This window comes from Chiloscyllium plagiosum, unplaced genomic scaffold (assembly GCF_037043375.1).
Source record: "Chiloscyllium plagiosum isolate Xiang-an unplaced genomic scaffold, Cpla_swu_hap1 HiC_scaffold_9, whole genome shotgun sequence".
NCBI classification, from domain to species: domain Eukaryota; kingdom Metazoa; phylum Chordata; class Chondrichthyes; order Orectolobiformes; family Hemiscylliidae; genus Chiloscyllium; species Chiloscyllium plagiosum.
The window spans coordinates 15,212,708-15,279,199 of NW_028270147.1; the positions used below are offsets into that span (position 1 = coordinate 15,212,708).

The 66,492-nt window shown below is 44.6% G+C and overlaps 1 pseudogene; it reads left to right on the forward strand.

The window, feature by feature from the left end:
• Nucleotides 1–23,907: 23,907 nt before the first annotated feature.
• LOC148149090 (calcium-activated chloride channel regulator 4A-like) lies at nucleotides 23,908–45,759 on the forward strand (annotated as a pseudogene).
• The last annotated feature ends 20,733 nt before the right edge of the window (nucleotides 45,760–66,492 follow it).

The following is a 66,492-nucleotide window of genomic DNA, read 5'->3' on the forward strand; positions in this document are numbered from 1 at the left end:
ACGTGCATGTCCTGGGCCTCCTCCACTGCCAAATCCAAGCCACCCAACAACTTGAGGAAGAACGCCTCATCCTCCACTTTTGGACCCTCCAACCGCACAGCATCAACTTTGATTTCACTAATTTCCAAATCTCTCCTCCACCCACTTCATCCCAGACCCAACCCTCCAACTCGGCACTGCCCTCTTGACCTGCCCCATCTGTCCATATTCCTTCCCACCTGACTGCTTTACACTCCCCACTCACCTATCACAGTCACCCTCCTACTTGCATCCACCTATTGCCTTCCCAGCTACCTTCCCCCTGCCCACCCCTATCCTCCTATTTACCACTCAGCCCGCTTCCCCAACAATCATGATGAAAGGCCTATGTCCAAAAGACCAACTCTCCTGCTCCTCGAATGCTGCTTGACCTGCTTTTCCAGCACCACACTTTTCGACTCTATCATCTGGTGTCATGTGACTTCTGACTTTAACCTCGGCCAGTTATTTAAGTCATCATTTCACAATGTAAAATAATGTGATGGCAAGAAGAGAGTTGATACATAAAAAGACAAAAAGCCTGTGATTTACATGTCTTTATTGAATAGCTATAATAGGATTTGGTGTACATCAGAGACATCTTAAAATATGCCAAATCTTTTTCACTGCATAAAGACAGAATACTATTTTATAGGAAAAGCTCAGCATGTGTAACAGCATCTGCAGAGAGAAATCAGATTTAACATTTCAGGTCAAGTAACCCTTCCTCAGTACAATTACAATATTTGAAAGACATAGAACATAGAACATAGAACATAGAAGAATACAGCGCAGTACAGGCCCTTTGGCCCTCGATGTTGTGCCGATCCAAGCCCACCTAACCTATACTAACCCACTATCCTCCATATACCTATCCAATGCCCGCTTAAATGCCCATAAAGAGGGAGAGTCCACCACTGCTACTGGCAGGGCATTCCATGAACTTACGACTCGCTGAGTGAAGAACCTACCCCTAACTTCAGTCCCATATCTACCCCCCCTTAATTTAAAGCTATGCCCCCTTGTAATACCCGACTCCATACGCGGGAAAAGGTTCACACTGTCAACCCTATCTAACCCCCTAATCATCTTGTACATCTGGATGGTTACATAAATGGGAAAGGCTTACAGGGAAGTGGGCCAAATTTAGAATATCAGGTCAAAATGCTGAGCTTTTCTAGCAATTTCTGATTTACAGCATTCGCAGTTTTTGCTGCTTTTATAGCATATTAAAGCAAATATTTGACAATAAGACTTCCTGATGAAATGTCAAACTGATAAATATAATGTAATTATTTTGTATGTTTATGCACTGACTGAACTCATGTTGGTGCTTTCTCCAGGATCCCCACAGTCCTGTCTCTGCATGTTCAAACCAGACACCCACAGCTCGCATCAGGTAAGATCTGGGAGTGGGAATCTCAGCCTGGGATCCAACAGCAAGGGGGAGTCTGGGCCCAAGGATTGGGGAGGGGAGAGTCCGGGCTCCGGATCCAACAGCTAGCGGGAGCTCAGGCCTGGGATCCAACAGCAAGGGGAGAGTCCAGTCCTGGAATCCAACAGCAAGGGGGGAGTCCGGGCCTGGGATCTGACAGTAAGGGGGGAGTCCGGGCCTGGGATGCAACAGCAACAGGAAGCCAGGACTGGGAATCTGACAGGAAGGGCAGTTCCAGTTGAAGACACTGTCAAGGACTAGGCTGGAATCGAGGCAGCAAACCGATAAAAACCCAGCAAAATGAGGGAGGGAGGGAGGGAGGATAGAGGGAGGAAGAGAAGAAAGGAGGGAGGGAGGGAAGGAGGGAGGATGGAGGGAGGAAGAGAAGGAAGGAGGGAGGGAGGGAAGAAAGAAGGGAGTGAGGGAGGGAGGGAGGATGGAGGAAGTGAAGAGGGAGAGAGGGAGGAGGGAGGGAGGCCGTACCGATCCTCCACACTACCAAGAATCGTGTCTTTAACCCTGTCTTCAGCGTTCAAATTCGACCTTCCAAAATGAATCTCTACACATTTATCCAGGTTGAACTCCATCTGCCACTTCTCAGTCCAGCTCTGTATCCCATCAGTGTCATGTTGTAACCTGCAACACCCCTTGACACTATCTATAACACCACCTACCTTTGTGTCATTGTCAAACTTACTAACCCATCCTTCCACTTCTTCATCCAAGTCATTTATAAAAACTACAAAGAGTAGAAGCTCAGGAACAGATCCCTGCACAACACCACTGGTCACTGACCTCCAGGTGGAATACTTTCCATCCACGACCACTCAATGAGGGTTTGCTTGAAAAGGTGGAGTTGGCGTCAGGGGGACATTTTCAGGTTGGCAACCCGTAATGAGTGGTGTGTGACAAGAGTCCATGTTGTTGCCACAATGATTCACAATAGATATTGATGATCTGGATGAGGAAGGTGAATGTACTACCGCCCAGTTTGTGACTGACACAAAAGTATAGGTGGGAAGGTGAGTGGTGGGTATGACAGAGAGTCTACAGAGTGATACAGTCAGGTTAAGTGAATGGACAAAAACTGACAGCCTCTCCAAAAAGACACCAATCTGATTACACCTTATATTGATTTATTTTCGAGGCAAAAGAGGAGAATAATATTTTTTAAATCAATTACACAGAATGGGAGAGCACTCAGAATTGCCCAAGTTCCAAAAAATAAGATATAAAGATGGGTGAGAACCAAAGCTTATGTCCCCTGGGCTGTGTCTGTCATACCTTTTCAGTTTAAACAGAGAAACACAGAAAATAGGAGCAGGAGTTGACCATTCGTTCCTTCCAGCGTACTCCACCGTTCAATGTGATCATGGCAAAACATCCAACTTAGTACCTGGTTCCCGCTTTCTCTCCATACCCTTTAGCCATGAGAACTGTATCCAACTCCTGGAAACATTCAATGTTTTGATCAAAACCGCTTTCTTTGGCAGAGAGTTCCACAGGCTGATGATGCTCTGGGCGAAGGAATTTCTCTTTATTCCAGTCTTAAAAGGCCGTCTCTGTATCTCTGGACTGTGACCCTGGTTCTGGACTCCCTAGTTGTCAGGAACATCCTTCCTGCATTTATCCATGCAGTTTCCTATCTCTTCCAAGCCAATAACAAGGAAAGGTGCACCACAACATTGGTAGAAAAGCTGTGAAATCCCTGGAAAATAGCATGAATATTGAAGATATACCATGGACATTCATGGACTACAACCCTTCAGCACAAAATCTTTATACCATACAGTGTTATCTGATTGAGTGTTTGAATAATTAGACCAATTAATTGCATGCTCCCTGCTCATTCCTCCAGCAAGGATGTTAAACTAGTATAAAAGCTTTGCTTTTGCCTTTTTTCTGAACCAGGTAATCGACAATCCCAATAATCAAACACACCAGAATTGCAACGACAATAGCAATCCAAATCACCTTCCATACACTACTGCCTTTTGGGTGCTCAACCAGAGGTGCAGATACAAAGACATAAACCTTGGCCACATTAGACATTTCAGATGACTGTTCCTGTTTATCGTAGGCGCAGAGAGCGAAGTAGAGCGTTGTCCCGTTTTGCAGTTCCGTGTTTTTGGGAACAAATGTGAATGTTTCCCTTGAGCCAAATGGACGTGGATTCAAGTTGGTGAGGTTAACCAGGGCAGCTGCTGTGAAGTTGTCCCGTAGCTGGAGGAGGTGGTCACTCATTCTCATCTCATAGCGGGACGCTGTGAAAAGGAGAAATGAAAGAAGAGAGAGAAGAAATGAATGTGTTCACATCTAAACTGAACAATGGTGACTTTCTAAATCGAGGTAAAGTGTGGAACCTGAGGTAAACAGCGGGGTCGGGTCTTGGTTTGTGGCAGGAGAGCAGAGCAACCCATGCTTCATCTCATTTTGGAAAAGTGTACCAGTCAGGTACTCGGCAGGAGCCAAGATTGGGAAATACTTTGTTGGTGGGGGGGGACTGGTGTTGTGCGCTGGAAAAGACCCATCCACTGAGAGCTGCTGGCCAATTTATCGATGTTGCTCAGTGACACTTGGGAACCATTGGCTGCTGCTGGCACTGCATACACCTGAGGGCCAAGGAAGGACCCAGGTAAGTGATGGCAGGAAGTGGGTTGCTGGATGTTGGGTTGTTGGGTGGGGGAGCTGGGAGATTCAATATCAAGCTGGGGGAGTGTGGGGTGCAATGGGAAGGGTGGCTGCTGGTGGACAGCAACACCCCTCCCCCATCATAACCCCTTAATGCTGTGTCCATTTCAGTATTGTTGAAAGAGGGAACCCCTCTAGAAAACTCCAAGCCTATACGCCAGGCTTTGCTTCTTGTGCCCTCTGCAATGGGGTCCCTCCCCCACCACTGGATTAATACTAACAGCAGCAGAATGGAGTTGTAGGTGGGTATTGCCTGATTAATGGGCTCAAACAGTAGAATACCATCAATGTTGAGCTTTACCATTCACGGGAAAACAGCGCATTGTTACATCGTAACACAAACATCACAATTTATTAATCAAAGCAGAACGCAAGCAATCAATGAATCCCTACAATGTGGTAACAGTCTCTTCAGTCCAGCAAGTCCACACCAACCCTCTGAAAAGTACCCCACCCAGACCCATTCCTTAACAGTTACCCTTGACTAATGCACTTAACCTACCCTGAACACTATGGGCAATTTAGCATGGCCAATTCACCTTAGCCGCAAATCTTTGGCTTGTGGAAGGAAACCATAGCACCCGGAGGACACCCACACAGACACAGGGAGAATGTACAAACTCCACACAGGCAGTCACCCGAGGCTGGAATTGCACCTAGGTCCCTGCTACTGGGAGATAGCAGTGCTAACCACTTAGCCACTGTGCCATATCTAAATTCACCATTTCACTAAGACTTGACTTGGTGCTGCTCTTCCTCTGGTGGGTGCATTTCGTCCATATAGAATATCTCAATTTTTCATCAGCATTCACCAACGATCTATTTAATTCAGTCCCACAAAGAAAATATCCACATAAATAGCCAATGTTTAGCAACAATTACCTGCTCCCTCATCATAGTCCTCTCCTGGTGCTGTCCATTCCAACACAACTTTATTTTGAGCTAATGTTGCTTGAAGGTCTGTAATTTTACACGGTGGAATGTCAACATTGAGTGTCCCTTCGGTAACTGAAATGGATCCTCCTGACTTGACCCTGTTGAAATCTCCTATGTCAGCCTCAAGATCATCCACATTGACCGAAGGTTTTGGTGGACTTATTTGAATTTTGCCTACAAAAAGAGGAAGACACATATCTTAATTAGACCCAGACCACACAGACTTAATGAGCATGACCATTTCATGAAAAGTCTTGATCTGCAGGACTTTCCTAGAATTTCCCACAGGACATGTTTCTGGCCTTGGCTACCTGATGTGAGGGGAATAGGTGTGCAGAAACTCATACAAACACAGATAATATTGGAGAAACACAGGAACTCTTGCAGTATCCGTAGAGAGAGAAACAGAATTAATGTTTCGAGTCTGATATCAGACATGAAACATAACTCTTTTTCTGTCTCCAGTTTTTCTGTGACCGGCTGTATTTCACCTGCACTTTGGCTTTTAGTTCCAAAGCTTATCAGTGAAGAAATTTTGCTTCAACCCAGTCCTAAATGGCCAACAACCCATCCTGAGCCAATGATTTCCTGACCAGAGGAATCATCTCCCCAGCACCAACACTATCAAGCAGCATGATCTGATGTGTAGTTATCCCTGAACAATTAAGCTGACATTTCTCTTTCCAGAGCAGCTTCCTGACCTGCAGCAAGGTTCTGGTATTTTCTGGTTTTATTTCTGCCTCTTGTTTCAATTTGAATTTCTCCTCTTTGAGTTCATTTCTTTTTGTTCAAACTTGTTTCTCTCTGCCCTTGAATTTGCTCTTTTTATCATCTTGTTTTATTCTGAGTCTTTTGTCAAACAGTTTTGTTCAAACTCTCTTCTCTCCTCTGGCTTTGGTCTGAAATTTAGTAATGATTAATGTTTTGCTGGTTTGGCCTAAAGGTAAAAAGAACAAACACATGAACATCATGGATTGTTCTGTGGGGAAAATGCAGCATGAGGAAAAGGTTTTCATAATGCAGTAAATGTTTAGGTGGATTGTATTGTTTGAGAACCTATAAACAAATATGACACCTAAGATACTGTAATGAAAGGTGTGTAATTTATATATATATTCTACATATGTATATACATATATGTAATAACTTCAATATTTGTTTGGTTGGACAGAACTTGAGTAATGGGAGAAAAAAGGCAGATTGAATGCATTGACAGGCAAGTTATGCTACAGCTTTATAGAAATTTAGTCAGACTGCCCTTGAAATATTATGTACTGTTCTGGTCATCACATACCCTGAAGGATGTGGATGTTTCAGAGAGCGTACAGAAAATGTTTGCCAGGACGTTATCTGGTGTGGGAGACTTTAGTGATGAAGGAAGGTTGGATCGACTGGGTTAAAAATCACACAAAGCCAGGTTATAGTCCAACAGGTTTATTTGGAAGCAACAACCTGATGAAGGAGCCGCGCTCCAAAAGCTAGTGCTTCCAATTAAACCTGTTGGGCTATAACCTCGTGTTGTGTGATTTTTAACTTTATCCACCCCAGTCCAACACCGGCACCTCCAAGTCATGGAGAGACTGGGTTTGTTTTCACTGCAATTCAGGAGTTTGAGGGGTGCTTTATAGACATTTATAAGATTGTGAATGGCATGGAGAGAGTGGATAGTATGAAGCTTTTTCCCAGGGTCGAGGGGTCAATTACTAGGGGGCACGGGTTCAAGGTGCGGGGGTGGGGGAAGGTTTAAAAGAGATGTGTGCGACACGTTTTTCACACAAAGCGTGGTGAATACCAGGAGCATGCTGCCAGAGGGGCTGGTGGAAGCAGACACAGTAGCAGCATTTAAGAAGCACCTGGACAAATACATAAATAGGAAGGGAATAAGAGGAATATGGATCCTGTAGGTGACAACGGTTTTAGTATGTCAGGGTGAGATGTGTCGGTGCAGGCTTGGAGGACTGAAAGGCCTGGACCTGTGCTGTATTGTTCGATGCTCTTCTGTTTCTCATCTTGTATCTGGCACAAGAATACAAAATCAAGGGGATTTCAATATTTATATCACATCAGGGGAGACTGCCAGTTGGTTGGCAAGTGGTCTCTGATTGGTAGAGACATCGCCATGGAAAATATACTCATTAATATTGATTGACAGCTAACAGTCAAATCTGTTAAGTTATTAACCAAGTGGGTTGATTCTAATTAGTCAGGCCCTGAGAAATTAACCAATGGCCGACTGTCACCTACTTGTTGAGTTGCAGTAGGGATAGAGTGTGTACATGTAATTTCTGTCTGTCAAGGGCCTGGTGTGTTATTACATGGAACTTCCAGCCCACACAAGGGCACCACACTGCGAGCCTGGCGGACGACCCTAGACCGGTTGTCGGCATAATTCCTCACACTCATATCCAGCAAATGTAGCCCAAACTTACATCTGATGTCAGACACTGTGTTTTTGGTTTGATGTCAGTATGTATTTGTTGGTGAACACCATTTGTTTTATTACTGCACAGTAAGAAAGTGAAACAGGTAGCTTCACTTCTTGCTCAAATCTTTGAGATTGGACAACAATTGCTGGATAATCCTGAATGTCCCCGAAATCCTATTGACAATGGATTTAAGGCAGTCAGCTAAACCAAAGCAAAAACCAATGAAGCCAGATTTCATCCTGGGATCTGACTTGTCTCGTGGGCCCATCAGCTACAATAGAGTTAGGGTTAGATTAGTTAGTTTTAATTTTAAACTGTAATGTATGAAGAACTTACAATGATGCATGTCCAAGGATGAGGCAACAGCAATCTCAACTATTGGTATCAGCATGCGTGAAACCAGTGCCACATCTTTTCAAGAACACTCAATGTATCTTGCACAAATTGGGCATTTACCAAGCCAGCTAGATGCCTTGGTGCATGATGAAGGACCCTGAGTGTAGTGGGAAGGTATCTGAGCTTGGAGCTGCCAGCCAATCAGAGCGGAATCGCTCCTCTTGATTCAGCAGTGGCTGTAGCTAGGTGGTGGCTGTTGCCGGTATGACACATAAACAAGGCTTTGAATAAACAATGAACCCAGGAAGAAAGGTGAATGATGGTGGAAAAGGAGGAAGGATGGTAACTGGGTGGGGAGAGTTGGCAGAAAGTGGAGAAAGATTGGCTGTCAGCAGCCTACCCCCTTCCTAACATTTAGCCCCTTGTTCAGATACCGAATGACTTTGAAAGAGGGCCTGTCCCCAGATGCCTGCAAGTAAACCCAAGAGGGTTTGCATGGTGGCTTGTCCACGTAGTAGGTATTCTGTCCACTTTTCTGGTTAACACCATTGGTGGTGGGACATTGCCCTTGAGTGAACATCAAGGCCTCAAGAGCACCGTTGTAATATCATCCTGCTATGGATTTACCAGGCTGGAGGTGAGAAGTTTGTGGCAGGAAGTCCTCCTGTGGGAAGGCACAAGATTTTGACTATTGCATTAAAACACAGTGAAGAACGACATGCAACAGTAGAATGCAATCTTTTATCACAGTAAGGAAGGGGTCAGTAAACTCATTCGTGTTTACATTTCCCATCCCCCATTGCCCAACACCATTATTTAGCTTTTCATGGACTGTAAAGGCTGGGAGAATCTTTTGCAATGAATATTGTGAAAGTTTAGGCATTATGTGCAGTACCATTCCAGCCACAGTAGGAATAGAAACAGATAGCACTCAAAGGGTATGGAGATCTCACAACTCAGTGGTTTACCACACCATAAAACCATACACCATCGTCAAGGCACCCCTGCACATGAGAGTCATTGCGTCCTACAGCACAGAAACAGGCTCTTTGGCCCAAACCGGTGCATGACAACCAAAATGTCCATCCACACCAACCCTGCACTTGGTCCATATTCTTCTAATTCAACATTAGAGTAGTGCTGGAAAAACACAGCAGGTCAGGAATGCCCTGGTGAAGGCCTTTGGGTCAAAACTTCAATTATCCTGCTCCTCGAATACCACTTGACCTGTTGTGCTTTTCCAGCACTACTCTAATCTTGACTCTTATCTCCAGCATCTTCCGTACCCACTTCTGCCATATTCTTCTAAACCTTTCTTATCCATGTATTTGTCCAAATGCCTTTTAAATGTTGTTAATGTACCTGCCTTAACCACTTCTGCTGGCAGCTTATTCCATGTGTGTATCACCCTCTGTCTAAAATCTTTTCCCCTCACTTTCCCTTTGATTCATCACCTCTAAACTTAAACTGATGCCCTCTAGTGCTCGATTCCCCAATCCTGGGAAACAGACTGAGTGAATTCACCCTAACCGTGCTTCTCATGATCTTATACATGTCTATAAGATCCCTCCCTCAGTCTCCTACAATCAAAAGAAAAATGTCCTTGCTTGTCCAACCTCTCCTTACAATTCAGACTGTTAAGACCTGGCAACATCCTTGTGAATTTCTTCTGCATTCTTTCCAGTTTAATAACTAGTGCCTGTTTGGGCACTAGTTTGTTAGGGGGGGTGGGGATCAGAGCCACATGTCTGAGAGGGGTCAGTTGCAGATGGGGCACTGACAGGATGTATTGAATCTATTGTAAAGGTTTCTCACGCGATGAAACAAAGGGATCGTTTAAAGCGTGTCTGCTTTAATGCAAGGAGTGTCCGAAATAAGTGTGATGAACTTAGAGAATGGATCAGTACTTGGGGCTATGATTTTGTGGCCATGACGGAGACGTGGGTTTAGGAACGGTTGCTTGATGTTCCAGAGTTTAGAACGTTTAAAAAGAACAGGGAGGGTGGAAAAAGAGAAGGGGGCGTAGCATTGCTAATCAGAGAGCGCATCACAACCACAGAAACGAAGGTTGTTGATGAAGGTTTTACCACTGAGTCAGTATGGGTGGAAGTTAGGAACAGCAAGATAACAGCCACCGTATTTGGGGTTTTCTACAGACCATCTAATAGCAGTAAAGAGAATGAAGATCTCATACGCGGGCAGATTCTGGAAAAATGCAGAAGTAGCAGGGTTGTTGTTATGGGTGATTTCAACTTTCCCAATATCAACTGGAACCTCCTAAGTGCAGATGGTTTAGATGGAACCGTTTTTGTCAGGTGTGTTCAGGAGGGTTTCCTTACTCAGTGTGTAGACAGACCGATGAGGGGAGATGCCATTTTGGATTTAGTGCTCGGCAATGAGCCAGGACAGGTGTCAGATCTCACGGTGGGAGAGCACTTTAGTGACAGTGATCACAGCTGCCTCACATTTAGCATAGCCTTGGAGAGTGAAAGTAGCAGTTACCGAGGGAAGATATTTAATTGGGGAAAAGGAAATTATGACTCTATCAGACAAGAGTTTGAAAGTACAGACTGGGAGCAATTGTTCCACAGAAAGAGCACAGCTGACATGTGGAGACTATTTAAGGAGCAGTTGTTGCAAGTGATGCACAAATTTGTTCCTCTGAGGCAGGTAAGAAGGGGTAAGATTAAGGAACCTTGGATGACGAAAACAGAGTTTCTCATCAAAAGGAAGAAGGCAGCTTACGTAAGGTGGAGGAAGCAAGGATCCAGCACAGCTTTAGTGGATTACGGGCTTGCTAGAAAGGAGCTCAGAAATGGACTGAGGAGAGCCAGGAGGGGGCATGATAAAGGCTTGGCAAGAAGGATTGGGGAGAACCCAAAGGCATTTTACTCATACATGAGGAATAAGAGAATGATCAGGGAGAAAGTAGGGCCGATCAGGGATAGCAGAGGGAACTTGTGCGTAAAGTCTGAGCAGATAGGGGAAGCCCTGAATGAGATTTTTGCTTCGGTTTTCACCAAGGAAAGGACCTTGTTGTGAATGAAAACTTAGAGGAGCTGGGATGCAGTCTTGACCAGATCAAGATTGATGAAGTTAATGTGCTGGAAATTTTGGAAAACATTAAGATTGATAGGTCCCCAGGGCCAGACCAGATTTATCCTAGGCTGCTCCAGGAAGTGAGAAAGGAGGTTGCTTATCCCCTGGCGAGGATATTTGCCTTGTCACTCTCCACAGGAGTTGTACCAGAGGATTGGAAGAAGGCGAATGTTGTTCCTCTTTTCAAGAAGGGTAATAGGGAAATCCCTGGCAATTACAGACCAGTCAGTCCTCCATCTGCGGTCAGCAAAGTTTTGGAAAGAATTCTGAGGGATAGGATCTATAACTATTTGGCAAAGCAGAGTATGATTAAATGCAGTCAGCATGGCTTTGTGAGGGGCAGGTCATGCCTCACAAATCTTATTGAGTACTTTGAGGAGGTGTCAAGACAGGTCGACGAAGGTTGAGCAGTAGATGTGGTGTATATAGACTTCACTAAGACATTTGATAAGGTTCCCCATGGTAGGTTTATTCATAAAGTCAGGAAGCATGGGATACAGGGAGATTTGGCTATCTGGATTCAGAATTGGCTGGCTGACCGAAGGCAGAGAGTGGTTGTAGATGGAAAGTATTCTGCAGGGAGGTCAGTGTTGAGTGAGGTCCCGCAGGGCTCTGTTCTTGAACCTCTGCTCTTTGTAAGTTTTATAAATGACTTGGATGAGGAGGGTGACGGGTGGGTTAGTAGATTAGTGGATGACATTAAGGTTGGAGGTGCCGTCGATAGTTTGGAGGGCTACTGTAGGCTACAGTGCGACATAGACAGGATGCAGAACTGGGCTGGGAAATGGCAGATGGAGCTCAACCTGGATAAATGCGAAGTGATGCATTTTGGAAGGTCGAACTCGAATGCTGAATATTGGCAGTATGGAGGAACAGAAGGATCTGGGTGTGCAAGTACATAGATCCCTCAAAGTTGCCACCCAAGTGGATATGGCTGTTAAGAAAGCATATGGTGTTTTGGCTTTCATTAACAGGGGGATCGAGGTTAAGAGCCGCGAGGTTTTGCTTCAAAGTCCTGCTGGGCTCTCTGGGCACGAGCATTGTTCAAGGCGGCATTCTTTACCTAATAATTATCTTCGCTTCATATATTTTCTTGCAATGCTGCTCTGCATGTATTCAGCGATCGGTACAAATGCCTGCTCAGGAACGGTCTTTAGAATCACCCCCGAAGTTGGGAGGCTCATACATTTAGCCAGGTAAAAACAATGACTGCAGATGCTGGAAACCAGATTCTGGATTAGTGGTGCTGGAAGAGCACAGCAGTTCAAGCAGCATGTGAGGAGCAGTACTGCTCCTGGATGCTGTCTGAACTGCTGTGCTCTTCCAGCACCACTAATCCAGAATCATACATTTAGCCTCCAACTGTGTTTTTCTGTCAATAGTTGTGATAGAATCAAAGGGGAGAGTTCTGGGATTCGAGATTACCGATCTCTTCGCTAACCCATTCACAAGCGCTTTTTATTTACTCATTCATAAATCCCTACTACAACACGGTCTCATTCATTCATTCATTCATAAAACCGTGGTTCGGTGATCCATTTTACTATCACAGACCACATTAAAACAACCCATTCCTGCAGTTGTGGGGTTCAGCAGGAACCCACAGGGCAGGGAAGAATAAAAGGGGAGAATTAATTGAATCAGGGAAACTTCATTAGATCAGAATTAAAGTTTCCTGTGGCAACAATATTGATAAAAAAAGGGAACTAAAGGGAGCAGGACGGCATCACTGTCTAACCTGGTAAAAGCCCTTGAGCTCACAGCAGTGGGGAACCGCAGAGTGTTTACACGTGGTTTGAAAGCACTTGGTTACAAATCACACAACACCAGGATACAATGCTGCAGTTTCAGCTCAGAAACTTGTATCAGTAAGTTCACCAAATAAAGAGAATTGAAAGCCATTAACCGTCTCTGTCTCTCAATCCTGTTCGTTGTCTAACTAAAGAACCTCAACACTGTGGATATATTCTTAAATATGCACTGTGCATCCTGTAAAGAAACCATGCATTTGTAAGAGTTTCTGTGTCACCATTGCATTCCATCTGATGAGACCATCGCCAACACCACGATGTGTAAAATCTCTCTCTTGAAGATCCGTTACCATCACTGGATGTTCAATTGCCTCATTTCCCAACCTTCTGCATTCACCCTTGTTCCTTCCTCAAACAGTGCTCGGGTCCATCTCCCACTGCAGTTGGCGTCACTGTCATCGTCTGTGATTTCCACAACTCCAAATGAACCCACCTTTAAACTCCTCAACTTTAAAGGGACATTTCACTCCATGGCAGCTGGATCGTGTTCCCACCATCGCATTGCTTGCTTTTCTTATCCTCGCACCTTTACATCTGAGCATGTGCACACCCAACACTTCCGGAATGTGACGATGCTGTGGCTTTAAGAGGGTATTTTGTCCTGGAGTCTTTTGAAGAGAGGTTTTAAGGCAGGTTCTTAAGCCAGAACCACTGGAGTAAACAGCTTGTGAAGGTGTTTGTTAAAGCTAACAATAGAAGCGACCTGACTGTGTGTGGTCCAGCTCTCACAGATCAAGGATTTTTAGTCAGCTTTTTAGTTGCTGATGTGGGCTTGAAGAAGTGGAAGTTATTTTTCTCTCTCTCAATTACAGCCAAAAGCTGGGGGTTCACTTCCTAGGTCGCTGGATTTCATGGGAGACAATTTTTTTTTCTGAATTTGTCTTTTACCAAGGATGTGTTTATGGGATGTTCCTTTATTGGAACAGTCAATTAGTAATGGGTACTGCATCTATTACTCTGTTAGGTTTTCCACATGAGTTAAGTTATTCCAATTCCTTCTTTCTTCAGTTGAATTTTAACTGTAGTGGATTAATATATTGTATATTCCTTCACATATGGTAGCTGGATCAACCATTGCATGTGGAACTCAATACTTACATTTACCTTTAAAATAAGAAATAAATAAGGGTCAAGAATATCTTCTGAATGTTTCAGGGTTTTGGTCTGGTCCATAACAAATAAGAAGTTTGTGGTTTAATGTACTATTCTCTCATTTGTATAAATCGTAAAAATGATTTTTAATGTCCCAAATCTTGTGCTGATGTCAGGCAGACGTTTTAAAGTGAGCATCCTGGTATGTTTTTTGGGTGAATAAACCTGAGGAGAAAGCTAGATTTCATTCCTGATGAAGGGCTTTTGCCCGAAATGTCGATTTTGCTGCTCGTCGGATGCTGCCTGAATTGCTGTGCTCTTCCAGCACCACTGATCCAGATTCAAATTATCAATGCACATTACTCAACCACTGCACTACAATATAAAGTCATTAGCAACAATTTCCTTATATTCCGTGACAGTATGACTCTTGAACTCCCCAGCTGATGAAGACATTATTTTGTTGGAAATACAAATGGTTGCAGGAAGGTAAGAAAAAAGAGCAGACGTTGATCACATGGTTTGTAAGGCCCACCCCACTATTCAACACAACCATTGGTCTCAAATCCTCTTCTCGTTCCTCCCCCCACTGCCACAGCTTATTAGTTATAAGCGTTGAACTCCAGCTTTGTAGTAAAGTTGATTTTGTTGTTTTCAGAAATACATTTAATTGTATTTGGGTTGAAACTGGACAAGTCAAAATCCACCGAATTGTTGCAGTGCAGAAGGACTCTGCTCAGCCCATTATATTTGTGCAGCTCTCGAAATGAACATCATGACAGTGCCATCCCCTTGTCCTTTCACCATAACCCTGCACAACATTTTCAATCAATCTGATACCCTGTTGAATGTCTCAAATGGATCTGCCTCAAGCAAACTTCCAAGCAGGTCAAATAAAGTCCGGAAATACTATTTCAATAAAGTCAAGGTGCATTAGGTTGCTACTACTTTAATTCCTTATCGATGAAAGGTCAGACTGTTGGACCCAAAAGAATTTTTGAATATTTTTAATAACAATATATTGCATTGCAGCTACATCGTTTAAGAAATAGCTTGTTCAACATGACAATTCTCAACATCTAGGCGTGGTCACCAGATTCAATCTCATACACTCGATGAACAAATACATCAGGACTGATAATTTGAAATGGCTCAAAAAGTGTGGCACTGGAAAAACACAGCAGATCAGGCAGCATCTGAGGAGCAGGAGAGTCGACGTTTTGGGAATAAGCCAGGAATTCCTGATGAAGGGCTTCTGCCCAAAACAGTAACTCTCCTGCTCATCGGATGCTGTCTGACCTGCAGTGCTTTTCCAGTGCCACACTTTTTGACTCTGCAGTGCTCCCTTACTCCAAGTTTGAAATGGGTGCCTGGCATAGTTGCAAGATTAAAGATGCTACTGCTGCAAAGTTGAGTAAAGTACTTGTGAATTGGGAGACAGGAAGTTAGAACTTGGTGTTTGTAAAATGCTGGAGGGGGGGATGGATGTGGAAGCATTGCATGGTCCCTTTAAAAGATCATGTACTTTTTCTGTGTTCAGAAATTTAAAATGGATGTCTGTGTACAGCAGTTTGAAAATTTGCAGGTACACAGAGAGCACCTGAACTGAAATATTTGTATCAAAAGGCCATACGGTTCGCAGGCCAAGCAGCAGCTTTTTTTATTTACCAAGACAACAAGCTTTTAAATTTAGTCAATAGATTTGAACAAGGTACTTAGTTTCCAAAAACCTATTAAATTTAAAGCTAATAGCTTTGACAACATAAGACCAATCTTATTGAAGAAATATTGATTTGTTATCAAGGGTATAACAAAAAAGGAGCAGTTGGACAAAGATCCCAGAGCGAGCTGCTATTCACCACAGCTAATGGCCCTCAGCTCTTAGCAGAGAATCGCTGGCTCTCACAGCTTCTTCTATGTCTTAGAGAAAGCACCAACCAGATAAAAACAATACCACAACACAACTAGTCAATATTCCTAACGGAAGAATCAAAGGTACAGAACATTCTAGAAGACACGTAACCAGGCTGTAGTCTTGATTGACTAAATTCGTTTTTTATATAAATGGGACTTGTACTTATTGGAACAACATACCATTAGAATCTTGTTTTATTCAGGGATAGTTAGTAGTTGGAAGGGATTTATTCTGTTTGTTAATAGTTTAGTTAATTTGTTCACTGTTAGAGTTCGATAAATAAATTGTTTCTTGTGGTTTCAAAGTGAGTTGAAACTGTGTTGCTGGAAAAGCGCAGCAGGTCAGGCAGCATCCAAGGAGCAGGAGAATTGACATTTTGGGCATGAGCCCTTCTTCCTGAAGAAGGGCTTATGCCCGAAACGTCGATTCTCCTGCTCCTTGGATGCTGCCTGACCTGCTGCACTTTTCCAGCAACACATTTTCAGCTCTGATCTCCAGCATCTGCAACCCTCACTTTCTCCTGTTTCAAAGTGAATGTCAGGGATTTATTTTATTTAACAACCAGAAGTTGCCGAAAGCAGGTTACACCACTTTTCACACCCGTTTTACAGATTATGCGGCGATGTGCTCTTCGTTGGGTATTCTGGTTTATTTCTCAGAGGGATGTCCACCTCCACTTTATAACCCTACAAATAATTTCACCATTCAAATTAAAGCGTCACACATTAGGTTTCAAACCCACGATATATTTTTCACAAAAAACAGATTAATTACATGTGATACATATTCAGGAATATAAAATAAAGGAAAGTTCTCTCCACCTACCCTCCACCCTCAAAGGAAATTGCTGGAGAAACCCAACATGTCTGGCAGCATCTGTGGGAAGAAAGCAGAGTTAAAGTTTCGAGAGAAGACTTTTCATGAAGAGTCACCAGAGTCTGTATTGTTCTTTGTTCTTTGTGTTCCTCAGGGTTGTGTCCTAGGCCCAACCACCTTCAACTGCTGCTTCAATGACCTCTCCATCATTAGGTCAGAAATAAGGATGCCTTCCAATGATTGTACAATGTTCAGCACCATTTGGGACTCCTCAGAAACTGAAGCAGCCCATGTTCAAATGCAACAAGATCTGTACAAGGTCCAGGGCTGACAAGTGGCAAGCAACATTCGAGCCACACAAATGCCAGGTAATGACCATCTCCAATAAAAGACATTCTAACCATCACGCCATGATATTGAATGGTGTTACCTTCAACTGAATGACCCACTATCAACATCCAAGGGGTTACCATTGACCAGAAACTCAACTGGACTCGCCACATAAATGCAATGACCACAAGAGCAGGTCAGAAGCCAGGAATACAGTGGCAAGTAATTCACCTCCTGACTCCCCAAAGACTGTCCATTATCTACAAGGCACAAGTCAGGAGTGTGATGGAATATTCTCCATTTGTTTGGATGGGTACAGCTCACACAATACTCAAGATGCTTGACATCATTCAGAACAAGGTAGCTCATTTGGTTGGCCCCATAAGCACAGGTATCCATTCCCTCCACCACCATTGCTCAGTACAGCAGTGTGCACTATCTACAAGATTCATTGTAGAAAATATCCCGACAACCCAAGGATTCAGCAGTTCAAGAAGCCAGCTCCCCATCACTTTCTCCAGGGAAATCAATACTGGCCTCACCAGCAACATCCACATCCCATCAACAAATAACAAAGAAAATGCAGCAGTGAGTTGGTATCGGCTCAGTGGTGGCAGAAAGCCTTCTGAGTCAATACTTTGAGATTGATCCCCATCTGGTCTTTACCAGACAGCAGGTAGACATCCCAATCTTTGAGCACTGGGCTGGCATCCTGTGGGGTGTGCATGTCCAATGGGAATGGAGTGACCCTGGTGGGCGGGCCATGTTGAGGTATTTGTATATGGTTCTCACGTGTAGATGCCATCCTGAGAGTTTCAAGTCAATGGAACTGCAATAAGCAACAAAAAGCATGAACTGGTTGTTTAATAAAGAATCCATAGTGTTTGGTGCGCTAAATTAAATCCTGGTGTGTCTTTGGCTATTCATGTACTTATCCAAATGTCTTTTAAATGTTGTAACTCTATCTGCATCCACCACTTCATCTGGCAGGTCATTACACATACATACCACTCTCTGTGTAAAAATGTTGCCTCTCATGTCCTTTTTAAATCTTTCTCCTCTCACCTTAAAAATATGTCCCCTGATTTTGAACTACCCCACCCTAGGGAAAAGTCCCTTGCTATTCTCCTCATCTATGCCTCTCATGATTTTATATATCCCAATAAGATCACCCAATAAGATGCCCCAGTCTATTCAATCTTTCCAGTCTATTTTTATATCTCAAACCCTCCATTCCTGGCAACATCCTAGGAAATCTTTTCCGAATAATATCCTTCCTAAAACAGGGTGACCAAATCTGGACAGAGTACTCCAGAAGTGGCATCACCAACCTCAACATGATGTCCTAACTCCTCTGCTCAAAGGTCTGAGCAATGAAAGCAAGTGCACTAAACGCCTTCTGAACCACCTTGTCTGTCTGTGACACAAATTTCAAGGAACGTCTTCAGAACATCTTCTTCCAAATGGTCTGCTTACACACTCTAGGCATGTTGTGATTCTCTGATTACATCTCTTTGTGCTCCAACACCATTTAAATGAATAAAAACTTATTTTTCAACCACAAACCAGTTCGGGAGTTATTCCCAAAAAACACAGTTTCCAAAGTAGAAGAATGTCCTAATCAGAGGACAGTTGGCTCTATGCAGTGTTAAATTTCAAAGAATTTGAAAATGGAAAATTTTGGTTAACACATACCTCCACACCCCCCCCCCCCCCCCCCTCCCCGATTATCAGTTTGCCTAAATTACAGAACCCTCCCATGAGCAAGACTTTGATAGTAGTGGGATCGAAATCATAAATCAATTCAACGGAGACTTGATCTATTTGTCCCTCAAAATAAGGGACTTCACGACCTTTTAGAACATAGAACATCGAACATAGAAAAGTACAGCACAGAACAGGCCCTTTGGCCCACGATGTTGTGCCGAGATTTAATCCTAATGTAAAACCTACGCACCCCTCAACTCATTGCTATCCATGTGCATGTCCAGCAGTCGCTTAAATGTCCCTCTGCTTCCACCATCACAGCTGGCAACGCATTCCATGCATTCACAACTCTCTGTGTAAAAAACCTACCTCTGACGTCTCCTTCCTAAAAGTCTCTGGCTATTAACTCTATCTATCCCTCTCATTATTTTATACACCTCGATCAGTCTCCTCTCTTCCTCCTCTCTGGAGAGAAAAGTCCGAGCCTATTCGACCTTTCTTCATAAGGCAAGCCCCCCCCACTCCAGGCAGCATCCTGGTAAACCTTCTTTGCACTCTCTCCAAAGCCTCTGTAAGTTTCCTATAGTAGGGCGACCAGAACTGGACACAATATTCCAAGTGTGGTCTCACCAGGGATTTGTGGTGCTGCAGCAAAACCTCACGGCTCTTAAACTCTATCCCCCTGTTGATGAAAGCCAAAAGACCATATGCTTTCTTAACAACCCTATCCACTTGGGTGGCAACTTTGAGGGATCTATGTACTTGCACACCCAGATCCCTCTGTTCCTCCACACTGCCAAGAATCCCGTCTTTAATCCAATATTCAGCAATTTGATGGATTTAATCTAGGAATGGACTTGTGACTTCTGGTAGATCTGATAGTTTTCACTTTATACTGATCTAATGCGATGTTAAGCTTAGCAGACTCTGAGCATTTGGAATTTCTGGTGTAATTTCACACTCAGAGCAAGCACAGCCCTCTGAGGATTCCTTTCAATTCATTCTCAGGTTGTGGGTGGCACTGAATGTGTCATTACACTTGCAGGAGGAAACATTCTTGATCAGACTGAAGCCTGGGACCAATGATGAAGTTCCAAAAAACCTTCACCATCGTGCTCAGCTGTAACCTGTGTAGTTATATCCTAAAGTGTTCTGCAGTAATGCTGGAGAATAATGGATATCGAGACATAGTTATTGCCATTAACCCCAGGATTCAATACAGTGACAAGCTTATTGAAAATATTCAAGTGAACTATTGCGGTGCTGTCTGTAGTGAATTAGTTATTTTGCTTCACTGCATACTCTTTATTATAGAACATAGAACATAGAAAAATACAGCGCAGTACAGGCCCTTTGGCGCTCGATGTTGCGCTAATCCAAGCCCACCTAACCTACACTAGCCCACTATCCTCCATATGCCTATCCAATGCCTGTTTAAATGCCCATAAAGACGGAGGGTCCACCACTGCTACTGGCAGGGCATTCCATGAACTCACGACTCGCTGAGTAAAGAATCTACCCATAACATCTGTCCTATACCTACCACCCCTTAATTTAAAGCTATGCCCCCTCGTAATAGCTGACTCCATACGTGGAAAAAGGTTCTCATGGTCAACCCTATCTAAACCCCTAATCATCTTGTACACCTCTATCAAGTCACCCCTAAACCTTCTTTTCTCCAATGAATACAGCCCCAAATCCCTCAGCCTTTCCTCATACGATCTTCCTACCATACTAGGCAACATCCTGGTAAACCTCGTCTGCACCCGTTCCAGTGCCTCCACATCCTTCCTATAGTATGGCGACCAAAACTGCACACAATATTCCAGATGCGGCCGCACCAGAATCTTATGCAACTGCAACATGACCTCAGGACTCCGGAACTCAATTCCTCTACCAATAAAAGCCAGTACGCCATATGCCTTCCTCACCGCACTATTTACCTGGGTGGCAACATTCAGAGATCTGTGTACATGGACACCAAGATCCCTCTGCTCATCCACATTACCAAGTATCCGACCATTAGCCCAGTACCCCGTCTTTTTGTTACTCTTACCAAAGTGAATCACCTCACACTTACCTACATTGAATTCCATTTGCCACCTTTCTGCCCAGCTCTGCAGCTTATCTATATCCCGCTGTAACCTGACACATCCTTCTTCACTGTCAACAACTCCACCGACTTTCGTATCATCCGCAAACTTGCTCACCCAACCTTCTAGCCCCTCTTCCAGGTCATTTATAAAAATGACAAACAGCAATGGTCCCAAAACAGATCCTTGCGGAACACCGCTAGTAACTGCACTCCAAGATGAACCTTTACCATCAACTACTACCCTCTGTCTTCTTCCAGCCAGCCAATTCCTAATCCAAACCTCCAACTCACCCTTAATGCCATACCCCCGTATTTTTTGCAGGAGCCTACCATGGGAATCTTATCAAACGCCTTTCTAAAATCCATATACACCACATCTACTGCTTTACCCTCGTCCACCTCCTTAGTCACCTTCTCAAAGAATTCAATAAGGTTTGTGAGGCACGACCTTACCTTCACAAAACCATGCTGACTATCCTTGATCACATTATTCCTATCCAGATGTTCATAAATCCTATCCCTTACAATTCTCTCTAAGACTTTGCCCACAACAGAAGTGAGACTCACCGGCCTATAGTTACTAGGGTTATCCCTACTCCCCTTCTTGAACAAGGGAACCACATTTGCTAGCCTCCAGTCTACTGGCACTATCCCTGTAGACAACGAGGACATAAAAATCAAGGCCAATGGCTCTGCAATCTCCTCCCTTGCTTCCCAGAGAATCCTAGGATAAATGCCATCAAGCCCAGGGGACTTATCTATTTCACCCTTTCCAGAATTTCCAACACCTCTTCCCTACATACCTCAAAGCCGTCCATTCTATTTAATTGTGACTCAATATTCACATCGGCAACAATGTCCTGTTCCTGAGTGAATACTGACGAAACATATTCATTTAGTGTCTCCGCAATCTCTTCAGCCTCCACACGCAACTTCCCACTACTATCCTTGACTGGACCTATTCCTACCCTAGTCATTCTTTTATTCCTGACATACCTATAGAAAGCCTTAGGGTTTTCCCTAATCCTACCAACTGAGGACTTTTCATGTCACCTTCTTGCTGCTCTTAGCTCTCTCTTCAGATCCTTCCTGGCTACCTTATAACTCTCAATCGCCCCAATTGAACCTTCACGCCTCATCTTTAAATAGGCCGCCCTCTTCCATTTAACAAGGGATTCCAATTCCTTATTAAACCACTGCTCCCTCACACGACCCTTTCCTCCCTGCCTGACAGGTACATACTTATCAAGGACACTCAATAGTTGCTCCTTGAACAAGCTCCACATATCAATTGTGTCCATGCCTTGAAGCCTACTTTTCCAAGCCACGCATCCTAGGTCGTGCCTCACCACATCATAATTTCCCTGCCCCCAGCTATAACTCTTGCCCTGCAGTGCACACTTATCCCTCTCCATTGCTAGAGTAAAAGTCACCGAATTGTGGTCACTGCCCCCAAAGTGCTCACCTACCTCCAATTCTAACACCTGGCCTGGTTTGTTGCCCAGAACCAAATCCAGTATGGCCTCACCTCTTGTTGGCCTGTCTACATATTGTGTCAGCAAACCCTCCTGCACAAATTGGACAAACACCGACCCATCTAACGAACTCGAGCTATAGCTTTTCCAGTCAATATCAGGAAAGTTAAAGTCCCCCATAACAACCACCCTATTACTTTCACTCTTCTCCTGAATCATCCTCGCAATCCTTTCTTCTACATCTCTAGGACTATTAGGAGGCCTGTAGAAAACTCCTAACAGGGTGACCTCACCTTTCCTATTCCTAATCTCAGCCCAAACTACCTCAGAAGGCGAGTCTTCATCCATCGTCCTTTCCACTGCTGTAATACTATCTTTGACAAGCAATGCCACACCTCCCCCTCTTTTACCCCCACCTCTGACCCTACTAAAACATTTAAATCCTGGAACCTGCAACAGCCAATTCTGTCCCTGTTCTACCCATGTCTCCGTAATAGCCACAACATCGAAATCCCATGTACCAACCCACGCTGCAATCACCTACCTTATTTCGTATACTTCTTACATTGAAGTATACACACTTCAAGCCACTTTCCTGTTTACAGGCACCCTCCTTTGAGATTGATGCCATGTTCCTAACCTCCCTACACTCCAGGTCCTGCACCCTAAAGCTACAGTCTAGGTTCCCATGCCCCTGCAGAGTTAGTTTAAACCCCCCTCAAGAGCACTAGCAAACCTCCCCCCAAGGATACTGGTGCCCCTCAGGTTCAGGTGTAGACCATCCTGTTTATAGAGGTCCCACCTTCCCCAGAAAGAACCCCAGTTATCCAGATACCGGAATCCCTCCCTCCTGCACCATACCTGTAGCCACGCATTTAACTGTTCTCTCTCCCTGTTCCTTGACTCTCTAACTCTGTTTGTTCTAACTCTGAGCTTCCAACCTAGCTCCCTGAAAGCCTGCCTAACATCCTTAGCCCTCCTCCTACCTATGTCATTGGTGCCAATGTGGATCACGACTTCGGGCTGCTCCCCCACCCCCTTAAGGACCCGGAAAACACGATCAGAGACATCACGTACCCTTGCACCTGGGAGGCAACATACCAAATGTGAGTCTCTCTCGCCCCCACAGAACCGCGTATCTGTGCCCCGAACTATCGAGTCCCCAATAACTATTGCTCTGCTCTTCTCCACCCTTCCTTTCTGAGCAACTGTCACCCATCTGTCTGCAATCTTTGGAGTTACTACTTCCCTAAAGCTCCGATCTATGACCCCCCTGCCTCCCGAATGATCCTAAGTTCATCCAACTCCAGCTCCAGTTCCCTAACACGGTCTTGGAGAAGATGGAGATGGGTGCACTTCCTGCAAGTGTAATCAGCAGGGGCAACCATGGCATCCCTCACCTCAAACATGTTGCAAGAGGAACATTGCACTGCCTTCACTGCCATCCCTCTAATAGTAACCTTTAAAAAAAAAACTAGGTCTAAAGAATAGAACAAGCAAAATGCAGCACTTACCTACTTACCACAACGGGTCTTATTATTAGGTTAGAGGAGGAGTAAGGGTGGGAGGCACCACCTCTATAGTGCCTCGGTTCCTCTCCTGCGCGCTTTTATAGGTAAAAGAAACCTACCCAGGTAAGCTTGCGCTACACCAGCTTCCTCCCCACACCCCCATTGCCGCTCTGCACCTCACAACATCGCAGTCTAACCCTTTAACTCACTGCATTTGTTTAATCTCAATATACAGGTGGTTGAATTCTGTGATAATATGACACACTATCCTGAAGCACCAACTGTGCAGACTAAAATATGCAAGTACAGGAGGTAATCAGAGAGTCAAAGGATTTCAGAAGCAATCACCTACTCTACAGTGGTTCAGTGATACCGACCTTTACACTGCTACAGGCCAAACACTGTTGCTGTGCTTAGCCCTTGATGTTTCTGGGAGCATGGGCTCGGTAAGGCTATTAGTAAAGTTTATTTCACAGAAACCTCACTTCATATTGTTGTGTGACTTCATGCATCAATCCAGAGCAGGTCAGAAGCTGGGTTTGCTGAGACAAGTGGCTCATCTCTTGATTCCCAGGTCCTCTCTGTCACCGACAGAGGGGACTGGAACAATCTCCACTTGCCTGCAACAGTATTGAGGGTGGAGACACCATTGAGGGAAAACCAGTCTGCTTGACCAATCGTAAACTGAATGAGCACTTGCAAATCTTATTTCTTAGTGTTATGTTGCAACAAATCAAATAAATGGCTGCATAGTTCATATTGCTATATCTTTTATTTGTTTAAATAATGGAAACCATTAACAGACTATGACAAGCAGCTGAGATATTCTTACTGCAGATCATTGAAGCAAAATCAGAAGTTGGAATCATCACTTTTAATAACACTGCAACTATTCAAACAAATTTGACAGTGTTCGATAGTGATCATGTCAGGGATGAACTGGTCCAACTGCTACCGACCTCAGCTAATGGGGGGGACAAGCATATGTGCAGGGGTTCGAGCTGGTTTTCAGGTGAGTTCAGGAAGTTTTAGCAGCTCATTGTTTTTAGTTAGCACTTTTTTCCCTAGCATTGACAATAACGCAGCACGGTGACACAGTGGTTAGCACTGCTGCCTCATAGCGCCAGGGTCCCAGGTTCAATTCCAGTCTTGGGCAACTGTCTGTGTGGAGTTTGCACATTCTCCCCATGCCTGTGTGGGTTTGCTCCACTTTCCACCCACAATCCAAAGATATGCAGGTTAGGTGCTCTAATAAGAGGGAAAATGGGCCTGCGTGGGTTACTCTTTGGAGGATCGGTGTGGACTGTTTGGGCCAAGTAGCTGGTTTCCACACTGTAGGAAATCTAAATTGTCTACTGTGGTTAGCACTGCTGCCTCACAGCGCCAGAGACCTGGGTTCAATTCCCACCTCAGGCGACTGACTGTGTGGAATTTGCACATCCTCCCCGTGTCTGCGTGGGTTTCCTCCGTGTGCTCTGGTTTCCTCCCACAGTCCAAAGATGTGCAGGTTAGGTGAATTGGCCATGCTAAATTGCCCGTAGTGTTAGGTGAAAGGGTAAATGTAGGGGTATGGGTGGGTTGTGCTCTGGCGGGTCAGTGTGGACTTGTTGGGTCACAAGGGCCTGTTTCCACACTGTAAGTAATCTAAAAAAACTAACAAAAACACCATCCAGGACAAAGCAGCCAACTTGATTAGCACCACATCCACTCCACTGCCCCGGGTCTCAAAATGTCAACTCTGTTTATCTCTGACATGGAGACGTCAGAGTTGGACTGGGGTGAACAAAGTTAGAAGTCACACGACACCAGGTTACAGTCCAACAGGATTATTTGAAATCACAAGCTTTCACAGTGCTGCTCCTTTGTCAGTTGACATTTTCACCTGACAAAGGTGCAGCACTCCAAAAGCTTGTGTTTCCAAATAAATCTGTTGGATTATAACCTTGTGATATGTGACTTCTAACTCAGTTTTTCTCTCTCTGCAGAGGCTGCCAAGCCTGCTAAGTTTCTCCAGCAATTTCTGTTTTTGTTTGTTTAACTACGTTGGTTGCCATCTCAATGAAAATAATGGACAAAGGATTTCCAGGTGAATGTGCTCCAATCACTAGGCAGATTCTGACAGGGAATTGGAGGGACTTTTCCTTCCTATTTGTGGTCCTGGTGTTGCTAACAGGAAATTGCACTCAGTATACTTTTTAAATTTATTGCAAATGACATCACACAACATCAAATAATCATTTTAGAAAAGCATTAGAAAGCCAACACAATTGGGAAGTTAAAGTCAAAGTGTTTAAGTTACACTGTGATTACTGGTGTGGTGTTACATAACATTTACTGCATAAAACAGACCATTCATCTTCGTGAATCCTTGGTAATTATTAAGCTGCACAAAAGGCTCTTCAACTTTCTTTATTGAACTCCATCGATATATTTTACACCCTGCACTAATTTCACACTGACTTAAACAGATCATTTCTAGACATTTCAAATACCTTTTGTTGTCTTGAGCTCAAGACTTTCACCACTCTCTTGGTGAAGGTAGGATTTATTCGGGGTTATCTCACTTTTTTGATTCTCTCCTGCGTTGTGGATGTCATGAAGTGACCAGCATTTGTATTCCATCACTAAAAGATGCGAGGTGCTGCATTTTGGGAAAGCAAATCTTATCGGGACTTATACACTTAATGATATGGTCCTCTGGAGTATTGCTGAACAAAGATACTTTGGAGTGGAGGTCCATAGCTCCTTGAAAGTAGAGTTACAGGTAAATAGGATAGTGAAGAAGGCATTTGATATGCTTTCCTTTATTGGTCAGAGTAATGAGTATAGGAATTTGGGAGGTCATGTTGAGGCTGTGCAGGACATTGGTTCAGTCACTTTTGGAATATTATATGGAATCGTAGTCTCCTTCCTATTGGAAGGATGTTGTGAAACTTGAAAGGGTTCAGAAAAGATTTACAAGGATGTTGCCAGGGTTGGAGGATTTGAGCTATAGAGAGAGGTTGAATAGGCTGGGGCTATTTTCCCTGGAGTGTCGAAGGCTGAGGGGTGACCTGATAGAGGTTTATAAAATCATGAGAGTCATGGATAGGATAAATAGACAAAGTCTTTTCCCTGGGGTGGGGGAGTCTAGAACTTGAGGGTATAGGTTTAGGGTGGGAGGGGGAAGAAATAAAAGAGACTTAAAGGGCAATGTTTTCACTCAGAAGGTGGTACGTGTATGGAATGAGCTGCCAGAGGAAGTGATGGAGGCCAGTGCAATTGCAACATTTGAAATGCATCTGGATGGGTATATGAATAGGAAGGGTTTGGAGGGATATGGGCCGGATGCTGGCAGGTGGGACTAGATTGTGTTGGGATATCTGGTCGGCATAGACGGTTGGACCGAAGGGTCCATGCTGTATATCTCTATGACTCTATGACTCTGTAATTGCTCTGGAGGGATGCTGGTATTCAGCTGCCTTCTTGAATTGCTGCAATCATTGGGGTGTAGGGAGCGCCTGGATTTTGACCCAGCAAAGTGAAGGAGTACTTCTAATATAATTACAAGGAGAAAGTGAGGTCTGCAGATGCTGGAGATCAAAGTTGAAACTTTATTGCTGGAACAGCACAGCAGGTCAGGCAGCATCCAGGGAACAGGAGACTCGACGTTTCGGGCACAGGCCCTTCTTCAGGAATGAGCAGAGAGTGTTCAGCAGGAGAAGATAAAAGGTAGGGAGGAGGGACTTGGAGGAGGGGCGTTGGAAATGTGATAGGTGGAAAGAGGTCAAGGTGAGGGTGATAGGTCGGGAGTAGGATGGAGGCGGAGAGGTCAAGAAGACGACTGCAGGTCAGGAAGGCGGTGCCAGGCTGGAGGGATTCGGCTGAGACAAGGTGGGGGGAGGGGGGATGAAGAAACTGGTGAAGTCCAAGTTCATCCCCTGTGGTTGGAGGGTTCCCAGTCGGAAGATAAGACGCTCCTCCTCCGACCGTCGCGTTGTTGTGGTTTGGCGGTGGATGAGTCCAATGACCTGCATATCCTCGGTGGAATGGGAGGGGGAGTTGAAATGCTGTGCTACAGGGTGGTTGGGTTGGTTCGTCCGGGTGGCCCAGAGGTGCTCTCTGAATCGCTCCGCAAGTAGGCGGCCTGTCTCCCCAATATAGAGGAGGCCACACCGGCTGCAGCGGATGCAGTAGATGATGTGGGTGGAGGTGCAGGTGAATCTGTGGCGGATATGGAAGATTCCTTTGGGGCCTTGGAGAGAAGTGAGGGGGGAGGTGTGGGCGCAAGTGTTGCACCTCCTGCGGTTGCAAGGGAAGGTGCCGGGAGTGGAGGTTGGGTCGGTGGGGGGTGTGGATCTGACAAGGGAGTCACGGAGGGAGTGGTCTCTACGGAAAGCTGATAGGGGAGGGGAGGGAAATATATCCTTGGTGCTGGGGTCTATTTGGAGGTGGCGGAAGTGACGGCGGATGATGCGCTGTACATGGAGATTGGTGGGGTGGTAGGTGAGGACCAGTGGGGTTCTGTCCTGGTGGCGGTTGGAGGGGCGGGGCTCAAGGGCGGAGGAGCGGGAAGTGGAGGAGATGCGGTGGAGGGCACCGTCGACCACGTCGGGGGGGAAATTGCGGTCCTTGAAGAAGGAGGCCATCTGTGTTGTACGTATTTTGAACTGGTCCTCCTGGGAGCAGATGCGGCGGAGACGAAGGAATTGGGAGAATGGGATGGCGTTTTTACAGGGGGCAGGATGGGAGGAAGTGTAGTCCAGGTAGCTGTGGGAGTCGGTTGGTTTGTAGTAGATGTCCGTGTTGACACGGACATCTACTACACGACCGAATCAACACGGACATCTACTACACGACCGAATCAACACGGACATCTACTACACGACCGAATCAACACGGACGCAATTCATTTCATTCCCTTCATGATCCATCTCTGTACTTCATCAAAAATTCAATTTGATTAGTTACGCATGCTCTGCATTTTATAAATGCGTGTTGGTTATCCTTTATTGACCCAAATCACCTGTTAACTTTTCTTCTATTAATTATTGTTTTCAAAAATCTTACCCAACGCTGACATTAAATTAAGTTTCTTACACTCTATATGTTGAGATTAGAATCAAGTGATAACCTAATTGAGTTTGTGGGATAGAATAGTTCATTAGTTCTTTATGTGTGACCACATTTCTGGTCGTTAACTGCCAAGTGGCAACAAGTGGCATGGTGGCTCAGTGGTTAGCACTGCTGCCTCACAGCGCCAGGGACCCAGGTTTGATCCCAGCTTCGAGCAACTGTCTGTGTGGAGTTTGCACATTTTCCCCGTGTCTGCGTGGATTTCCTCTGGGTGCTCTGGTTTCCTCCCACAATCTAAACATGTGCAGGTTAGGTGAATTGACCGTGCTTAAATTGCCCATAGTATTCAGGGATGTGTAGATTAGGTGCATTAGTCAGGGATAAATGGAGAACAATGAGTTTGGGTGGGATACTCTTCAGTGGGTTGGTGTGGACTTAAAATTGGGGTAAATGCTCCAGAGTTTATCTTAGAATCCCTACACTGATGAAGCAAGCCATTTGGCCCATCAAATTCACACCAATCTTCTGAAGAGCATCCCACCCAAACCCACCCTCTACCGTAACCCTGCATCTCCCATTGTCAATCAAACTAGCCTACACATCCCCGGAGTTTATGAACAATTTAGCATGGCCAATCCATGTAACTTGCTTTGAACTGTGAGGGGAAATTAGAGCATTTGGAGGAAACTCACACAGACACGGGGAGAATGTAAAAACTCCACAGGCACAGTTGCCCTGTGGAATGAAATCTGGGTCCCTGGCACTGTGAGGTAGCAGTGCTAAACACTGAGCCACTCTGCCGAATTAACTTTTATTGGGTGGATTCTGTCACACTGCAGAAACCCATGGATGCCTATTTCAGAATTAAATTATTCACTACAATTGGCCAGAGGTTCTCTCTGTATTTATGACATTACCTTCTTATTCTCTGCAGGGTTTGCAGTTTGCAGCCACTGATAACCTTGATACTAATGGATTAATGGATGTTTTGATTGGATTAGTATCAGGAAATGGTGACGTTAGTCAACAGTCAATTAAGTTTGATTGCTATCAGAAAATGAGTTTCCGATTCACATTTTAAATTTCATTTGTGCTAACCTAACAGGAAAACATAAAACACAGTAATTTTATTTGCTTGGTCCCAGTGTGAAAGCTCTGGAATAAGGATTGATGATGACATTTGGTTGAATGGTACAGTATTCGTCGTTAAGACCATTGGGAATGACACATTTTTTTGTTATTACGTGGGAGAGGCAGACACCAGGTGTGTTTGTACATGACCCCAGTGGAAAGATATACAACAGCAGTTGCTTTAAGATTGATAACACCATACAAACAGCCCAGCTGAAGATTAATGACACCGCCCAGGTATGATCAAATTGTTTCTCATGCAAATCTACATCTTATCAATTTAAGCATGTTTCCTGATAATATTGTCCATGTGCAACTTGCTTACAGTCACCCATCCGTTATTCAGAAAAGTCCCCACCAAACACTATCCAAGCAAGACCTTTAGAATCCTATATGTTTTGAATATACCTCACCCCCTTCGAAATTCCAGTGGATACAGCCCCATTCTGTTCAACATTTCCTCATTAGGTAAACCTCTTCATCCCAGGAAATAATCAAGGGAATCTCTGAACTGCTTCCAAAACAAGAGTGTCCCTTCTTTTAAACAGCTACTCTCTGCTTTCTCAATCCCTGAAATCTGGTCTTTCCATCGTCTTCAACAGTTTCCTTTCCTGGCTATTTCCACCATGTGAGATATATTATTTCTACATGGTGCAGCTTCTAATGCATTAGTGAGAAAGGAGGGTATTCAGAAATTATCATTCAATTTGATTCACAGTCTTGGGAATTAATAGTTGGAAACATCACAGTTGGGAAACATCACAACTAATTCCAATCCTGACTTCATTGACCTTCACGACAGTTTCCAAAATGCCATTTGGTTAGAAAGCAGGAATCCATGTTGTGGCCATTCATACCTGCCAACAAATGACAGCTCCAGTAACTAAGATCAACTCAGTTACCAGAGAGCCATAATCAAATTTTAGATTTTCCTGAACTAGTCATTCAGGAAACCCCTATCTGTTCTAACCCTAGCAACGAATACTTGTTTCCCAGACAGGACATTGGAAGTACAGTTTCCTGACTCCTGGAACTGAACAGGTTATAACCATCACAGTGACATCCCGAGCAGCAGATGAGAAGGTTTCTCCTTTCATAGTCAATGCACATATCAACAGAAAAGATTCAACAAGCCCGATGATAGTCTATGCACAAGTCAGTTAGGGATTCTCACCTGTTGTATTTATGAATGCGACAGCTATTATTGAAACCCCCCACTGGCCCTCCAGTTGAACAGGTGCTTTCTGATGACGGCCTGGGTAAGATTCATAATGTGACACGGTGAAATAAAATGCTTATTTATACTGTCACTATCTGAACAGTGGATGTATCCAACTTTAATTTCCAGGGAGAAAGCACCTAATGGAAGTAAAGAAAGTATTTATGGCATGGAGCTGCTTTATCATGCTCTTTGCTTCTTATCATGATGCTATGGCTTCAAGAGATGTGTTTTGTCCTGGTTTCTTTTAGTCAGAGATTGGGGACAGTCCACGAGAAGGTAAACAGCCTGACAGGCCTTGGCTGCTTTCTTTAAAAAAATTGGAACAATAGATGCAGCCTGAATGGGTGTGAGTTCCCACAGAAATAGGGAGGATTTCAGGTTTAGCTTTTAGCAGTTGCTGTTGGGGTCTTGAAGAAGTGGAAGCTATTTTTCCCTCTCTCACTTATAGCCAAAAGCTGGGGATTCTCTTTCGAGGGCTGTTGGATTGCATGGGAGACAAAATCTGTTTTCTGAATTTGCCTTTTGCCAAGGGTGTGTTTGTGGGATGTTACTGTATTGGAACAGTTAATTAGTAATAGTAATTGTATCTATTATTCTGTTCAGTTTTCCAATAGAGTTGTTATTCCCTGAGCTTCTTTCTTTTGTTGCATTTTAACTGCAGTTTTTGAATAGATTCTGATTTGCTTAACCAAACAAATTGCATCTTGAGCACAGCACCTGACATTTAATTTTAAAATAAGAAAACATTAGGGTCTAGGCCGTCTTTTTAATATATTTTGAAGGAGTCTGGTCTGGTCCATAACATTCTTTCATTGCCAGTCAAGTAAGCTGACATTGTGAGGGGACCTACATATCAACATAAGATGATTAACAAGAATTAAGGACTGGCAACACCCTTTGTATTAAATATTACAGAGGTTCAGCGCTAAGTCTGATCTGGGATAGTAGCAGCAGAGGTTACTCTTCTTTCACCAGATGAATATATTGAATGTCTGATGAAAGGCGAGATAGTGCCATTGTAGTAACTTTAATGCAATAATAGTCCAGAGACCAATATAGAGCTCTGGAGTCATGGGTTCAAATCTTTCATTGACTGGATGTGAAATTTGAGTGCATATGCTAAAATAGCAGCAATAGTGACCATGGAATGATCATCAATTGTTGTTAAAACCCATCCATTGTAAAGGAATATGCTGTTCTGACATGAGTGACATGTGACTCCAGATTCCCAAAAATGTGGCTATCTTGTAACATTGAAATACAAGCTCCCTGAATCAGGCAATTAGCGATAGGCAACAACCGGTCTTTCTGGTCATGCCAAAATCCAATAAATGAATTAAAAATATCAAATGGTTCCCGCTCTCCAATGAAGCTAAGGGGGAAGTATGGCTCTCCCAATGGCACAGCAAGCTCACTGCTTCAGGGTCAGAATGGACAGCCTTGATCATTTCAGGCAGCTTGTGCTTTTTTTTAAGAGTCCCTACAGTGTGGAAATAGGCCCTTTGGCCCACAAGACCACACCGACCCTCCAAAGAGTATCCCACACAGATCCTTTACCCTACCCTATTACTTTACATTTCCCCTGACTAATGCACCTAACCTACACATCCCTGAATACTATGGGCAATTTAGGATGGCCAATTCACCTAACCTGCACATCTTTGGACTGTGGGAGGAAACCAGCATAGACGGGGGAGAATGTGCAAACTCCACAGAGACAGTTGCCCAAGAATGGAATCGAACCCGGGTCACTGGCACTGTGAGGCAGCAGCTAACCTCTGAACCAACATGCAACTCCCTCAATGCTCCATATAAATTTCCTGTCCTGGAAAAATAGCAGTTGATGAAGCTTGACCTGTACTTGCTCATAGTAAGCCATAACTCTCAAAATCGCTACAATGTGTATCATAGAATAGAATCACCACAATATGGAAGCAGGCCATTCAGCCCATCGAATCCACACCAATCTGAAGAGTACCTCCTACTCTATCCCTGTAACCCTGCATTTCCCACAGCTAATCCACTTGGACGTCACATCCCTGGACACTCTGGGTAATCTAGCATGGTCAATCCATCTAACCTGCATCTAATCTAATCTATTTTTGGATGGTTGGAGAAAACTGGAGAACCTGGAGGAAACCCACTTAGGCACGGGCAAAAAGTGCAAACTCCACACTGCTGCTAGTGGAAGCAAATGCACGTCCCTGGTGCTGTGAGTTGGCAATGCTAACCATTGAGCCACCGTGCCACCCCATCATTGATGAAATACATGCAGTGTACATACAGTCATAGAGTCATAGAGTTGTACAGCACGGAAACAGACCCTTCGGCCCAACTTGTCCATGCCAATCAAATATCTGAACCCAGTCTAATTCCACTTGCCAGTATCCGGCCCATATCTCTCCAAGCCCTTCATGTACACATCCAGATGCCTCTTAAATGTTGCAATTGTACTAGTCTCCACGACTTCCTCTGGCAGGTCATTCCATACACGTACCACCCTCTGCATGAAAAAGTTGCCCCTTAGGTCTCTTTTATATCTTTCCCCTCTCATCCTAAACCTATGCCCTTGAGTTCTGGACTCCCCCACCCCAGGGAAAAGACTTTGTCTATTTATCCTATCCATGCCCCTCATGATTTTATAAACCTCTATAAGGTCACTCCTCAGCCTCCGACCCTCCAGGGAAAACAGCCCCAGCATGTTCAGCCTCTCCCTATAGCTCAAATCCTTCAACGCTGGCAACGTCCTTGTAAATCTTTTCTGAACCCTTTCAAGTTTCACACATCTTTCTAATAGGAAGGAGACCAGAATTGCACACAATATTCCAAAAGTGACCGAACCAATGTCCTGCACAGCCTCAACATGACCTCCCAACTCCTGTACTCATTACTCTGACAATAAAGGAAAGCATACCAAACGCCTTCACTATCCTATCTACCTGTGACTCCACTTTCAAGGAGCTATGAACCTGCACTCCAAGGTCTCTTTTGTGACACAGATACCTTTAAATCTGTCGGCAACTATCCATTAGTTCCTTATTTCCCTCATTTCCAATTGGAGGATATCTTAATGGCATTTACCTGGAGAGAGACCACCCTGTTTCAGTACGTTAAACTACTTGCGCAGTCAACCTTCCAAACTAACCCTTTGCTTTGCATTTTGTTCTTCAAGGATGGAATAATGACCGAATTAATGGATGTATTAATGTTTGGTGAGGGTGACCATGTTGCATTCGGATTTGGGTGAGTTATAAGGGTAGATGGATGAATGGGTCGGTGGTAAAAGCTGGATGCTGCTGTAGGTCAAGTGGGTGACAGAAGTGAAGTGAAGTGATGGTGAATACTTGGCACGTAAGAGCGGGTTGGGGCTAAACCACAGGATACAAACAAATCTCCTCACAACCTAGCCTGATGCACATCATCAAACCACTTCTTACACCCATGATCTGGGCAACAATTCTCTTGATATTCAAGCCTCCACCATGTATCCACAGTGAGAGTTTCTCCCTGCTGTTCCTGGGACAGGGTATACTTCCCATGGTCCTTTGTCCAACATCATTTTGTTGATGCATCAGCTAGCTACCTGAGGAAGGAGCAGTGCTCTGAATGCTAGTATTTCCAAATTAACCTGTGTTAATTAACTATTACCTGGTGTTGTGTGATTAACTTATTCCTGCTGAAGGCATTCAATTCCACTCTATATACTGTCCCATCAAATGTAGCTGACATGAACCCACGTAAATAAGCATCACATTCACTGCATAGCTTGGACATGCACAAGTCAGCAGTTATTAGTACAACTGAGCTGACATCACTCGATTCTGACCCACTACGCTGATTATTGGGTGTCTTCATGTAATGTAAGCACCCCAAGTCCCCGATTTCCAGGACCACAGCCCAGCTCTTGTTAACCAATACTTCACAGATAAAGCAATCCATCGAACAGTAAAAGAGTTCTGAGTTTTGAAATTCGGTCTGGCCCCGATTATTTTTATTTGCACACATCATTAGTGACTATGCGTACAGTAAGGCTGTAGAGGCCACATCTCTGAATGTATTCAAGAAAGAGATAAATAAATCTTTCGACTGAACAGCCATTAAAGGGTAAGAGGAGAAAATAACAATGTGGCATTGAGGTAGAAGATCAGTAATGATCATATTGAATTGAAGGGCCGAATGGCCTATTTCTGTTCCTAGTTTCTAAGTGTAAGAGTTATTATTTTGTTGTTAAGTGCTAACATTCATAGAGTGTTACTATTCCATGGTCCCCTCGATGTATTTTGCTGTTCATCCTTTCTTACCTTTAGATACAGATATTGTCAGAAACGATGGCATTTACATTAAATATTTCCACAACCTTACTGGATAGGGAAGGGACAGCCTTAAAGTGCGTGTTCAGGGAAAAAAAAAGGAACAGTAAAAGTGACAGGAAGACCTCCTTTGTTTGTACCAAGAACAGAGTTACAATAGGGCGTGGGTGATCTTACACCAGGATGTTATAATTTTGATAGGTCTAAATTCTGCAGCTGCCCAGATCACTTTCATAATGTTTACCCATTCCTCATCATGTCAGTCCTTACAGTCCCCGAATAAACAAGGCTGTGGGAGGTCAGGGACAAAGGAAATGGAAGACGATTGGATTCGTACGTGTTCCCTCTCTTGCTGAGAGAAAGCTGTTGTTTGTGATTCCAATGTCAATCTGCTTTGCACACTTTCCTGAGATGGCAGCTTCAAACAAAAGTGCATTTCATCAGAATTTTCTGATGAGGGTCATTGAACAGGGAGCGAGATAATAGGTAACCACCTGATGAAGGAGCGGCGCTCTGAAAGCTAGTTCTTCCAATTAAACCTGTTGGACTATAACCTGGTGTTGTGTGATTTTTAACTTTGTAATATATTGCTATTCTTTTTTACGGAGTTCCTAATTAATATTGCTGCACATTCTGACACAAATTCAAGGGATAGGAAATACTGAAAATACCTGGCTACTAGCCATTGCTAGTAGCAATGGTTAATCCCATTGCTTAAATCAGGTAATGAGATCATAAAAAAAACCTTAAGTATAATGAAGAGAAGAGGGAGGCATCTAGTATATTCAATCCCCAAGGACAACTTTCTACAGGAGATTGCAACTATTTAATCGTTATTGCTTAATCATTGTTTATCATCAGGAGATCGTAAGTCCTCAGGCAGACATCCATTGTTGTTTATAGGTTTTATGGCATCAGTAAAATGCAGGCCTTTTCTGTCATCATGTATTTCTGCTGTCAGCTGATGCAGCTGTCAGCTGTTATCTTTGATGTGCACTCATGAACTGTGTGCAGTTATTGTCACCCTGTTATAGAAAGGAAAAATTGAAGACAGTTATAGAGTCATAGAGTGATAGAGATGTACAGCATGGAAACAGACCCTTCGCTCCAACCCGTCCATGCCGGCCAGATATCCCAACCTAATCTAGTCCCACCTGCCAGCACCCGGCCCATATCCCTCCAAACCCTTCCTATTCATATACCCATCCAAATGCTTCTTAAATGTTGCAACTGTACCAGCCTCCACCACTTCCTCTAGCAGCTCATTCCATACACATACCACCCTCTGTGTGAAAAAGTTGGCCCTTAGGTTTCTTTTATATATTTCCCCTCTCACCCTAAACCTATGCCCTCTAGTTCTGGACTCCCCGACCCCAGGGAAAAGACTTTGCCTATTTACCCTATCCATGCCCCTCATAATTTTGTAAACCTCTATAAGGTCACCCCTCAGCCTCTGACGCTCCAGGAAAAACAGCCCCAGCCTGTTCAGCCTCTCCCTATAGCTCAAATCCTCCAACCCTGGCAACATCCTTGTAAATCTTTTCTGAACCCTTTCTAGTTTCACAACATCTTTCCGATAGGAAGGAGACCAGATTTGCATGCAATATTCCAACAGTGGCCTGACCAATGTCCTGTACAGCCGCAACATGACCTCCCAACTCCTGTACTCAATACTCTGACCAACAAAGGAAAGCATACCAAATACTTTCTTCATTATCCTATCTATCCATGACTCCACTTTCAAGGAGCTATGAACCTGCACTCAGTAACAGGATAGGTCAGAGTCAGCATGGATTTATGAAGGGGAAATCATGCTTGACTAATCTTCTGGAATTTTTTGAGGATGTAACTCTGATGATGAACAAGGGAGATCCAGTGGATGTAGTGTACCTGGACTTGCAGAAAGCCTTTGATAAAGTCCCACATAGGAGGTTAGTGAGCAAAATTAGGGCGCAGGGTATTGGGGGCAAAGTACTGGCTTGGATTGAAAATTGATTGGCTGACAGGAAACAAAGAGTAGTGATAAACGGCTCCCTTACAGAATGGCAGGCGGTGACCAGTGGGGTACCACAGGGACCAGTGCTGGGACTGCAGCTTTTTACAATATATATTAATGATATAGAAGATGATATTAATAGTAACATTAACAAATCTGCTGATGATACAAAGCTGGGTGGCAGGGTGAAATGTGAGGAGGATGTTAGGAGATTACAGGGTGACCTGGACAGGTTAGGTGAGAGGACAGATGCATGGCAGATGCAGTTTAATGTGGATAAATGTACGGTTATCCATTTTGGTGGCAAGAACAAGAAGGCAGATTACCACCTAAATGGAGTCAAGTTAGGTAAAGGGGCAGTACAAAGAGATCTGGGTGTTCTTGTACACCAGTCAATGAAGGCAAGCATGCAGGTACAGCAGGTAGTGAAGAAAACTAATAGCATGCTGGCCTTCATAACAAGAGGGATTGAGTATAGAAGCAGAGAGGTTCTTCTGCAGCTGTACAGGGCCCTGGTGAGAGCACACCTGGAATATTGTGTGCAGTTCTGGTCTCCAAATTTGAGGAAAGACATTCTGGCTATTGAGGGAGTGCAGCGTAGGTTCACGAGGTCAATTCCTGGAATGGCGGGACTATCTTATGTGGAAAGATTGGAGCGACTGGGCTTGTATACCCTTGAGTTTAGAAGACTGAGAGGGGACCTGATTGAGATGTAAAAGATGTAAAACATGTTTCCGCAGATGTGTGAGTTCCGAACTAGAGGACACAGCTTAAAAATAAGGGGTAGTCCATTTAGGACAGAGATGAGGAGACACTTCTTCACCCAGAGAGTGGTGGGTGTGTGGAATGCTCTGCCCCAGAAGGCAGTGGAGGCCCACTCTCTGGATTTGTTTAAGAAAGAGTTGGATAGAGCTCTCAAGGATAGTGGAATCAAGTGTTATGGAGATAAGGCAGGAACAGGATACTGATTGAGGATGATCAGCCATGATCATAATGAATGGTGGTGTAGGCTTGAAGGGCAGAATGGCCTACTCCTGCACCTATTGTCTATTGTCTATTACACTCCAAGGTCTCTTTTTTCAGCTACACTCCCTAGGACCTTTCCATTAAGTGTATAAGTCATGCTAAGATTTGCTTTCCCAAAATGCAGCACCTCACATTTATCTGAATTAAACTCCATCTGCCACTTCTCAGCCCATTGGCCCATCTGGTCCATATCCTGTTGTAATCTGAGGTAACCCTCTTCGCTGTCCACTACACCTCCAATTTTGGTGTCATCTGCAAACTTACTAACTGTACCTCTTATGCTCGCATCCAAATCATTTATGTAAATGACAAAAAGTGGAGGTCCCAGCACCGATCCTTGTGGCACTCCACTGGTCACAGGCCTCCAGTCTGAAAAACAATCCTCCACCACCACCCTCTGTCTTCTACCTTTGAGTGTGGAGCCACAGAAAATGGGGGAGATACTAAATGAATATTTGGTATCAGTATCTACTGTTGAAAAGGATATTAAAGATATAGATTGTAGGGAAATAGATGGTGACATCTTGCAAAATGTCCAGATTACAGCGGAGGAAGTGCAAGATGTCTTGAAACGGGTAAAGGTGGATAAGTCCCCAGGACCTGATCAGATGTACCCGAGAACTCTGTGGGAAGCTGGAGAAGTGATTGCTGGGCCTCTTGCTGAGATATTTGTACCATCGATAGCCACAGGTGAGGTGCCGGAAGACTGGAGTTTGGCAAACACGGTGTCACTGTTTAAGAAGGGCGGTAAAGACAAACCAGGGAACTATAGACTGGTGAGCCTGACCTCTGTGGTGGGCAAGTTGTTGGAGGGAATCCTGAGGGACAGGATGTACATGTATTTGGAAAGGCAAGGACTGATTAGGGATAGTCAACATGGTTTTGTGCATGGGAAATCATGTCTCACAAACTTGATTGAGTCTTTTGAAGAAGTAACAAAAAGGATTGATGAGGGCAGAGCAGTAGATGTGATCTATATGGACTTCAGTAAGGCGTTTGACAAGTTTCCCCATGGGAGACTGGTGAGCAAGGTTAGATCTCATGGAATACAGGGGGAACTAGCCATTTCGATACATTCAGGATGTTGCTGAGAAAGGAAGGTTTGAGTTGTAATGAGAGGCTGGATAGGTTGGCACCTTGATCACTGGAGTTAAGGGGTGATGTTATAGAGGTTTCTAAAATCATGAGGGACATACATAAGGTGACTAGCAAGGGACTTTTTCCTCGGGTGGGAGAGTTCAAACCTAGAGGGCATATATTTAGGGTGAGAGGCGAAAGTTTTGCAAAGGATATTAGGGGCAACATTTGTCGACACAGAGTGTGGTTTGTGTATGCCAGAGGATGGAAGCAAGTACAGTTTCAACATTTAAAAGTCATTTGGATAAGTACATGAATAGCAAGTGTATAGAGGGATATGGGCCAAATGCAGGCAAGTGGGACTAGTTTAGTTTGAAAACATGGTTGGCAGGGACGAGGCAGACCAAAATATTGTTTCCATGCTGCGTGACTCTATGATTCTGTAGTTCTTTGCACTACTTTGATATCTTAATCTTATTGACAAGATTGTAATATTCCTTATCTATGGCACTGTTCCTTCTTGATATTCCCCCTTTGAGGTAATAAAAGATTTCCACAATGGAGGTTTGGGGTGGGGGAGGGGTGATGGTGTGGAAGGAGTAAACAATAGATGGAGATGGGGCCCAGAGAGAGAGAGAGAAGAGAGAGAGAGAGAGAGAGAGAGAACAACAGTTGGGGAGACTAAGGAATGGATAATTGTGAGCTGGGTAGAAAGTAAAGTTGATAATGCAATCTGTTAATGAGTGAATATCAGTGAGCTGTGGTTCAATTAGCTGATACAATGACAAGGCCTGGTGTGTGGGGGTGGAGTAGGGGCATGGGAGAAGGTGCTCAGGCTCTAAACTTATTGAACTCAATATTAACTCCAGAAGGTTGCAGAGATCCCAAGTGGAAAATGAGGTGCTGTTCTTCCAGCTTGTGCTGAGCTTCACTGGAGCGCTGCAGCAAGCCTGAGACAGAAATTTTGGCTGGGGAACAGGGTGTGTTGAAGTGTCAGGCAACTGGCAGTCTGGTGTCAGTTTTGTGGACAGAACGTAGGTGTTCCACAAAGCAGTCACCAGTCTGCGTTGCATACCCCAGTGGAGAGGAAACCTCATTGTGAGCAGCAAATACAGTAGACTAGATTGAATGAAGTGCAGGTAAATTGCTGCTTCACCTGGGGCTTCGGATACTGAGGAGAGAGGAGGTCAACAGCAGTTACAATGGAAGATGCCATGAGGCTGTGGCGGAGTGTAGGGAATGGAGCAAGAATGGATCAAAGTATCCCAGAGGGAATGGTCCTTGCAGAAGGCTGACAAGGGAGGGGAGGGGATTCCTGATGAAGGGCTTTTGCCCGAAACGTCGATTTTGCTGCTCGTCGGATGCTGCCTGAATTGCTGTGCTCTTCCAGCACCACTGACCCAGAAAGAAGGGAGGGGAGGGGAATATGTGTCTGGTTATGGCCTCCTGCTGGAAGTGATGGAAATGGTGGCTTATGATCCTTTGGATTTGGAGGCTGGTAGAGTGGAAAGTGAGGACAAGGGGAGCTTTTCAGTGTTGTGGCAAGGAAGAGAGAGGGTGAGGGCAGAAATGCGGGAAATTGGTTTGACCCAGCTCAGGGGCCTGTTGACCACAGTAGCGTTGGAATCCTTGGCTGAGGGAAAAGGTAGACATTTCAGACCAACCCTGTGGAAGGTGTTCTGATCAGAACAGCTGCATTGGAGATGGAGAAACTGGAAGAACAGAATGGAGTCCTTACAGGAAGCAGGATAGGAAGATGAACAGTCCAGGTAACTGTGGCAATCAGTGGGTTTGTAATGGATATTAGCGGCCAGCCTATCCCCAGAATGGAAACAGATGTGAGTGAAGAGAAGAGAGGAGTCAGAGATGGACGAGGTGAAGGTGAGAGCATGGTTGGTTAAGTTGAAGTAGTCTGCATCCAAGGTATACATGTCTTTCTCTTCATGTAGTCCGTATCCATCCAAATGAACCAAATCCTCCAAACAATGTTGAAGATCTTGATCCTGAGTTAGAAGACATGGACAGGGTTCAAGCAGGAGGAACAATTTCACTTCATCCAGGAACAGACATTGTTGACTTTCCACCATGTAAAATCACAGATCTTCAAGAAACAATTGTCCAAAGTAACATTCAATTGGAATGGACAGCACCAGGAGAAGACTATGATCAGGGAACAGGTAACTGTTGCTGAATATATGTTACTGATCAGGATTTCATTTCCCTCTCACAATAACGGAAATAGATGGTTCTGGTGAGATGGTGGCAGACTGGTAATGCCCGTGAACTACAATCTAGGCTCATGCTCTGAGGATGTGAGCTCAAATCCCACCATGACAGCTGTTATATGATATATCAATTTGAGTGAGGATTGAGAGGGGACACGATTGGGATTATAAAACTATGAGATTGTAGACAGGAAGGAACGTTTCCCCTTGAGAAAGGGATCAGTGACCAGAAGATAAAGACTTCAGGTAAGGGGCAGAATGTTTAGAGGGGATGTAGGGAAAAACATTTTCACCCAGAGGGTGATGGGAATCTGGAACTCGCTGCCTGTCAGGGTGTTAGAGACAGAAACCCTTATAAAATCTCCGAAGTATTTAGATGTGCACTTGCAATGCCAAAACATAAAAAGCTATGGGCCATGTGCTGGGAAATGGGATTAGAATAGTTATGTGGTTAATTTTGGCCAGTGGAGATACGATGGACAAAGGGCCTTTTTCTCTGCTGTAGGAGTCCATGCTCCAGTGTTCTCCTCCAACCTACAACCTTGAAATGATAGAAATGATGCAGCACACAAGGGGGTGATTCGGCCCATTTTGTCCATGCCAGCCCAGATCCCCTTTCCAGAGTCATAGAGTCAACACAGAAACAGACCCTTCAGCCTAACTCGTCTTTGCTGACTGAGTTTCCCAAACCAAAACAAGTTCCATTTGCCTGAATTTGGCTCATATCCCTCTAACCCTTTCCTGCTCACGTACTTGTCCAAATGTCTTTTGAAATTGTAACTGTACCTGCATCTACCACTTCCTCTGGCAGTACATTCCACATACGAACCCCCCTCTGTTTGAAAACATTGGCTCTCAAGTCCTTTCTAAATATTTTTGCTCTCACCTTTGTGGGTGGCATGGTGGCACAGTGGTTAGCACTGCTGCCTCACAGCGCCAGAGACCCGGGTTCAATTCCCGCCTCAGGCGACTGACTGTGTGGAGTTTGCATGTTCTCCCCGTGTCTGCGTGGGTTTCCTCTGGGTGCTCCGATTTCCTCCCACAGTCCAAAGATGTGCAGGTTAGGTGAATTGGCCATGCTAAATTGCCCGTAGTGTTAGGTAAGGGGTAAATGTAGGGGTATGGGTGGGTTGCGGGTCGATGTGGACTTGTTGGGCCGAAGGGCCTGTTTCCACACTGTAAAGTAATCTAACCTTAAATTAATAATATGCCCCCTAGTTTTGAATTCACCCACCCTCGGTATCTTATTCTGTATTCTATACCCATGTCAATGTAGGACAGTGATCTGTATGCCTTCTTTACAACTTTACCTACTTTGTCTGGACCTCTGCAAGGGCCTTCTCCCAGGTGTCTTCATTCAATCGCAGCAACATTACCTCTCTCTCCTTATACTCTCATGTGTTTATCCAGCTTCCATTTAACCACATCCACGCTTTTCACCTCAACCCTTCCTTCTGGGAGGAAGTGCTACATTCTCACCACTCTCAGGATGAAGGAAAATATTCTCCTGAATTCCTTGGTGGATTTCCCAGAGTCACGTACACACAGGAGTGTTGAAGGCAGAAGACATGGTGCAGTGAGAACAACCTCTCTTTCAATGTCAACAAAACTAAAAAAACTGATCATTGACTTCAGAAGAAAAGGAGAACATGTCCCCATCTCCATCAATGGAACTGAGGTTGAGAGGGTGGATAGCGTCAAGTGCCTCCGAGTGACCAAAACTGACAATCTGTCCTGGACTTCTCACATAGATGCAACGGTCAGGAAGGTCCAACAATGACTCGCCTTCCTCAGGCAGGTCAGGAAATGTGGAATGTCCATAAGGATCCCAGTAACTTTTACAGATACACCTCTGAAAGCACACTGTCTGGGTACATAATGGCCTGGTATGGCAACTACTCTGCTCAGGAACATAAGAAGCTACAGAAGGTGGTGTGCACAGCCCAGACCATCACGGAAGCCAACCTTCCATCCCTGGACTCCGTTTACACAGCTTGCTGCCATGGAAAGGCAGCCAACATCATCAAGGACCTATCACACCTCGGGAATGATCTCCTACAACCTCTTCCATTAGGCAGAAGATACAGAAGCCTGAACACATGCACCAGCAAATTCAGAAACTGCTTCTTCCAGGTCGTTATATGACTGATGAATAGACTATCTAGCCTCAATAATGCTGACCTTGCTAACATCGCTCTCATCTAGTGCAGGCCCTGTACAATGTAACCTGTATGCCTTTGTCTAAGTCTTTCTGATCTATACATCCTTGCTTACGATGACCTGCCTGTACTGCTCATTAACAATGCTTTTCACTGTACTGCGAGACTTGTGACAATAATCAACTCAAATCAGAAGGAGAACATTCGTTAAATGGCTCGTTAAATGAGCATCAGTACCCAGTGCCAATCTCCTGCTTTTTCTGCATTCCCTGATCCACAAATTCATAGACTTACATCAAAACCACTCTGGACTAAATTAAGCCCCTAATTATTCTAATCACATTTTCCAGCACTTCGCGCATTGTCTTTTATACCTTCGCATCCACTTGTCTCATCACATAACTCAAGTTTCTTAGTTCTGAAGGAAGGCCCTTAACCTGAATTGTTAATTCTGATTCTCTTTCCACACTTACTGCCAGACCAGAATTTCCAAAATTTTCTATTCTAGTTCTATATTTCTCATCCCTGTAGAACAGAATCCCCACAGGGCAGACAGAGGCCAATTGACTCATCTCATCTGCACTGACCCCCTGAAGAACACCCAAGCCCCACCCTGCTCCCAAATATCCCCCATTTCCCTCAGCTAATTTTCTGACCTAGCACATATCTGAAATGTGGGAGGAAACCAGAACACACAGAAGAAACCAGAACACCCAGAGGAAACACACGTAGACATGGGACAACATGCAAACTCCACACAAACAGTTACCCAAGGCTGGAATTGAACCCAAGTCCCCTAGTGCAGTGAGGCAGCAGAGCCAACCACTGAGGCACTGTGTTGCCCATCCTGATCATTTGCCATTACACCCTTTCAAAAGTCTTGATAACCTTCCTCAGGTATGTTTCCCCGAATTGGGCACATTACCCTTGGTGGTTTAACTCCTCTTCTGCAGGTTCTCGGTTCAATGATCCAGTTAATCCTCTGTGGATCATTCTTTATGAGCGAGGGTCCCAAGAAGTTTGAGTCTCTGGGAGTGACTCTGCACAGCTCCTTTCACGTGTCCTGCCTCCAACCTGCATGGCTAGCTTCGATACCTTGACCTTGTCTTGAGTGACCATTATCTGACACTCAGTAGTTCTGACAAACAAATGTATTTACATCCTGAATACACATTCTTCAATCTACTCTTGTCAGGGTCTCTATAACAGATATATCAATGATGCATCATATCTAATGGCATTGTGAGTGTACCTTCACCTAATAGATCTCAGCGGTTTAATAACACAGCTCACTATCGCCACGTTCTGAAGGTCAGTGTGGGATAAGCGAAACCTCCAGCCTAGCCAGCAACGCTCATATCCCTTGAATGAATTTTGAATTACCATGTCATTAGCAAAGGTATTCTTGCTGTTCATGGCCCAAACCTTTTTCTATTTACATACTAATACCTATATTTATTTCCAATTCTTTTAAATTCCCTCTTAGCCTCTCGCTATGAGTTGAGAATGAGTGGCAACCTTTTATAGCTACGGGATGATTTCTCAAAAGCTACACTGATTCACCTGATGGGCATGAACCCACAGCCATCTGGGAAATAGTCACTGTTATTCCTCAGAATACAGAATGGTAACTTGGGACAAATGTCTACTTTGCTCTCCATGTCTTTGATAAAAGCAATCAGCCCTCTGAAATATCGAACATAGCAAAGGGCTCTGTCTATGTGCCTTTGTATGAGCTTCCAAAAGACAACCCTGTATCACAGAAGGCTTGGATTGCAGCTATCGTTATAACGATCGTTTGTTTGACCACTGGGTTCTTGTATTTCATTCTGTGCAAAGAAAACCTGCAAAGTCCAATCTTTTGATGTGTAATGTCTTCATAATAGGAATGAGAGAAAGTGAGGACTGCATATGCTGGAGATCAGAGTCAAACAGTGAGGTGCTGGAAAAGGACAGCAGGTCAGGCAACATCCGAGTGGCAGGAGGGTCGACATTTCGAACATTAGCCCTTCATAAGGAAGGTGTGCGGGGGGGTTGGGGGTCCTGGGGTGGGGAGTGGTGGGTGGGGAAGGAGGCTGAGAGATAAATAGGAGGGTGAGAGGAAAATAGTTGGCAAGGTGATAGGCAGATGCAGGTGGGTGATGATGGTGATAGTCAGAGGGGAGAGTGGAGCAGATAGGTGGGAAGTAAGATGGACAGGTAGGACTATTCAAGAGGGTGGTGCTGGGTTGGTGGACTGGATCTGGGATGAGGCGAGGAGAGAGGAGAGAGGAAACTGGTGAAGTCGACGTTGATGCTCTTTGGTTGGAAGGTCTCAAGGCAGAAGATGAGGCGTTCTTCATCCAGTCATCAGGTGGTCTGGATTTGGCAGTGGATGAGGCCCAGGCCTTGAGCGGATGGTGCAAATCCTGTGACTCCTCTACCGCTAAATCCTAACCATCCACCGCCGGGAGGAAGAACACCTCATCTTCCGCCTCAGGATGCTCCAACCACAGGGGATCAATGTGGAATTCACCACTTTCCTCATTTCCTCTCCCTCCACCTTATTCCAGATCCAACCTTCCAACACGGCACCATTCTCTTGAACTGTCCTAGCTGTCCACCTTCCTTCTCATCGATCCGCTCCACCCAACTCTCCAACCTATCAACTTCACCCCTCACCTTCATCTACCTATTGCATTCTCAGCTATCTTCCTCCCAATCCCACCCCACCCCCATTATCTCTCAGCCCCCTTGGGCCACCTCCTCATTCCTGATGAAGAGCTTAAGCTCGAAACGTTGATTCACCTGCTCCTCAGATGCTGCCTGACCGGCTGTGCTTTTCCAGCGCCACACTCTTCAACTCTTGAAGCTTTAGCTCTGCCTTCTTTCCTCAGATGCTGCCAAACGTGCTGAGATTCTCCAGACATTTCTGAGGTTGTTGGGGGCAGGATAACCTTTCCTGGATTTTATATTCCTGTATATTCATATCTTTTTGTGAAAAAAACAAAATCTATTTGAAACCTAATGTATGACACCCCCTTCATTTGAAATTTTTGGAGCAACTCTGCCAGGCACCCATTTCAAACGAGGAGGTTTGAATTATTAAGAAAGGTTTGATAGGCTGGGACATTTTTCACAGGAGTATAGGGGTTTGAGAGGTGACCTCATAGAAATTTATAAAATCAGGAAGGGTGGAGATAGGGTTAATGGTGGGGTCTTTTCCCTAGGAAAGGGGAATTCAAGACCAGAGGATACATTTTTAAGGTGAGAAGAGAAGTTTAAATAAGACATGAGAAAGAAATGTTTCACACAGAGCATGATTAGCTTGTGGAATGAACTTCCTGAGGAAGTGGTGGGTGTGGGTGCACATACAATGTTTAAAAGACATTTAAATAAAAAGATAAATAGGAATTGTTCAGAGAGATATGAGCCAGGAGCAGGGAGACTTTAATTTTGGATTATGGTTGGCATGGATTGGTTGGACTGAAGGGTCTTTTTCAGTGCAGTATGACTATGACTGTATGATTCCTGATGTTTTTGTCCATCGAGTGTGAGATTGAATCTGGTGACAAAGCTGAGATTTTGAGAATTATAATATTGAACAAGCTATTTCTTAAAAGGTATAGATGTTGCTAAAATTATTCAAAAATGCTTTTGGGTCCAACAGTCTGACCTTTCATCAGTAAGGAATTAAATTGGTAGCAATCTAATGCAACTTGACCCTAACGAAATAGTATTTCCGGACTTTATTTGACCTGCCTAGAAGTTTACTGGAGGCAGGTCCATTTGAAACATTCTACAGGGTATCAGATTGATTGAAAATGTTGTGCAGGGTTACGGTGAAAAGGCAAGAGGAGGCACTGTCATGATGTTCATTTGGAGAGCTGTGCAAATATGATGGGCCGAATGGCATTCTTCTGCACTGCAATAATTCTGTGATTTTGGCTTGTCCAGTCTCAATCCAAATGCAATTAAATGTATTCCCAATAGAACAAAATTGCCTTTACTATAAAAACAGAATTCAACAAATAAGCTGTGGCACTGGGTGGAAGAAAGGGAATAGAATTTCAGGCCAAGAGTCATAGAAACAGGCCCTTTGGTCCAACAAGTCCACACCAACCCTCCAAAGAGCAGCCTACTCTGACCTATTCCCCTTCCCTGCACATCCCTCAACATACTGGGCAATTTTGCACAGCCAATTCACCTAAACCGCACATCTTAGGATTGTGGGAGGAAACCCACACAGACAGGGAAAGAATGTACAAACTCCACACAGACAGTCACCCAAGGCTGAAATGGAACCCAAGTCCCCCATGCTGTAAGGCAGCAGTTCTAACCACTGAGCCACATTGGGGGGTGATCAACTCCTGCTCTTCTTTCATACATTCCTACAACGACTCGTATTTTCAGCATAATAATGGCTTCATCGGCTGGGGTGTTTAAGATCAATTGGGCGGAAGTGAGGACTGCAGATGCTGGAGATCAGAGTCAAGATTAGAGTGATTCAGAGATGCCGGTGTTGGGCTGGGGTGTACAAAGTTAAAAATCACACAACACCAGGTTATAGTCCAACAGGTTTAATTGGAGGCACACTAGCTTTCGGAGCGACGCTCCTTCATCAGGTGATTGAGTGGTGCTGGAAAAGCACATCAGGTCAGGCAGCATCCAAGGAGCAGGAAAATCCACGCTTCGGGCAGGAGCCCTTCATCATCCCATTCCTGCTGGTTCTATTGTTCCAACATTAAACAAAAGCCCAAGGCCTCACAAACTGTTTCCTCCAGTGGTTCAGGTGGACTGCTTGGTACTTCTGCCTGAAAATCCCTTTTCAAAACCAAACAGGGCAAAATAATCTCTTAAAACCATAACATTGTCACTTATTCTATGGCATATAAGACTGCAGTGCAGATTCAATGAAAATAATAATCTTTCACTGGGGTATTCATTAGTCAGTAACTTTCATATTTATTGCAAGCAAGATCTAGATCGGTCTCACTAAGGAACACCTTGTACTTTTACCTTTATAAATCTAATTGCAATTTGAACATGTCTCAGTTTGGTAACTGAAAGTTCCCTTTGGTAAGGGAGGTGATGGCTTAGTGGTATTATCGCTAGACTATTAAACAGAGACCGAGATAATATTTTGGGGACCTGGATTCGAAATTGCCATGGCAGAGGGTAGAATTTGAATTCAGCAAAAATGAATCTGGAATTAAGAATCTACTGGTGACCATGAAATCATTGTCAATCATTGGAAAAGCCCATTTGGCTTCATGGAAGGAAACTGCCAACCTCACCTGGTCAGGCCTACATGTGACTCCTGACCCACAGCAATGTGGCTGACTCTCAATTGCCTTCTGAAATGGCCTAGCAAGCCATTCAGTGGAACCAATTGCTAAAAAGTCTCAAAAAGATGAAAGTGGGTAAATCACCTGGCATCAACCCAGGCACTGGGAAAGACAAATACAGGAACTGCCCCACTGTCCCTGCAAAGTCCTACCCACTAACATCTGGGGGATAGTGTCAAAATTAGGAGAGCTCTCACACAGACTAGTCAAGCAACAGCCCGACATAGTCATAAGTATACCTTATAGACAATGTCCTAGACATCACCATCACCATCCCCAGATGTGACCTGTCCCACTGGTAAGGCAGACCCAGCAAAGGTAGTGGCACAGTGACATACAGTTGGGAGGGAGTTGCCCTGGGAGTCCTCAACATCGACTCCAGACACCATGAAGTCTCATGGCTTCAGGTTAAACATGAGCATGGAAACCTCCAGCTGATTACCATGTACCATCCTTCCTTGGCTGGTGAATCATACTCCTCCATGTTGAACAACACTTGGAGAAAGCACTGAGGGTGGCAAAGTATTCTGGATGGGAGAGTTCAATATGCACCACCAAGAGTGGCTCGGCAGCAGTACGATAGATCGAGCTAGCTGGTTCCTAAAGGACATAGCTGCTAGACAAGGTCTGCAGCAGGTGGTGAGGGAACTAACAAGAGGGGAAAACATACTTGACCTAATCCTCATCAGTCTGTCAACTGCAGATGCATCAGCCTATGACAGTATTGGCAAAAGCGACCATCGCACAGTTCTTGTGGAGACAAAGTCCCGCCATCACATTGAGAATAACCTCCATTGTGTTGTGTGGCACAATCACCGTGCTAAATGGTACACACTTCAAATCGATCTAATAACTCAAGACTGGCCATCCATGATGCACTATGGGCCACCAACAGTAGCAAAATTGTACTCTAACACAATGCCACATGGCCCGGCATATCCCCCACACAACCTTTATCATATAAAGCCCGGTGATCAAGCTTAGGTCAGTGGAGTGTGCAGGAGGCCAGGCCAGGAACAACAGCGGGCATACCTGAAGATCAGTCAAGATTAGCGTGATGCTGGAAAAGCACAGCAGGTCAGGCAGCATTCGAGGAGCAGGAAAATCATTGTTTTGGGAAAAGCCCTTCATCAGGTGAATTGTATTTTTTAACTACAGGTGAGTCATCCGAATTCCATTGATATTGTTCTTATTGATTTCTGAATAGGGGATGAAACAAAGTAAATCATCCCTGAATGGCAGGAGATGGGAATGTAAACTTCACACATTCCACCTATAAGACAAAGACACACCACCCTACCCCCGGGACATTCAACTTTCTGCAGGTCAGTAGAATAAATATCACAATTTAATATCACAATTGGAGGAGCAGGCTCAACAAATATCCCAGTCCCCAATGATGGAAGTGGATAGCACATCAGTGCAGAAGATAAGGTTGAAACTTTCACAACCAGAAGTGCTGAGTGGATCACCCATCTTGGCCTCCTCCATTGGTCCCCAACATTACAGATACCAGTCTTCATCCAGTTTAATTCATTCCATGTGATATCAAGAAATGGTTGGAGGAACTACATTCGGCAAAGACTACATTCAGCCCTAACAACATTCCACCAATAGTACTGAAGACTTGTGCTCCAGAAGTTGCTACTCCACTAACCAAGCCGTTCCAGTACAGTTACAACACTGGCATTTACCCAACAATTTGGGCAATTGCCCAAGTATGTCTGTACATAAGAAGCAGGTCAAATCCAACCAGGCCAATTACCACCCCATCAGTTTACTCTCGATCATCAGTAAAGTGATGGAAAGTGTCATCAACAGTGCTATCAAGCAGCACCTGCTCAGCAATAATTTGCGCAGTGATGCCCAGGTTGGGTTCCGTCAGGGTCACTCGGCTCCTGACCTCATGACAGCCCCGGGTCAAATATGGTCAAGTGAGCTGAATTCCAGAGGGGAGAAGAGAGTGACTGTCCTTGACATCATGGCTGAATTTGACTGAGTGTGGCATCAAAGAACCCTAGGAAAACTGGAATCAGTGGGTGTCGGGGGTAAACTCTCCGGTGGTTGGAGTCATACCTGACTCATAGGAAGATGGTCATGGTTGTTGGAGGTCAGTCAACTCAGCTCCAGGACATCTCTACAGGAATCCCTCAGGGTAGAGTCTTCGGCCCAACCATCTTCAGCTGCTTCATCAATGACTTTCCCTCCATCATGAGGTCAGAAGTGGGGATGTTCATTGCTGATTTCACAATGTTCTGCGTCATTCACGACTTCTCAGATATTGAAGCAGTCCATTTTTAACTGTAACAGGATCTGGGCAATATTCGCGCTTGGGCTGACAAGTGGCAATTAATGTTTGCCCCACACAAATGCCAGGCTCTGACTATTACCAATAAGAGATAATCTAAGCAATGCCCATTGACATTCAATGGTGTTATTATCACTACTATTATTATTATTACTATTATTATTATTATCACTATCAACATCTTGGGAGTTCTCATTGATCAGAAACTCAACTGGACTCACTACATAAACACAGTAGCTACAAGAGCAGGTCAGAAGCTTGGAATACTGTGACGAGTAACTCATCTCCTAACTCCCGAAAGTCTACAAAGCACGAGTGTGATGGAATACTCCACACTTGTCTGAATGGGTGCAGCTCCAACAACACAGAAGAAGCTTGACACCATTCACGACAAAGCAGTCCACTTGACTGACACCACATCCACAAACATCCATTCCTTCCACCATCGACGCTCAGTAACAGCAGTGTGTACTATTGACAAGATGCACTGCAGAAATTCACTGAAGATCCTCAGACAGCACTTTCCATTCCCACTACCACGTCCATCTGGAAGGACAAAGGCAGCTGATACACGGGAACACCACCACCTTCATGTTCCCCTCCAAGCCACTCACCAACCTGACTTGAAAATATATCCCAGTTACTTCACTGTCGCTGGGTCAAAGTTCCGGCATTCCCTCCCTAATGGCATTGTGGGTCAACCCAGGGCAGGTAGACTGCAGTTGTTCAAGAAGGCAGCTCACCCCTACCTTCTCAGGGGCAACAAAGGATGGGAAATAAATGCTGCAGTCAGCGACGCCCACATCCCACAAAGTGAATTAAAATATACTGATCTGCTGGAAAACAGTTCAATGCTAAGTTTACTATCCTCTACAAAAGTCTATCATAGTTCTAGTGCAGCTCTGGTCACCTGACTATAGAAAGGATATTACTGAACGGGAAAGAGCACAGAAAAGATTGAGTAGGATGCGATCTGGATAACAATGTTTGAATTATAAGATAGGGCTGGATAGGCTGAGACTTTTTTCCCTGGAGTGTAGGAGACTGAGAAGTGATCTTATAGATGTCTGTAAAATCATGAGAGGCAGATATCCAACAGCTCTTCCCTAAATTAGGAGAGCTGAAAACAGGAGGGCACAGGTTTAAGGTGAAAGTGGAGAGATACAAAAGGGTCCAGAGTGGCATTTCTTTTACAGAGGGTGCTGAGCGTCTGAAATGGGCTGCCAGAGGTAGTGGCGGAGGCGAGTATAATTTTGTCACTGTATAAACATTTGGACAGGTACATGGATGGGATAGGTATGGAGGGATGTGGACCAATCACAGGCAAATGGGACTAGATTAACTGTGAAAACTGGGCAACATGGACAGGTTGGGCCCAAGACCTGGAAATTTGGCTGCCCCGATGTTTTTCCAGCACCAAAAACATCCCAAACAAGCTGCAGTATTGGAGCTACTGACATTTTGACTCGGTATTTTAAAAGAATTGCTGCAAATTCTACCATAGCCAGCATCACACAGTGCCTTATAAGATTTTACACATGGTCTATTTTATTCATTGAATTTAAATTTCACCAGTTGCTTTGGTGGGATTTGAGTGTGTGTCCCCAGAGCATTAAGCTGGGCCTTCAGTCCAGTAACATTATCACTATCCCCACCATAACATATAAACATATCGGAATAGTTAGTGCTGAATCTTACAAACCACTGCAGGATAGCACATTGCTGAAACAAAAGTCAGTATTGGAGTTTCTCACAGATCCAATATCCAATCACTTCTCTGGAGTATGAAAACTCAATGCGTTTATTGTGGTAGAAAATGTAGTGTATTTGGGAAAATATATTTTGGATTACTTTAAAATGTTAGCTCAAATACTAATATTGCTGGGGTTTGAGAGCAATTAACATTCTCACCGTGGAGAACAGATTGTGCATCGAAACATCAGAAGTTTCTTTTGAGAAATTTGACTGCAGCTGCTCCATGATTGTGAAAACGTTTTATTACACCATATTACTCTATTTTTGTGTGTGGTGTCAGGCCTTTAAAAAAAATAAGATATGCGTGGATATGTTCTTAGGTATATACTGTGCTTCTTGTAAAGATTCCATACATTTGTAACAGTTTCTCTGTCTCCAGAGCATTCTATCTGATAATACCATTGTCAAGACCATGAGGTTTAAAATCTCTCTCTTGTATGTCACTTGAAGAACAATGGCAGGATATTGTACCCCTGCTATAGGAAGGATGTTGTCAAACTTGAAAAGGTTCAGAAAATATTTACAAGGCAGTTGCCAGTTTTAGAGGGTTTGAGCTATACAGAGAGTTGGGGCTGTTTTCCCTGGAGCGTTGGAGGCTGAGGGGTGACCTTATTGAGTTTTATAAAGCCAGAACTAGAGGGCCTAGGTTTAGGGTGAGAGGGGAAAATTTAAAAGGGACCTTAGGGAAAGCTTTTTCAGGCAGTGAGTGGTGTGTGTATGGAATAAGCTGCAAGAGATAGAGGTGGAGGCTGATACAATTACAATATTGAAAAGGCATCTGGATGGGTCTGTGAAGAAGGAAAGGTTTAGATGGAAATGGAACTAGATTAGGTTAGGATATCTGGTCGGCGTGGACGAATTGGACTGAAGAGTCTGTTTCTGTGCCTATATCTCCATGTCTCTACAACAGCTTCACTTCCTGTCCTTCTCTATTCACCCTTGTTTCGTCCTCAAACAGTGGTGGGGTCCATCTCCCATTGCAGTTGGCTTCACTGTCATCACCTGTAATTTCCACAACTCCAAACGAAGCCACCTTTAAACTCCACAACTCTAACAGGACAGATCACTGCATGACAACTGACTCATGATCCCAGCACTGCATTATTTGTATTTCTTTTCCTGGCATCTTTACATCTAAGAGTCGAAAAGTGTTGTGCTGGAAAAGCACAGCAGATCAGGCAGCATCCGAGGAGCAGGAGATTCACGTTTTGGGCCTAAGCCCTTCATCAGGATTGTAGCATGGGGAAACGGGACAGAAAGATAAATAGGAGGATGGGGTGGGGTGGGGGATTGGCAGCTGGTAAGACGATGGGTGCATGCAGGTGGGGGGTGATTGTGATAGGTTGGTGGGGAGGATGGAGCAGATAGGTGGGAAGGAAGTTGGACAGGTAGGACAGTTCAAGAGGGCGATGCCGAGGTAGAGGGCTGGATTTGGAATGAGGTGGGGGGCTGTGGGATGGTGGAGGGGAGATAAGGAAACTGTTGATGTTGACGTTGATGCCATGTACCTGAAGGGTCCCAAGGCAGAAGATGAGGTGATCTTCCTCCAGTGATCAGGTGGCTTGGATTTGGCGGTGGAGGAGGCACAGGACTTGGCAGAGTTGGAGGTGGAGTAAAAGTGGGATTGTTTGGTGTGTGTGTCCCAGAGATGTTCCCTGAAACGGTCTGTAAGTTGGTATCCTGAATCCCTAAAGTAAAGCACATTGAGACCAACAGACACAGTAGATGAGGTAGGTGAGTGAGCAAGAAAATCTCTGCCAGATGTGGAAAGATCTTTCGGACCTTGGATGGAGGTGTGTAGGGAGGGGTGGGCACAGGTTTAACACCTATTGCAGTGACAGGGGAAGGTGCCATCAGTGGGGGAGGGGGGGGGGGGGTTGGTGGGGGGCGTTCACCTAACGAGGGAGTCATGGAAGGAATGATCTCTGTGAAAAGCAGATAGGTGTGGGGAGGGAAATATATCTCTGGTGGTGGGGTCTGATTGTAGGAGGATGCGCTGTATCTGGATATTAGTCGTGTGGAAGATGAGGACCTGGGGAGAGGTTCTAGTCTGTGTTGTGATTGGAGGGGTGGGCTTCAAGGGCGGAGATGCAGGAAGTGGAGGAGATGTGCTGGAGAACATGTTGACTACATGGGAGGGGAATGTGTAGTCCTTGAAATAGGAGGCCATCTGGGGTGTCCTGGAGTGGAGCTGCCCCTCCCATGATATGGCGGAGGTGGAGGAATTGGGAGTAAGGGATCGCATTTTTACAGGGGGGTGGGGGTGTAGCCGAGGTTGCTGTGGGAGTTGGTGAGTTTGAAGTTGGTTGCTGGAGATGGAGAGGTGCAGGAAGGGAACAGCAATGTCTGAGATGGTCTGGGTGAACTTAAGGTCAGGCTGGAAGGTGTTGGTGAAGTTGATGAACTGCTCAACCTCCTCCTGGGAGCAGGAGGTGGCACCGATACAGCGGAGGAAAAGGTACGGGTTGGTGTCAGTGTAACTGCAGAAGATGGAGTATTGCATGTATCTAATGCAGAGTCTGGCTCAGTTGGGGCCCATACAAGTTTCCATGGCTACTCCTATAGTCTGAAGGAAGTCAGAGGATTTGAAGGAGAATTTGTTGAAGGTGAGGATCAGTTCCATCAATCGAATGAATCTGTTGGTGGAAGGGTACTGGTTGAGTCGGAAGGTGTGGAAGAAACGGAGGGCTTGGAGGCCTTTGGCATGGCGGGTGGATGTGTACAGGGACAGGATGTCCATAATGAAGATGAGGCATTAGAGGCTTGGGAAATAAAAATCATAGAGGAGGTGCAGGGCATCCCGCATTTACATGGAGAGATCCTGGACCAAGGAGGACAGGACGGTGTCAAGATGGGTGGCACAGTGGCTCAGTGATTAGCACTGCTGCCTCACAGCACTAGGGTCCCAAGTTCGATTCTAGCCTTGGGCGACTGTCTGTGTGGAGTTTTCACATTCTCCCTTTGTCTGTGTCAGTTTCCTCTGGGTGCCCCAGTTTCCTCCCACAGTCCAAAGACATGCAGGCCAGGTGAATTGGCCATGCTAAATTGACCATAGTGTTTGTTGCATTAGTCAGAGGGAAATGGGTCTGGATGGGTTACTCTTCGGAGGGTCGGTGTGGACTTGTTGGGCCGAAGGGCCTGTTTCCATGCTATAGGGAATCTAATCTAATCTAATATGTGGAGATAGTTTCAATGGTGCAGGTGGAGATGATGGGTTGACCATGGCAGTCAGGTTTGTGAATTTTGGGGAGGAGGTAGAACCAGGTGGTGCAGGGTTCCCGGACTATTTCAGCAAGGCGTTCGATAAGGTTCCCAACAGTAGGGTATTATACAAAATGCAGAGGAATGGGATTGTGGGAGACATAGTAGTTTGGATCAGTAATTGGCTTGCTGAAAAAAACAGAGGGTTGTAGTTGATGGAACATGTTCATCTTGGTGTCTAGTTACTAGCGGCGTATCACAAGGGTCGGTGTTGGGTCCACTGCTTTTCGTCATTTTTATAAATGACCTGGATGAGGGCTTAGAAGGGTGGGTTAGTAAAATTGCGGACGACACTAAGGTCAGTGGAGCTGTGGATAGTGACGAAGGATGTAGTAGGTTGCAGAGAGACATAGATAGGATGCAGAGCTGGGCTAAGAGGTGGCAAATGGAGTTTAATGTGGACAAGTGTGAGGTGATACACTTTGGACGGAGTCATCAGAATGCAAAGTACTGGGCTAATGGTAAGATTCTTGGGAGTGCAGATGAGCAGAGGGATCTCGGTGTCTATGTACACAGATCCCTGAAAGTTGCCACCCACATTGACAGGGTTGTTAAGAAAGCATACAGTGTTTTGGCCTTTATTAATAGAGGGATTGAGTTCTGGAACCAGGAGGTTATGCTGCAGCTGTACAAAACTCTGGTACGGCCACACTTGGAGTATTGTGTACAGTTCTGGTCACTGCATTATAAGAAGGATGTGGAAGCTTTGGAAAGGGTGCAGAGGAGATTTACTAGGATGTTGCCTGGTATGGAAGGACTGTCTTACAAGGAAAGGCTGAGGGCCTTGAGGCTGTTCTCGTTAGAGAAGAAGGTTGAGAGGTGACTTAATAGAGACATACAAGATAATCAGAGGGTTAGATAGGGTGGACAGGGAGAGCCTTTTTCCAAGTATGGGGATGGCAAACATGAGGGGACACAACTTTAAAGTGAGGGGAGATAGGTATAAGACAGATGTCAGAGGTAGTTTCTTTAATCAGAGAGTAGTAAGGGTATGGAATGCTTTGCCTGTAACGGTAGTAGATTCGCCAACTTTAAGTGCATTTAAGTCGACATTGGACAGGCATATAGACGTACATGGAATAGTGTAGGTGGGATGGACTTCAGATTATTATGACAGGGCGGTGCAACATCAAGGGCCAAAGGGCCTGTACTGCGCTGTAATGTTCTATGTTCTATGTTCTATGAGGTTGAGCTGTGGATGGGAGGTTCCCTGAGGTAATGAGGTTGTGGATGGTCTGGGAGATGATAGTTTGGTGATGGGAGATGAGGTCGTGCTTGAGAGCACGGTGGGAAGAGGTGTCTGTGAGTTGGTGTCTGGCTTCAGTGGTGTCCAGATTAGTGCCCCAAACTATTACAGCACCCCCTTGTCCACTGGTTTGATGGTGAGGTTCTGGTTTGAGTGGAGGGAGTGGAGAGCTGCACATTGCGAGGGTGAGAGATTAGAGTGGGTGAGACTGCCTGGACTACACCTCCCCTCCCCAACTCCTATAAAATCTCTATACCTTACTCCCAATTCCTCCACCTCTGCCACAACTGCTCGCTGAAGGACCAATTCCACTTCAGAACATCCCAGATGGCCTCCTACTTCAAGGACCACAATTTCTCCTCCCAGATGGTCAACAATGCCCTCCAGCGCACCATCTCCACTTCCTGCACCTCCGCCCTTGAAACCCACCCCTCCAACCGCAACAAGACAGAACAGCCCTGGTCCTCATCTTCCACCCCACCAATCACCGGATACAACCCACCATGCTCTGGCAGTTCCGCCACTTACAGTCAGACCCCACCACCAGAGATTTATTTCCCTCTTCACCCCTTTCACATTCCACAGGGACCATTCCTTCTGTAAGTCCCTTGTGAGATCGAAGACCCGCACCAAACCACCTTCCACCTAACACCTTCCCTTGCCACCGCAAGAGGTGTAAGTCCTGCACCCCCACCTCCCTCCTCACCTCCACCCAGGCCCCAAAGGATCCTTCCACATCCTGCAGAGATTTTCCTGCACCTCCAAACCCTTCATCTACTGTGTCCGTTACTCTCAGTGTGGTTTTCTGTAAATGGGGAGACAGGAAGCCAACTTACAGAACGTTTTGTAGAACATCTCTGAGACACCCTGGGCCTTCTCCACTGCTAACCTCTAGCCACCTGATGCCTAGAGGAAGAACACCTCATCTTCCACCTTCGGACCCTCCAACCACGCAGGATCAATGTCAATTTCACCGGTTTCCTCATCTCCCTCCCCCCACCTTATCCCAGATCCAACCATCCTACTCAGCACTGCCCTCTTGACCTGTCCTACCTGTTCATCCTCCTTCCCATCTATCCGCTCCACCCTCCTCTCCATTCTATCACCATCACTTCCCACCTTCATCCACCTATCACATTCCTTTCTCCCTTCCTCCCAGCCCCACCTCCCATTTATCTCTCAGCCTCCCTGGGCCGCCCCTCTCCCGTCGACATTCCTGATGAAGAGCTTATGCTCGAGATGTTGACTCTCCTGCTCCTTGGATGCTGTCTGACTGGCTGTGTCTTTCAAGCACCACACGTCATGAAGGGTATAGACAGGGTAGATAAGAGGTAAGCTTTTTCCCAGGGTGAGGGATTCAATAGCAAGAGGTCACGCTTTCAAGGTGAGAGGTGAAAAGTTTAAGGGGGATACACATGGTAAGTACTTTACACAGAGGATGGTAAGTGACTGGAACGCGTTGCCAGCAGAGGTAGTAGAGGCAGGCACGGTAGATTCATTTAAAATGCATTTGGACAGTTGCATGAGTAGGTGGGGAGCAGAAGGATACAGATGCTTAGGAATTGGACTGCAGGTTTAGGCAGTAGATTTGGATTGGCTCAGGCTTGGACAGCTGAAGGACCTGTTCCTGGGCTGTAAATTTTCTTTGTTCTCTTAGATCTGGAAACATCGACCCTCCTGCTCCTCAGATGCTGCCTGATCTGCCGTGCTGTTCCAGTGCCACACGTTTTTACTCTGATCTCCACCATCTGCAGTCCTCACTTTCCCCCACTGAAGTGTCAAGTGCCAGATTGCTTCAGGATGGTCAGCAAAGTGGTTGTCTAATTTTTCATTGGTTTTCCAAATGCAGAGGATACCTGAAGTGGACAGTGATTTATTCACACTGGCAATGTTCATTCAAAGGATTGTTTGGTACTCGGGATGTGTTGAGTGCACTTCTGCTTAGATGTACAGATGCAAGGTAACGAAAAGCAAGCAATGCAGTGGTGGCAACATGAGCCAGCTATCCTGGACAGAACTGTCCCTTTAAAGTTGGGTTCATGTGGAGTTGTGGAAATCACAGGTGATGACAGTGAAGCCCGCTGCAGTGGGAGATGGACCCGAGCACTGTTTGAGGGGGGAACAAGGGTGAATGCAATTTGGAAAATGAAGCAGTTGAACATCCTGCCAAGGTAGTGGCTCTTTAAATGAGGTAAAAGGGAGAGATTTTACACATCATGGTGTTGATGATGGTATTATCGGATGGAATGCAGTGGAGACAGAGAAACGATCACAACTGCATGGAGTGTTTACAAGTAGCACATTGAGTACTTAAGAATCCATCCACAGCATTATCTTATTTCCGCTTGTCAAAAGAAGTTTCTGATGTTTAGATGCACAATCTGTTCTCCAAGATGAGAACATTCATTGCTCAACAATCCCAGCACCTTCAGGATTTAAACTCATAAGTAATCTAAACTACATTTTCCTAAATAAACAACATGTTATACCATAATAAATGCACTGAGTTTTAATGAATGAATACTCCAGGGAAGAGTGACAAATGACACTGAATGTGTGAACAACTTCAATACTGACTTACATTTATGACATTTTGTTTCAGCAATGTGTTAGCCTCCAGTGGTTTGTGGGATTCAGCACTAACTGTTCCCATATATTTATATGTTATGGTGGGGATAGTGATAATGTTACCTGACTGAAGGCCCAGGCTAATGCTCTGGGGACACAGGCTCAAATCCCACTCCAGCAGTTTGTAAAATTTAAATTCAATGAATAAAATAGATCATGGGGTACAATCTTTTCAGGGACTGTGTGATGCTGGCTTGGGTAGGATTTCCAACAGAAATTGATGAAAACCCTGGTGAGGCCTAATATAACAGAAGCATATTTGTGCAGTTCTTAACGCTTTCAAAATGCAATGCAGCAAGTTTCTGGCTAAGCAGTAGCAAGTTGTAACTAAGATGATTATTACCTGTTAAGCACCTTGTTATAATGGTCCAACTCACCACCAATCTTCCATCCTCACATTCCAATCACTAAATCTGCACTATCAGCATCCTTCCTCTTCCATTATTGCATAAATGCTGCCCCTTCTCCAAACTTCACATCAGCTCTGATGAAGAGTCATCTAGACTCACAAGTCAAAGAGCGTGGTGCTGGAAAAGCACAGCAGGTCAGGCAGCATCCGAGGAGCAGGAGCATTGATGTTTCCAGCATAAACTCTTCATCAGGAAGAAGAGCTGACGAAAAGCTTATGCTCGAAATGTTGATTCTCCTGCTCCTCTGAAGCTGCCTGACGGGCTGTGCTTTTCCAGCACCACACTCTTCAACTCTGATCTCCAGCATCTGCAGTCCTCACATTCTCCCATCTCGACTCATAATTTGAGCTTGCTGTCTCTACACAGGGTCTCTACACACTAATTCCTATGAAACCTTTGCAGCGAGATAACTTGAAAGGCATTTCTCCCTGAAGGGAATTCTTACCCATAAACAGGAAGAGAGGAAGGAAATGTTGCTACAGATAATGTGGCCGATGGATTGTTGACCATGCTTTGAATACTTGCTTATCAATCACATGAAACAATGGCACTGACTGTATCCACACTCTGATCTCATGAGGGATTTTGTCCTTTCACAGAAAACGAAGGAACAATAATAATTCCTAGAACTTTAGCTGTTCTTATTGTGTGTTGTTTTCCTGGCGCTGGAATTAAGGACATCTCAAGACATTTGAAGCATATTGTTAAAGGGGAGAGTGAAAAACCAGACATTATTGTACACATTGATAGGAATGACGTAGTTAGGGAAAAGATTAAGGGTTTACAGAGTGAATATAAGAGGTTCGGTAGAAGATTAAAAAACAGAACTTCAAAAGTAGGAATCTCTGGTTTATTTCTGCTGCCAAGCTCGAATGAATGCGAATGAAAGGATAAAGGAGATAAATTAATGGCTGAAGAGGTGGTGTCATGTTCAGGGATTTGGGTTCTTGGGTCATTGGGATCTCCACTGAGGCAGAGGAGTCCTGTTCAAAAAGGGTGGATTTCACCTGAACTGGAAAGGGACCAAGATCTTCGCAGGGGGATTTACTAATTCTATTAAGAGAGACAGTAAACTATTCCAGTGGGTGTGGCGGTGGAGGGATCCCAAGTAGCAAATTAAATACATATATTTGGATGGTTGTGAATCTGAAAAGTACAATTAATTAGAAAAGAAAGACAACAGCATTTCAGAGAATGGAGTTAGTCTGAAGAATTAAACTGCATTTTATTGCAGTGTAAGGGGTCTTCCAGGTAAGGCTGATGAACTCCGGGCATGTTTGGGAACATGGGAGTGGGATGTCATAGCTATTACAGAAACTTAGCCGGGGGATGGGCAGCGCTAACTGCTCAATATTCCGGGTTTCACATGATACAGGAAGGATAGGTAAGGAGACAAAAAAGTAGGGGGAGTGGCATTTTTGATTAAGGAAAGCATTATTGCTGATACCAAAGAAGATATTTCTGAAATATTGCCCAGTGAACATATATGGGTTGGAGTTAGAAATAATAAAGAAATGATCATCTTAATGGGCTTGTACTTCAATAGTCAGATGGAAATTGAAGATTGAATTGAGAAATATGATCACTGCACCCAAAATGTGCCTCTTCTATTTGTAGGCAGCACTATGGCTCAGTCGTTAGCACTGTTACCTGGGTTCAATTCCTGCCTTAGGTGACTGTTTATGTGGAGTTTGTATGGTCTTCCCCTGTCTGTATGGGTTTCCTCCCACAATCCAAAGATATGTAGGTTAGGTGAATTGGCCAAACTTAAGTGCCCATAGTGTTCAGGGGTGTGTAGATTAGATGCATTAATCAGGGGTAAATAAAAGGCAGGGGAATATGTCTGGGTGGGTTACTCTTCAGAGGGTCAATGTGGACTCACTGGGCTGAAGGGCCTATTTCCACACTTTAGGGATTCTAAGAAATATACAGAGAGATCTCAGATATATGTAAGAATAATAAGATTATAATTATAGGTGATTTTAATTTTCCAAACATTGACTGGGACTACTATTGTGTTAAAGGTTTCGATGGTGAAGAATTTATTACTGTGTTCAAGAAAATTTCCTTTATTAATTTGGAAATGTTCTGACTAGAGAAGGAGCAGAATTTGACCTTCTCTTGTGTAGTAAAACAGGGCAAGTGACTGAAGTGATTAGGATTATAGAATCCCTACAATGTGGAAGTAGGCCATTCAACCCATCGAGTCCACAGTGACTCTCTGAAGAGTATCCTACACTGAACCTTGCCCCATCCTATTCCTATAACCCTGCATTTCCCATGGCTAATCTACCCAATCTGCACATCCTTGGACACTATGGGCAATTCAGCACAATTCTGGATTAGTGGTGCTGGAAAAGCACAGCAGTTCAGGCAGCATCTGAGGAACAGTCAAATCGACGTTTCGGGCAAAAGCCCTTCATCAGGAATACATTCCTTTTACTGCTCCTCGGATGCTGCCTGAACTGCTGTGCTTTTCCAGCACCACTAATCCAGAATCTGATTTCCAGCATCTGCAGTCATTGTTTTTACCACAATTCAGCACAAGCCAATCAACGTAACCAACACATCTTTGGACTGTGGGCGGAAACCAGAGCACCCAGAGGAAATCCACACAGACATGGGGAGAACATGCAAACTCCACACAGACAATCACCTGACATCCAATCCAAAGATATGCAGGTCAGGTGAATTAGCCATGCTAAATTGCCCGTAGTGTTAGGTGCATTAGTCAGGGGTAAACATAGGGTAGGGGAATGGGTTGGGATGGGTGACTCTTCCGAGGATCAGTGTGGACTTGTTGGGCTGAAGGGCCTGTTTCCATACTGTAGGGAATCTAATCCCAAGCACTGTGGGGTAGCAGTGCTAACCACTGAGCCACCATGCTACCTATGAGTAGTAGAGGTACATTTTGGGTATAATGATCATAATTCTATTTATTTTAAAATAGTTACAGGAAACTCCATTGAAGTTAAAGTTTTAATTGCAGTCAGGCAAATTTTAATGTTATAGACAAGAATTTTCAAAAGTTGATTGGAGTATTCTATTTGCATGTAAAGGGATGTCTGATAAGTGGGAGGCTTTTAAAAGTGTGATAATGAGACTTCAGGGTCATTAGATTCCTGTTAGAGTAAAAGGTAAGACTGGTCGGTTTACAGAATAATGGATGAATAAAGATATTCAGGTTTTAGTCAAGAATAAAAAAGAATCATATGTTAGATATAGACAATTGGGTTCAAATGTATCTATTGAACAATGTAGAGAGTGTAGAATAATTCTTAAGAGGGAGATCAAGAAAGTAAAGAGAGGATATGAAATAGCCTTGGCAGATAAGGTGAAAGATAATCCAAAGAGATTCTATAAGTACATTAAGGGCAAGAAAGCAGCTAAAGAGTGTGAGGGGCCCCTTGAAGATCATAGAAGTCATCTTCGTTTGTACCTCAGGAGTTGGAGATATATTGAATGAGTATTTTGCGTCAGTTTTTACTGTGGAGAACAAAATGGAAGCTAGAGAACTCAGAAAAAATGATGCATTGAAAACAGTTCATGTCACAGAAGAGGAATTGCTGTAGATCTCAGAAAATATGAAGGTGCATAAATCTGTTTCACCTGACCCATTGTAGCCCAGGACATTGTGGGAGGTTAGGGAGGAAATTGCAGCGCCTTTTTGGAAAAATATTTGTCTCATCTATTATTAATGGTGAGGTGCCAACTGAATGAGGAATGACTAATAGGACTTAACAGGACTTGCACACTTAAATGTAAAATCCTAGGGAGTGTTGTTGAACAAAGAGACTTTGGACAGCAGGTTCATTTCTCCTTGAAAGTGGAGTCAGGGGTACATAGGATAGTGAGGAAGGCATTTGGTATGCTTTCCTTTATTGGTCAGAGTATTGAGTACAGGAGTTGGGAGGTCATGTTGTGGCTGTGCAGGACATTGGTTAGGCCACTGTTGGAATATTGCAATTCTGGTCTCCTTCCTATTGGAAAGATGTTGTGAAACTTGAAAGGGTTCAGAAAGGATATACAAGGATGTTGCCAGGGTTGGAGGATTCGAGATATAGGGAGAGGTTGAATAGGCTAGGGCTGTTTGCCCTGGAGTGTTGGAGGCTAAGGGGTGACCTTATAGAGGTTTATAAAATCATGAGGGGGCATGGATAGGATAAATAGACAACGTCTTTTCCTTGGGGTCAGGGAGTCCAGAACTAGAGGGCATAGGTTTAGGTTGAGAGGGGAAAGATATAAAAGAGACCTGAGGGGAAGCTTTTTCACTCAGAGGGTGGTACATGCATGGAATGAGCTGCCAGAGGAAGTGGTGCAGGTTAGCTCAATTGCAACATTTAAAAGGCATCTGGATGAGTATATGAAGCAACATTTAAGAAGCATGTGGATGGATATATGAATAGGAAGGGTTTGGAGGGATATGGGCTGGGTGCTGGCAGGTGGGACTAGATTGAGTTGGGATATCTGGTCGGCATGGACAGGTTGGACCGAAGGGTTTGTTTCCGTGCTGTACATCTCTATGACTCTAATATTGTAATATTCATAGAATCCCCACAGTGTGGAAACAGGAAAGTCAGCCCAACAAGTCCACACTGACCCTCCAAAGAGTAACCCACTCAGACCCATTCCTTTACCCTCTGGTTACCCCTGACTAATGCAGAAGTGACGACTGCAGATTAAAGTCAAGGGTGTGGTGCTGGAAAAGCACAGCAGGTCAGGCAGCATCTGAAGAGCAGGAAAATCGATGTTTCAGGCAAAAGCCTGTCATCAGGGATTCCTGACTAATGCACCTCACTACACATCCCTGACCACTATAGGCAACTTAGCAAGACTAATTCACTGAACTTGCATATCTTTGGAGTGTAGGAGGAAACCCACACAGCCACAGAGAGGATAGGCAAACGCCACCCAGACAGTCATCTAAGGCTGGAATTGAACCCAGCTCCTCACAACTGCAAGGCAGTAGTGCCAACCACTGATCCACCCTGCTTATGCTGTGCTTTTCTTTAAGGAAGGACATAAGGAGAAGTCTGGGAACTACAGCCATGTGAGTGATACAGTGGTGGGCACGTTTTTTGATGTGATTCTGAAAGATAGGATTTATGTGACTTTGGAGAGGCAAGGAATAATTAGGGATAGTTAACATTGCTTTGTGAGAGGGAAATTGTGTCTTACAAGGTCAGATGTGTTTCAACAAAATGTCCTTTGTCATTTACCAACATGCAAATACATCAAATAGAAGTAGGCCATTCAGCCCCAGAGACTACTATGTCATTCAATAAGATGGTGTCTGACCTTTGGTGTTTCAAGTTCCATGTTCCCCATCTATTCCTGTCAATCCTTGATTCCCCTGCCTAACACAAACCTATTCAGCTCTGACTCAAAAAATTCAATTAACCTGACTCTGCCACCTTCTGAGAGAAAAGTCAAAGCCTCATTACCTTGATCTTGAAAGGGACACCCCAATTTTAAACCAGTGCCCCCAACTTCTTGACTCACCCACAAGAAGAAACATCCTTTCCTTGTCCATCTTGACAGGAACATTCAGGATGTTATACACTGCAATCAGGTCACCCCTCACCCTTCCAAACTCCAGTAGTAACAAGCCCAGTCTATCCAAGGTTTCCTCATAATCCACTCATTCCAGGTATCAATCTGGT